At 31.8% G+C, this 72,089-nt stretch overlaps 2 protein-coding genes across 2 annotated transcripts; both read left to right on the forward strand.

The window, feature by feature from the left end:
- The first annotated feature begins 8,552 nt into the window (after positions 1-8,552).
- FK (Ergosterol biosynthesis ERG4/ERG24 family) lies at positions 8,553-15,066 on the forward strand. Its single transcript, XM_007027547.3, has 13 exons — positions 8,553-8,731; positions 8,837-8,954; positions 9,046-9,116; positions 9,731-9,787; positions 10,480-10,571; positions 11,307-11,354; positions 11,635-11,755; positions 11,885-11,931; positions 12,650-12,731; positions 13,475-13,551; positions 13,651-13,770; positions 14,510-14,584; positions 14,678-15,066. The coding sequence occupies exons 1-13, from the start codon at positions 8,684-8,686 to the stop codon at positions 14,829-14,831; spliced, it is 1,110 nt and encodes a 369-aa protein (XP_007027609.1). The 5' UTR covers positions 8,553-8,683; the 3' UTR covers positions 14,832-15,066.
- Positions 15,067-30,112: 15,046 nt separating this feature from the next.
- On the forward strand, positions 30,113-41,551 carry DML1 (demeter-like 1). Its single transcript, XM_088806282.1, has 21 exons — positions 30,113-30,305; positions 30,576-30,667; positions 30,776-31,472; positions 31,992-33,800; positions 33,912-34,307; positions 34,762-34,852; positions 34,933-36,394; positions 36,483-36,562; positions 36,693-36,777; positions 36,848-36,939; positions 37,027-37,095; positions 37,206-37,242; positions 37,340-37,422; positions 37,822-38,277; positions 38,674-38,710; positions 38,804-38,861; positions 39,023-39,162; positions 39,282-39,347; positions 39,450-39,564; positions 39,647-39,685; positions 41,147-41,551. The coding sequence occupies exons 3-21, from the start codon at positions 30,950-30,952 to the stop codon at positions 41,269-41,271; spliced, it is 5,763 nt and encodes a 1,920-aa protein (XP_088662408.1). The 5' UTR covers positions 30,113-30,305; positions 30,576-30,667; positions 30,776-30,949; the 3' UTR covers positions 41,272-41,551.
- Positions 41,552-72,089: the final 30,538 nt, after the last annotated feature.

Genomic DNA, 72,089 nt, shown 5'->3' on the forward strand with positions numbered 1-72,089 from the left:
TTGAGTGTGCATTTTTACTATGTAAATAATCTTTTCACTTAAAATCTATAACAAGATATCATGTTTCATAATTATATATATTTTGATTCCATTTTTCTCTTTCTATTATCTATCTTATTCCCTTTTCATAACACTCATTAATTTATTTATATATATATATATATATTTTATACAACTAGATATTTAAATTTTATGTTTTAAACTTATTTATTATTTTGAATTTTCCATCATTGAATATTTTAGTTATTTATCTATTTATTTATTGTCATGAGTATTACCATTTTCACAATTTTCGTTCTTATCTTTGGACGACTTAAATATATGTTATCTATGCCATATTTGTATTTATGTTTCGTTTGACTAATTTATTGTATAGTAATTTTTATTTATTTAAAATTAAAAAAAATCTCGAAACCTCAAAATCGAGGTCCTCCCATCATATTGGTGTGGCCTTAATTTGGATTCCGAACCAAGGAAAAATTAGTCCGAGATTGCGACTCCTCGCGTCCCAGCCAATCATCCCATCATCGGTATATTTATGTGTTATACCTATAGTTAATACTACTGTATTTTTAAAAGTCAATTTTCTAATGTTGATTCTCATACCTATCTTATTATAGTTATTTAACTAATTCTACCATTTTTAATACTTGACATGATATTCTTCTTTTCTTCCTTTTCTTATTTTTATTCACTAAATATGTATTTTATAATCTAATGCACATACGTATTTCCCATGTTCTTTTGTATATTTTTATTTAAGAATACCCCACTAATAACCTAATAATTTCCAATTTTACTTAGTTTAATCTATATGCACATATTAGCCTATCATTTATTTCATTCATTTATATTCTTATATTTTATTTATCCCTCTAAATCTTTTATTATCAACATATTTCATTAGGCAGCCTATTTTGTGTCTTGTATATATATTTCTAATAGCCATTCCCTAAATCTAATTTTCCTCTTTCTTTTTTTAATTTAACTAGTTACCTTAAAAATATTTTTTTTATTATTCTAATCTTTGCATTTTTGCATCTTTGCTCACATTAATTTCCCAAATTCTAAGATGTTATCTGAAAATTTTAAAGCATTATGCTAAAATGATTTAATTTTGTTGCATATCATCAAATAATACAATAAACACAATCAATTCAAAACACAATAAATTATAAAAGAAAATATAATTTTTACCTAACTTGGAATTAAATGGTGACCTAAATGGAACGTTACAGCCCACCGAACCTCCTCTACCAAACACATCATGGAAAGTCGAAGGAATGATTTTAACTCCTTTTGAACGGCATTGTTTGGAGCTTTTTCTACACTGGGATGTAACTTTCTACCTTCTTCTCTCTATTCCTCTTGCTTCTGATGTTTATGCTGCTCTTTCTCTAAAAAGGCTCTATTTTTTCTACTCTCTCATCAGCTCTCTCTCTTCTCTTTACCCATTTCTTTTTCTACTCTCTCTCACCCAAGATCTCCCTCTCTTCACTCACCCCACCGGTGGCACCCTTCAAGTTTTCTCCTTTTTTAACCAACGACACTTACCCAAACTTTACCCTCTCTAACCGGCGGCAACTAACCCAAACTTTATCCTCTAACCGATGGCACCAAACCCAGGCTTTACTACCCTCTAACCAACGGCAACTAACCCAAACTTTATCCTCTAACTAGCGGCACCAAACCAAACTTTATCCTCTAACTGGTGGCACCAAACCCAGGCTTTCCTACCCTTTAACCAACAGCACCCTTCAAAACACTCTACTTTCCAACCGGCGGCACCAAACCCAGGCTCACTTCCCTTTTTTATCCGATCCAATCCTCTTCCAAAAGACCTCTGAATCTCTACTCACCGTGAGAGAGAAAAAAATAGAAATCCCCTTTCTCCCCCCCGATTACTCCTTATTTTCTGTTGCTTTTCATCAATTTTTTTTTGGTTGTGGATAGTGGTTCAAGCTGCTAGAAAACTTAGGGTTTCTTTTCTTATTTTTGGTTGCCGTTGTGGTCTTTTTGTAGCTGCTACAATAGTGTTTTTATACCCAATTCCAATCTTGGGGGTGCCATTTCCACTTTTTGCCAAACGCGAGTTTTTCACGTATGGCAGAACGTATTGTGCCTGGCAGGGTGCGCTAGCTTTTTCTTCTTCTTTTTTTAGCTTTATTTATTTCATATGTTTCTGGAGTATTCCAGATTTTGTTTAGAATTTTAATATTTGATTAGTGTTTTAATCTGTTTTAATCGTTTTGATCCATCCTTAATTGCATTAGTTTTATTGGACTAGTTTTTGATATTGGGCCACCAATGTGCCCAAAGCTACCTAACAACCCAAAAGCTCAATTTTTCAATTTTGGACTGCACATTGGCCCATGACATTAGTGAAAGTCAGTCTATACAAAAATAGGAATAGAAGTTAAATTAAGCCCAAATTAACTTGAAGATAATAAGTGAATAAAATTAAACTATGGTAATGGTAATTAATTCTTAAAGGTAGATAGGATAAAAGGTAATATAGGTAGTGTCCACATCAAGTGAACTGGGCTTTCCTTTTAATATTATGATATGTTTCTTTTGTTTCATACTAGTTTTTTGAACATCATAAAATTCATGGTAATCAATGGGCCTGTTTTTTCCTTACATAACAAACACGGCTATTCTTTTCTTTTCTCTTTTCAAACCCACTAATTACCAAGTATTGTATGATGACAGCAACTTCACTTCTTATATCTTTCAACTGTTCACAATCAAGTTTTGTTACACGTAACGTAATGTGTTTACATCTTTCTCTATAATTTCTTGAATTGGAAAAATAAAATCAATTTATAAACATCACTACAGATGCAATGTTTTAAAACATTGCAGCACGCTGTGTCCAAAAAATGTTTATACACACCATTTTTTAAAAACATTTCATTACACCCAATCTTCACACTATGTTACAAGCCATGTGCATAATAATTATGCTACACGTCATTTTCAAAAACAATATGCTACACGTGGTTTTCGAAATAAATATTTCTACATGCCATTTTCACAAATTTTGCTACTCGCCATGTACACATAAATTTCACTACAGGCCATGCCATTTTAATATATTTTTAACACGCCATTTCAATTACAATTGTTACATGCATACATGCATGCCGTGTAACAGCTCTATGCACTGTTCTAATTTACACCCAAAGTTTAAGAAATGCATGGAGTGGGTTTTCCATCAACGTTGTGTTCCTGTGATAGGAAATAACACAAATGACATACCTTGAAGTCATATCTGTTCTTGGGTCTATATATCGACGATGGTATTGAGAGATGGGGAGAGATAGACTAGAGCGCGATGACAATGGTGCTCAAATTAGAGATAGTTGAATGGTAAGAGAGAGCTAAGAGAGTTGAAGGAGCTGAGAGAGCTGACAGCACATTTAATTTGTTTGTATGGTGAGAATGAGGGAGATCTCAAGGGATTAATTTCTCTGAAATGTATTGAAGGTTATTTTGGTCAACTCATGTCTAAAATTGACTAAAAATAGTTATCTTTATACTGAAGGCTACTTTTGAAATAGCCTTATAAGGAGGGTTATTTCTTGTAATTTTCTCTTTTTGTTTTGATATTTTGAGTCTATTTATTTTGATTTAAAATATTTTTGAAAAAAATTTTTAAGACTTATTTTTATTTGAAAGATTGAAAATTTATTTCAACGTCCGTTGGTTACCGAAAATAATTTGTTAGGGGAAAATTTATTCTATATAAAATATTTTAAAAGAAAATTTAATGCTATCTATTGTTTGAATAAACAGTCAAAAATATTTTCTATTATTTGGATCATCTTGTGAAAAATTTTCACCATCACTGGTGGAGTTATTGTTAAAGATGATCAGTATGAGTTGAGTACAAAAAATGGTGACATTTTATTTTCACTAATTTGAGATCAAAATTAAGAATAGAAATGAAAATAAAAATGGACAAAATCAATAATGTTATTTTTAAAAGTATTTAACCACATATGTGTAATGAAAGTAAATTCTAATTTTTTAAAAATTTTTATCTTATAACTTTTTTACTATAGCACTATAGAAATATTAATATTCATTAATTGTGTAAGACATCTAAAACCTATACTTATAAATGTGTATTCATCAAATGGCAATCATTAAAATATTTTTTATTATAATTATTAGTAAGATTTATTCAATTTAGAAATCAAAATTTTAATTGCATTGAATGATTTCATTAAAAATATTTTTAAAAATTTTAATAGTATTGAATAATTTAAATATTAATATTTTAAGTTAAATATCAGTATTCATCAAACCTATACTGTTAGGCTTAGTATAAGAGATTTTTTTTATTCTTTAGAGGGATGAAAGACATTTTATGTGATTAGCGGATTTTTTTTCGTTGACTTGTAAAATATTTTACATCTGATATAAATTTTTCATCTTTCAAATAAGTATAAGTTTTGAAAACGTTATTGGAAAAATATTTTACATCAAAATAAATGGACCCTCACATGTAAAATACTTTATGGATCAATGGGAAAACTCCCATTGATCTTAAAAACTAAAAAAATATTTAAATCTAAAGAATATTGAGAATTATTTAGATTCAAAAATCCTAATAATAGTTTTGAGCCTAACAATCCATGGTTTCTTATAAGGTACATTTGTATTTAAAATTTCTAAAATTTGAGTGATAGTGAAAAATATTTTTCACGAAATTATCCAAATATCCAAATAATAAAAATATTAAATTTTCTTGTAAAATATTTTATACAAAAAATATTTTTATTTAACAAGTTATTTTCTGGTTATCAAATGAACCATCGTAAAATATTCAAATTAATCAAGGTGTAAATCAAACAATGATTGAAGTTTGATAACGGATACACTTCCAATTTTACAACTTGGTAAATTGTAACATTGTTGTAGATACTGGTTAACAATGTTATGAATAGTGAAACTGTTATGTCCAAACTCGTTCTAAATCTGAATAGAAGATACTTTAAATTTATATGACAGGTTGGATATTTAAGGGTATCCAAAATACAATAATGGAGTCAAAATTTCATGTTTGGTGATGAAAACAAAAAGTTCAATGTTTGCAGGGACAAAACTATAAAATTTTTAAAAAATAAAGATAAAATTATAAAATTTTAAAAAAATAAGAAAAAGTTATAAGATTATAATATTTTTTTGTGGGGAGGGGGTGAAGGCCTCTACTAGCCCCTTCCCGCAATCTCTACAAAAATAGCATACCCATTGCCATCTCTAGGTGAAGTAAAAGATAAACTTCACTTATACTTCTTGTAAATTACATTTTTTTTTATCATATGGTCATGTAAATTGAGAGTATTTTGGTAATTTTACTTTGAATTGAAAGTATTTTGATAATTTTACTAGGTAAGAGAAATTAGTTTATTTGTAAACATTTAGGTGATATTTGGTGTTTAAGGATGTAATTGTTGAGAAGATAGCATTAAAACGTTTGGTATATATATGAGAAAATATTTATTAAAATACTAAAAAATAATACTATAACGTTTCATTTACAAGTATTTTATTAGGAATATGAAGTTAATTTTCAGAATTAGTTTATGTATGAAAATGCAAGTTTGATATAGTTACATGTTTTTTTTTATTAAATGAGTTAATTAATGATTTTAATTAATTAATTAAAAATTAATTTAAAGTAGTAACTAAATTAATTATATAAGATTTACATTTTTATTAGGTTAGGCTTTAAGGTACTTTATCTCTCCAAACGTACTCCATCCCTTATTCTTTTTCTTTTTTCTTCTTCTTCGGCCATATCCTCTTGTCATTTTTTATGGTCGGCACCAAGTTTCTTCTCCCGCTCGTTTTTTCTTTTTTTTTAAGTTTATGTAAATGAAGTTGAAGTCTTGCCATGAGAAATGAAAAAACACAAGAAAAAAAAAACTGATAGATGAAGAAAAGTTAGGTGGAATCGGTTGGTTAAATCCTAATTGATATGCCACTCTATAAGAAGATTTCACTTCGATAAAATGAAAGTTTTATTTTCACCAGAACTAGAACTCTCAATCACATAAGGCAATTGGGAACTATAAACCCATATACAAAAGTTAATACCTCGTGAGCTCATTCTTCTAAACTGTAGACGATGGCGTTCATAATTTATTCCAGGATCACCAAATCCATTTATAGGTTACACATAAGGTCTATGATGGAATTCTTTTATCACAACCATCACTTCAAGAACATTATCCTTTGGTAGTCGATCATTCCACGCCTAAGCTCTATAATTGTTCTTGGATAAAGAGTTATTCACGGATTACAATGCAAAAGGATATGCATTGGGCACAAGAGCACAAGTACTAAACATTTCCCATAGGCACATCTAAATGAAGGAAGCATCTACAAAAATTAAAACTTTATAACGTCTAGCTGACTCGACAGTGTTGAGTTGGTACAAGTCAAGTCTTTTATATAAAGATTCTAGATACAGTGGAGCAAGAGGAAAACATACTCCCTTGACAGTTTTTATAGCTAAAAGAACAACTGTCACAGAGATACCATCATTTGGACACCTTGGTAGTATATGTTGTGCCAACCAAAAGATTATTAAAGCCACTAGCTCGTGCTCATGGTTTGGGTATTCAAGAGAACCAATTTCAATCCCTTTAACAATGAACTTTTTTTTAAAAAAAAACTCCTATCTAATGGGAGAACCGTGCAACATTTGAAGTTTTACTCAAACTCTTGAGTAGATCAAAGAAAAGTCTCTAGTACATACCTTTTCTTCAGAAAGCTTGATAGAGTGAAAATCATGCTTCCTCATATAAGGAAGTTCCAAAAGAACACACACATCTTTCAGAGTGAAGGTAAATTCTCCCTATACTATAATCATAGTATGAGAAAAAATGCTCCACATTGCAAGAATAGCACGTCATGCATCCATTCTTTTTTCTCTACGAATATTGAGCTTATAAGTGACACGTATAGCATCAAATATCCCAACAGATGAGAGAAGTTTAACATAAGTAGGATTTTTCAACACCTTATTCACCCACTCATCCTAGCCATGAACAAATTGAGAATTGAAGCTTAACTTAGTAGTAAAAAGTGAAAACTCACCACGCTCAAACCTGAACTTTAGAATGGATAGTCCTTGAATGCCATTTCTTTTATAAGAAGGTGCTTTTGAGCATAGACGAGTTCAATCATATCCAACAGGTTCAGAAGGATGTTTGTCAACTTGTCTAGCACGAACTGCTTCCCAAAAACGATCTTCTTCTCTTTCTCTAATAATTTTATCTTTTCAATTTCAAGGACAATAGGAGTTTCACCTCTTTCCTACTCTAATTTTCTTGGGAGCAACTAATTTGGAATAATTACTTTTCCTTTTATGTGCAGTGATCTTTTTGTTTTTTTTATTTCAGGCTCACCATAATTAATCTTATGAGGGAAGCGTGTCCTAGGCATAGAGGATGATGAAAAAAGAAACCTACAAATATGATCATGAAAAAAAAAGATAAATATACATACGTAATAATTTTTATTATTTATGTGTTTGTCAAGTAAAAAAATTAAATTAAATTAATTATAATAAAAAAACCAACAAAATTTATCAAAATTATAAATTTTATTATCAATATATATTCAATATATTTTTTTAAAAAAACTATTTAAATAAATAAATAAAATTTAAGGAGCTCGAGGCACAACCTACTAGCCCCATTTAAAAGAGCTAATTGAAAGAGCTCGCAGCTTGTGCAGCAAGCTTCAATTGAAAGAGCTCGCGGCACAAAGCCGCCAGCTTTAAAACAAAAGCCTAATAGATATGTTAAAAAAAAAAGGAATTGAACTGCAGTTGTGAGTTTCAAGCAAGAAAAAGTATAAATTAAATAAAAAAATTCACAAGCTTGTTTCTTGAGCGAACAAAAGAATAAACACACTTAAATGCCCTCTGAAACTAGATCAGCTTTTCACTTATCGTTTGCAACTCTAGTTTGACTAGCTAAATATTTTTTTTTATTTTTTTGACTTTTGACGTGTTAGAGGTCCCCCATCAAATGCTAAGTTCCTTTTATTTTTCCCTTCCCTTGTATATTAAAAAGCTCCGATCAAAAGGCACACATATAATTATTTTTTTAATAAAAATTCTATTTAATTTTTATACTTTTCAATTTTATTTTATTTAATTTTTTATTTAAAATCAAAATAATTTAAATTTTTAATTTTAAAAATCAAGCTAATTTAATTTTTTTTAACAATATCTAATTTTATCGTTAAAAAATAATACCGATAATACTATCATTATTAACATGTTACATCTTAATGACGTGATATTAAAATAATAACATGATATACCTCGTGATATAGAGTGATGATCTTAAGATACCACGTGACACTACAAATGCCCTCTTTAGTATTATTGTAATTTTATTAAACAAAATTAACAATCAAACCTACCGTGAAAACAAAAATTATATATTAAATATTAATAAAAAAATCCACTATCGACAAAAAAGAGATTGTAAAAGCATGTGGGGCTAGGGGAAGAAAGTGAAGGGCAAACATTTTTACGAAAATTACCAACAACCGTCACGGTCCCCCTTTACTGGAGTCAGCAGAGTGGGAAAAATAGAGCATAGCTTCAAAATTCCTTCGAAAGCAGATTCAGCACCCAATCAATCTCAGAAAAATGGATCTGGGTTATCTTCTACAGGCCTTAATTCCCTCTTGGAACTCTGTAACCAACTCCTTCTATGAAGAAAATCCTCATTGTTTCAAATACATTGTTTAGCTTTCTTGAAAATTATAAATCTCTTTCTTTTCTCTTTTCTTTTTTTTGTAGGTTGCTGCTTTGGCAATATTCTTTGCTTACTTAGCTATTGCTGGATCTATTTTACCTGGAAAACTTGTCCCTGGAGTCACACTGCAAGATGGCTCTCGTCTCCATTACCGTTGCAATGGTCTGTTTATGTCCTGATATACTTAGAGCAGTTATTTTTTTTATGCAATATGATTGGTTTCATTAATTCTTTTTTTTTCCCAAATGCATAGGATTTCTAGCTCTTGTTTTGTTAGTTGGGTTGCTCGGGATCGGTTTTAAGATGAATTTCGTATCACCCGCGGTATGTATGTATTTGTCTGCAATTTAAATTATATATATTTACTTATTGAAATGATGCATTTATTTGTTATGTATTTGTCTATGGTTGAATGATTTTTTGGTAAGCTTCTATTTGTATTTTTGCTAATATTAGTATGAGAAAGAGTGTTTGAGTGTTTTTTTCTTATGGCATTTCTAGTGAATTGTGGTTTGGATTTTAAACATACGTTTATGAACTTCAAATATGCAATCTATTGACTAACTGAGGCAAGAATTTAAGTGTCATCAGCTCAAAGATTGAACATACCAACTTTTTTTTTTTCATTTTTTGACATGGATTTATTATCATTTTGTCTATGTAAACTGATTTGAAAGGCATGCTTTAAAACTGAATGGAGAGGTATTCATCTACTATATCTGCAGTTATGTTATTTTGTTTCCCTTGTAGTTTGTTGAACTGCTAATCTGGACATATTACATTCAAAGCCTGGAAGCAAGCAATCAGAGAAATCATATCTTTTTGTTTTATATTGCACATATATTGAGATTTATAACAATGAAAATCTTTACCTTGGTTGTTTTCCCCACTCTAATGTGACTGCATTTATGTGCCCGTTGTTATGGAAATGTTTGCAGATGATATCAGACAGAGGATTTGAGCTGTTATCGGCAACTCTTATATTCAGTTTTCTTGTAAGTTGCTGTCAATTTTGTGATAGGTTGTTTTATGGATACAGTAATCCTTTATTTGCATGAAGTACTGAGAACTCCTTAGAGTGTAATAAATACTGGTGGAAGCATGCACATATCTAAATGCAACTTGGTTTCGCATGCATCAGACATTTTTTAAATCTTGGAATGTCTATTTCAATTTGTTGGCTTGGTGAGATCCTCCCATAGAGCAACTATTTCAACCATGCGCAAATCACAAAGCATGAAGAACTCCATTCCACGTGTAAATAGGTCAACTCAGACTTTGATAGAAAAACATCCTGCTGGCTTGTAATTTGTTGTGGTGAACTTAGTCGATTTTTAAACTCTATGGCTTAGAAGAAAGATAGTCCCTGTGGAAGAAAACAGTTTTCTCCTAACACTTAGTTGGGGTGGGACTAAGAGATAATTGTTGCTTTATGGACGTTACTATCCTGTCCCCATTCCATCTTGTGAGGTCTAGCTTTCCTCTATGCTTCTTATTTTAAAAGTAAAAGGTTCAGAATTTACTGTTCCATATGATGTGAAGTAACCTTTGAAGTCTGAGGCGTGGCTCTAGGCTGTCTGTTATACGGTAGTCTTCTCCCTCTGCTTTTTTTTTTCTTGGTGTAGAGTTACTATTTTTGTCTTCTCTAATTTGTCTTTCCATTTTGCCTTCTGTTTCCTTTTGTCAGGTGATGTTAGTACTCTATGCTGCTGGCTGCAGGTCTGGTAGTAAAGGTTCTTCACTAAAGCCTCACATCACAGGAAACCTAATACATGACTGGTACCATTGTTAACAAATGTTTATAACTCCAAGACATATCAATTTTTTAGTGAAATAATGAAGCAGGCTTACAGAATTCTTTTTTAATGGGGAATACGGTTTTAGCAAGTAATTTGTGTAAATATTTTGCTGCCCATCTTTTTAACGGCTTTTGTAACCTGCATGCCAGGAATATGTTGATTTTGCCTCATTTAACTATATTATTTCAAAATGAACAGCCAGGATATGGAGGCATGCTAAAGTTGTCACCCTCCAGAACTTCCTTAACACCATCCTTTGATAGAATGTCTTCTTCATGAGCAGATAAACTCATTAATCTATAGTTTTGATGTCCTCTGAAGAATTAAAAAATTAGGCTCTTGCTACCATGGATTTCTGAATGTGGATTGTTGAAACCCTCTTTTGGCTAGGATGATTGACACTTAATCACCTTCAATTTTAGTTTTATTTACCATCATTTAATTACTAAGGATCTATTTTTTGTAATAACTACACATAAAGTAATGTTTTGTCATTGATTATCTATCTCCCTTTATATAAAATTTAACAGTTGCATGACTAACAAGTTTACTTTGATTATTGTTGCCTTAAAAATGATAGATTCAGTTTATGTGTCGTTTGCTTTGTTACAAGTCAATTGGTTCTCCTTTTCCTTTTTCTTTGTTGCCTTCTGAATAAACAAGAAAATATATTGATCTATGATCCTGGTATTTGTGCCTTGATATCATTTTTTAGGTGGTATGGAATACAGCTGAATCCTCAGTTTTTGGGTATCGATCTCAAGTATGTGATTCACTTTTCAATTTTCTCCACATATTTTCTGCTTCATAGGACTAGGATATAAGCACATATAATTTGAAACTCTCTTGTTTCTTGCACTTTGTGAATGACAACTGGTGGTCTGTCCAGGAGTTTAGCTTTCTGTCATTGCTTGCATACGTTGATTATTTCCATGTTATAATCTTGTGTTTTTGCCCTCCTTATCACTGATCAACACAATATATGCATTTCTATGCTATGATGAATATATTGCTTCTAATGATGATTGAATCATCTGTTGTAGATTCTTCTTTGTTAGAGCTGGAATGATGGGATGGCTACTTATCAACCTATCAATTCTAGCAAAAAGTGTTCAAGATGGCTCTTTGAGCCAATCGATGATTCTCTACCAGCTATTCTGTCTGGTAATCTGGTTGTTCTAATGAAGTCCTTTTTCCTTTTTGTATCTTGCATGGCTTTTTTTTTCCTGAGAAAATGTCTTACATGTATTATACCAATACTAAGTAGCCTCTTTTCATACATCTTTGTACCAGTTATACATTGTGGACTATTTTGTTCATGAGGAGTACATGACTTCCACGTAAGTGCCATTACCTCTATGCTACCAATCATAGAATAACCTTCTTTCCTATATTGACTCTATCATACCAATCATTAGCTTGACTATGTCAGAGCTGATGGCTATTCTTGACTTTGGCTTCTGGTAAGGGCATTGTTCTTGATATTGGTCAGCTTTGATGCAAGAAATTATCAGCATTAATTCCCCCTGTTGACCAGCAAAGTGATCTTTAGACACCAAGCTCCAATAGTTAATGTTCAGCTTTGTTGCAAGTAGTTATTCACATTAGTTCCCAATATTTACCCACATGGTGCTAAAGAGTTGTAGTTGACAAGGTATTCATGTAAATATAATATGTCATTTAATGTAAATATAACATGTCATTTAATGTAAATCACCTATGATATTCTAAATAAATCCTTTAAAGTAGATGAACTTTTTCACATGATGCAAACTGACATAAGTCAAGCTACATAAGTAAAACCAAGCTGAACTTAACAAATTGTCTGTTCTCAATATCAAGCTTAGCCTGTAAATACTTGCTTGCCTGCCTTGTACTTGATGTTAAATTTTGTAATGAGAATTAGAAGTTTCTGGTTGAACTATGGTTTCCTATGCAATTACCTCTCTCCTTTCCATTCTTGTCCCATTCACTGCGCTAGGTATGGTTGTTGAATTGGTCTTTTCTGTATGATAAAACAACTGAATTGACCTATTTATATCTGGTTGTGTTTTACAGCTGGGACATAATTGCTGAGAGATTGGGCTTTATGTTGGTCTTTGGAGATCTAGTGTGGATTCCTTTCACATTTAGCATCCAGGCATGTAATGATGGCTTAGATAGAAAACCTTTCTTGGCAATTTGCACCACATATTGGTCTCTGTGAGCTTCATAATCTTGCGATTTTAAACTGGATTACAGAAATTTCGAGACCTATGGAATAATAAATGGATTTCTTACTTGTTTGTGAAATAATAGAATGGTTCCACTTTATGCATTGCTCAAGCATAGCTAGAGAATGCAGGCTCTAGTGTTGCCATCACTTTTCAAAGATGACTGTTAGTGATGGTGTCATTATGTCTTAGACATCACATAGTTCATATGATGGTAATACAGTACTCTTTTTTCCTGTATCAGTACATGAGTGCTGCTGTCAGAATCAGCTTATGAAAGTTTTACATGCTTTATGCTATTCCCATAACTTTTTGAAGGTATCTAAATTCATTTTTATATCATGGAGAGAGTTGAGTACTACAATGTTCCTCCTCTAATTTTGTTGTTTTGGAATCACCCTGTTGCTTCCAATTTAGAGAATGTGATCAGCTAATAATGTAGCAATTTCCTGTACTGACTATTGCTGTGGCTGTTTGAAAATGTTTTCCCATTATATAATGCATTTAATCATTGAACCAACTATTGAAAGGATTTACACAAAAGAAACCAATACTTGCAGTGACATATTTGTTCTCATTGATGCTCAAGAGATATTCAGCACTTTGGATCAAGAATATCATATCAATTTAGATACTTTTTGTAAATTGCTCATCTTCACCTTTGCTATAGGGTTGGTGGCTTTTGAATAACAAAGTGGAGCTGACAACAGCTGCTGCAATAGCAAATTGCTTTGTTTTTCTGATCGGGTAACTCCCAACCAGCATATAGGATATTTATTTTCCCGTTTAGTCTTGACTTTTTACCCAATCTTCTTGATTAATCTCTTTCTTCAAAAAATTTGGCAGGTATCTTGTATTTAGAGGAGCCAATAAGCAAAAGCATGTATTCAAAAAGAATCCCAAAGCACTTATATGGGGTAAGCCTCCAAAGGTTATTGGGGGAAAGCTGCTTGCTTCTGGTTATTGGTAAGATTTCTTTTTATAATCATCGTGAATGCTTCTAGTCATTGACATAATTGCTATATTATTGTTGATTTGTCCGGACTAGAACTTTTGAGAAATAAACTTCCATTGCTTCTTGTGCAATTGTAATCTTTAGATTGATAGCTGGTGGTCAGAAGGAATGTGAACTTGGTTTTTAATCTAAATGACATTATAGTTTTCTATATCAAGTTTCTCAGTTAAAGACATATCAATCATCCCTGAATGTGTGATATAATCATGTTGGAGACATATTTGACACCTCACATGAGTATGTGTTTGGGGGTTTAAGCTTTCAATTATAAAGAAAATTTTTTGAATCACTGAAAGTATCGCTGGGTACATATCCCTGTCTGACATTCACACCCATCCCCATGCAACATAGATTATGACTTCAAATATTATGTGAAAGAAGTCAGTATAAACATTTATACTCTTTCCCATTCCTTCTCTTGGTTTGGCTCTTGGAACTCCTCGTACCCTATGGTGGAAGCTGGAACTGCAATGATACACATTTATGCATCACATTTTAGTTTACCTTATACAAAATCATGATTCATATTCCAAGCCTTTTACTAGCAAATAACAAATTTCTTTCTTTTCACTCAGATCATACACTGTGATTTTTAGCCCATACCCATTATGTGGCAAAAACTATCTTCTGTAGTCATATGTCCAATTCTCTTGATGCTTATCTGATGCTAATGTTATTATTTCGGTAAAGGGGAATTGCACGGCACTCTAATTACCTTGGGGATTTGTTGCTGGCACTGTCCTTCAGTTTACCTTGTGGAATAAGGTAATCATCCAAATTCTTGCACCATAAACTGATGTAATCCTTTGTCTTAAACTCTTATTTAGTAAAACCGTTTTCCCTGTTGGTTTTTTGTAGTTCCCCCATTCCATACTTCTACCCTATTTATCTTTTCATTCTGTTGGTATGGAGAGAAAGGAGAGATGAAGCCCGCTGTGCAGAGAAGTACAAAGAAATATGGGCAGAATACTGCAGACTTGTTCCATGGAGAATATTTCCATATTTGTATTAGTCACAAAATGCTGCTGGAAATCTGTTGTGCAATCTAATTATTGATATTTAGTCATCCGTGAAAACAAAAACTTCTAAAATTCCCGAATGTAGCTTGAAATTGGCTGAAGCAGGAAAAGAACCAAATTGGGTTTTTTTTTTTTTAATCTGCCTCACTCCCCAATTATGTAATGAGCTCCTGTCACTCTGTAAGGATAAAGGCTGATCTTTTCCAAGCATATTAACTCCACGTACAACCCCAACTCGTATATTAGCACTTGGTTTAAGGATTCTGTTCTGATGGATCCACGATTCGGGCGAGACTATCATATTAGGCCTCACAAGATTGAAGGTATGTTTGGGCCCATATATATTATAGATCTCCCTCGATGACCAATGGACCATTGTTTTAGTAGCAATTTCAACATTCTAAAAAGCTTGTGGTCTTGGGCTTTGGAGTTGGAGATGGCAGCAAGTATCAGCATGTTGGGCAAGGGATGAAAAGTGATTATTACTATTGTGTTTCAATGAATACAAGAAAACAATATAAAATTGTTTTGTTTGTTTTTCTGGTTTGATATTTGCACTTTTTAGGAATCTGATGCTTGGTGGTAGTGCGAATCATAAGTGTTAGTATCCTTGCTTGTCTATGTTTCTTTATTGTCATTGATTTCCACTAATGAAATCAATCAGATTCTTGACTGAAATCCAAGCTATTACTATTATTTTCTTTTATAAAAAGCTTTGGTGTGGTTGCTCGGTAGGTGGGAAAGCTTTGTCAAAGAGTTCATTGGCCTTCGCATTTAGTCAAATGTAGAGACAAAATGAGAAAAGTGGTGGAGGTGGTCCCCCTTCTTCACCCTCTTTGTCCCTTTTATCGATGGTTTCTCGTCCTTATCATCAAGCAGGGACAGCAGTGGAAGGCATGCCTCCCTTTCCCTTTGTTTTTTCACCTTGCCTTCTGCAGTAAAGTTACTATACTTCAATATATATGAGTAAGACAGAGAGGTTGGCATGCATCGCCGTTCAATGACTCGGTGATCCCTTTCAATTTGCGTTTGTTGAATCCATTGTTAGACTCCTACGCAAGTAACTATGGGTTATGGGTTTTAGGGTAATTTCTTAATTTATGTGATCTTATTGGTAACTACAGTAAAATAGTGTTTGATACGAGAAAAATAAAAATATATTTTTTAAAATAATTAAATTACATTATGATGTTTGTTTTGTAATAATCTACTATTGCAGTATATGATTGTAATGTAATCATATTAATCAATAGATGTAAAGTGATTGAAATATAGACCTAATACAATCAGATTGTACTGCACTCTACAATGTTGGTAAGATATTTTCATCTTTCAATTTTATTACTTTGTTAAAAATATTTTATAATGTTATAATTTTTTTTAATATCGATTTTAAAGATGACTTTTTATTATTCTCAATAGTCATGGTAATTGTCAATAAAATTTATATTATCTTTTAAAGGAAAAAAATTAAAATAAAATATATAATATATAAAATTATATTAAAAAATAAAACTAAAATATATAAGATTATAATAAAAAATAAAAATAAAAATAAAATATATGACATTAAAAATATATTTAAGAGATGCTATTGTATAAAAATTAATAATAAAAACATACAAGTATATTAAATTTACATTTTAATAAATAGAGATAATTTTAAAAATTGACATTATATTCCTAACAAAATACTTATAAATTAAACGTTGCAATATTATTTTTCTTATATTTTAATCTTTACTTTACTTATGTATCAAATATTACAATATTATCTTCTTTATAATCACATTATTTGCAATTACATTACTTACAATCATATTGTATATAATCACATTACATTATAAAGTATCAAATGCAATTTAAGTAAATTTAACTTTCCATACCTTTTGAGTAAAAGCTGAGAGCATGAATTTGTTTTTTTAAGGGTGTAGTATGTACAGGAACAAGCAACAGACAGGACCGAGGAACACATGTAAGTGGTTGGCTAGTTTTTTACTACGAAATTGTGGTTACAATTTGTTATATATATATATTTGTCTATTAGCTTTATCTCTCAATCTTCCCAGTAAATTATTAAGTATTTAGTAATATTATTAAAGCTTAAGTCACTTGGGAAAAATTCTAAAGTATGATTGGTAATTTAATGAGTTTGAAGGTAAGTGTTGATCAACTGAGCGAACACAGATACAAAAGTTAAGTCTAATTCTTTTCTATCTGAATTTGAATCAAGTCAATCAAACCTAAATTAATTTAAACTCGAATTTAATCAAAAATCCATTTGTCAAAAAATTATAATGAAGTGGGCTTTTCTTGATAAAAACAATTTGAGATCCAATTCGCTTTTGGAAAATATATATCAAATTTATATTAATTTAAACTCGAACTTAATCAAAAATTCATCCGTTAAAAAATTCTAATAAGATGGGCTTCTATTGATAGGAACTATTCGAGATCCAGTTCACTTTGTGAAGGCATATAAGGATTCTTGTTTACACAAGTTTGAGATCGTATCATAGAGAAAATTTAAGTAATTTTTTAAGCCAAATTGATCAGAGTCAGTTGAAACCAAATTAATACAAGTAGCTAGTGACAAAGCATTAAATCTCAACAAGTTTAGACAAGTATTATTCACCCAAGAAGTTTTTGATCCTTAATCATTAACTTTCAAAAGCATAAACTCAAACTGTTAATAATAAATGACATATTTTGTGAGTCTCATTCATCACATTCAACCATTCATATCCAATATATGTGATAAAACATTTTATCTATATATATATATATATATATATATATATATATATATATATATATTTACCTGTATACACCTTGTGGTTAGAGAAGTTGAAGTTTAGAGTTCAATTTCTTCCACTCCTTTGATAATACCCATGGAAACACCCACTGTCATACTTAAATAGATTGATCTCATATCCTACTGTAAAAAGAAAACTATAGAAAGAAGCTTATCTAGAAAATTTCTTTTAAAGATGAAGCTTGTTTTCACTGATTAAGTGTGCATTGAATCTCATTAAGTAAAAAAATTAATTAGATCTTTTGAATGGAGATGAAGGATCCAAACTAGTATCAAGGTCACCTTGAAGGTATGTTTAACTAACTTAGCTCATGCTTTCCTCTTAACCGTTTTTGTCTAGGATTATTCTATTGGTAGTTTAGAATAGTGATCCACCTCTTTATATTCCACAGTAGAAAATGAAGTATTTTGAAATATATTTGGACCTTGTAATTAATATTGGGGATAAATTAGTTTAGTTTTCATAAATTAAATAAATTTAATTGTGCAAAGTTGTATTTGTTCACCAAGAAAAAATTATATTTAATCATTGATAAAAAATAACATTTGTTCACTGAGAATTATCTTACAAAAAGAATTGTTTTTCATCAAGTATATAAAAAATTTTTGTATGTAATATTTTGATTAATTTTACTTAGAGAGATTTGAGGTTTTGTTGTATCTGAGATGCATAATAGCCTTTGAAAAAAAAAAAAAAGGTTCTCCACACATCAAAACTAATTTCTTCTTTTCTTCTTGTTTCTTTATTGTCAAATTTCTAACAATTTAAAGTTATTAATTATGAAGTTGACATACTTCGCATTAAGAAAAATACAAAAAAAAAAAAAAAACAACGGCAAACCGACTTTTGAAAATGTCATGGACGACAAGTTTTAAATATCCAAATGATTTTTTTGGTAGAACAAATTGATACTAAAAATTAGATAAGTTTTCCGTTTTGATGTTTTAAAGTTGAATCATGAGACATCTATATTTTATGCTAATGAATTTTTGCATTTCGTGAATAAGGAGAATGAGTTACTCAAATTATGTAATTTATATTCTTTGATTAAATACACTTTGCTTGTCTTGTGTAATTTAGATTCTTGGTAGAGGAGAGTTTTATGACCTTCCACTAATAGGGAAGAACTTTACATGGTATGGTGGTGAATCACGAAGAAGTAAGTTACCAGGATTTTTAGTATGGATAGAGTGGATGATGAATGTTAGGGATTTATGTAAAAAAGGTTTAAAGAGATTATGTTCAGACCACTGTCCTATTTTGTTTTGTTAATGACAAAGGAGAAAGATTGGGGCACCTCTTTTTCGATTTATTTATGCTTTTAGAAAGGAGGATGCCATTGAAGAAATAGGATGGTGGAATATGCCTTGAATGCTTAATAGACCCAATATGGAGAATGACCCAAGAATAGGGATTGTTTGGGTTCCTCCTATGAATGATGAATTGAAATTTAATGTTGATGGATCCATTAAAGGGAAATCCAGTTCGATGGGATGTGGGGGAGTGCTTATAGATAGATTTGGTAATGTGTTGAGTTTGATTGGTCCTTTGGGTGAACAAGAGTCTAATTGTGTTGAAATTTTTGCGATTCGAAATGTTTTACATATTTATGTTGATTTTTCGTGGAAAGGTATGAAATCTTTGATGCTTGAGTCAGATTCTTGTATTGCACTTTCATGGATTCTAACTCGGATACTAGGTTATGGGGTTTTTTTTTTTTTCTAATATCGATTGGTTGCAGAAAATGGTTGATGATGTTAGATATAAGCATTTAGGTTTGTGAAGGGTTGAGGTTTAGTTTGCTGATCCATGTCAACCACTTTTCACAAAACAAAAGTTTGGGGTTTGTAGGTCTTGGAACTGTATATCAATTGGTCAGCCATTACTCTACTTTTATATATGATTTGGAAATCTTTGGGTTTCTTTTGCTGGGTTTTTGTATATATTGCGTTTATTTGGGTGGCTTTCTTTTGTAAAAGGTGGATATTATACCTAGGCTATATTTTTACTTTGATTTTTGTTCTGGCAGATGTTACAAGCCTCTTGAAAGAATTAGGTAATGTACATTCTGTCTTTTGGTATCTAGTGGATGTTGTCAAACTACAAGGTCTTTTTGTTGCCTTGTATTTTTTGATTGGATGTACTTGAATTACTCTAATGAAATGAGAATATTTATTAACCTTTCAAAAAAAATAGTGTAATTAGTTTGTAAATTTTTTTTATACAAATAGAAAGTTAATGGTTTTTAATTATCAAAGAATAGCCACTAATATAAGAGTACATTTTTGGTACAAACGTAATGCCAAACAAAAATTGATAAAAGTACCTAATTAATTCCTATATGATGGATCTTTGTTCAAATTAATCCTAGTACTTTACAATTTTGTTTAATTTAATCCCTATGATATGGCACAAAAAACTAATGTGGGAAATTAAAAAAAGAAAAAAATTCAGACATGTCACGTATCATTGCGACACTAGCATGTCAGCCCCATGTCAGCATAATTTGATATGTTAATGTCATGTTAACACTATTAACAGTTAATTTAGAGACATATTAGGGGAATGACTCGATTGCACAAAATCGCAAAGCACAAGATAGACCAATTTTGGAGTAAAGATCCTAAATTGACAAAAACCCCATAATATAGGGACTTATTGTTAAATACGACATGATCATATTAAAAACGCAACGGAGTAGAAAAATAAAATGTCGCACTTACCTCGGATCACCTTGTTGTTTTTTAATGCGAATAGAACATTTTGAGAAATGCAATCAAAATTGATTACCTAGCCAAATGATATTGTAATAAAATTGTATTCTCTTGATATTTAAAACCCATGTACATTCCAAAGTGTGTAGGAACCCAAGCTACTCAATTGCTTGGCCTCTAATGTTGCAAACACAACCACAATGGAATCTTTAGCGATGTGGGAACTTCCAACCATGCCTTTGTGTAAGCAAAGTGGACAACAAATTGTCATTCTCTTCCTCTCTCAGTCTCCAGTCAAATTACACAAGAAACTCTTTCAAAAGGCTCTCACAAGGGATGGCGACACTAGAGAAAGTTGTATTAGTTTTCTTTAAAACTAAAACTAATAATTAGAAGTGGTAGAAAAGATGACTTTAGACCTAAGTTAATTAACTTACTAAGTTTGCTAATAAGTCCTCAATATTATAACTTTTTATAATATTGACCTTAGTGCTTAATTAAACCATTTTAATTAAGTTTTTATTAGCTAATTAAACTAGTTTATGATTTAAGTCCAACTTAAATCGTCACATGCTTAGTTTAATCCATAATACAACTTTATGTGTGTGACTCATTAAATTCTTAACATGTTGGCAATGACATTGAATTATTAATCTTTATTGATTAATTTAAATAAATCCAATTCATATTAAATTAATCAATTTAATTCTATAAACCAAGATTGACATCTAGCAATGTATCATTGCCACTTAATTGTTAAAAGAGTCAAAGGGTTCTTTAATAATTTTTCAGTGTATAGTTTATTAGTATAATTCATTTCCTCATCATATATCTTAGAGATGATAAGAGTTTGGTGCAATGTCTTCTCTTATTTACCTTCATATTTGTTCTTGTAGTTAAATCATTAGCTTTATAGAGACTTATAAAACTTATTTCATAATCTTTCAATCACCTTAGCCAAGGATTTGATTAAGTTAATATCAACCAAGAACTAATATGATATTTCCCCTCGAATCACTTAGGGTGATGATTTCTATCTCTTCATATGTTTTATATTATACTTAAAGGCATCCTGATTTGGCATTCTTGGTAGGACTCGTAGGAATGAAATCAAAGCATAGTACTCCACATATAAGACAATCTAGTGTCTTAAGTCTAAAGAGTAGTTACATTACTGATATATGAGAAAAATTGCATAGACACTAGAGTGAGATACCAAATGCATTTCTCTTGTCAAGTCATATTTAATGAACTTGCTCTTCCATGGCAAGCACTCACATACTAGTTTCAAGTATCTCTATATTTCAATTTATGAGAGCAGTTGCTTACTTCACAAGTAAAGAACATAGCACGTGTCAATCTTTGAGCATTATTGATGTCTCGTTTCAATAATACAATGATTAAGAACTTTTAGAAACAATGCTTTGATGTATAAAGATCTTATAATTGTATCACAATCAATTCATTTACAAGGCATATATAGTTCCTTGGGCTTTATCTACATAAGTATAAATAGTAATTAAATTACAAACTTGTAGATAAAGAACTACCTCAATGTTGTTATAAATAACAAAATGTCATACATGAATATCTCAAATTGTGATTCCCATATAAAAACAAATTGGCTTGTAGAGCTTATACCAACACGTATAAAGTACTTTGACTTAAAAAATTTTACGAAAGACTAAGGGGTTTCTTATGCCAATAATGCCTAATGCTAGCTAGGGTGAGAAGCTCTTGATATTCTTACTTCTAAAAGGATTGTTGATAGTCAAGAAAAAAGAGGAAGAAAATACCCTGTCAATTTTTAGGGTTTGAAAAGGTAGGTTGATATTTAAGGTTTAAGGTATTGTGCTGATTCCTCTTCTTAAAGGATTGTTGATAGTTAAGAAAAGAAAAGAAAAAAAGACTTTGTCAATTTCTAGGGTTTGAAAAGGTAAGCTGATATCCAAGGTTAAGGTATTGTGTTGATTCATTTTCTCTCACTTTTTTTTTTCTTTTTTTCTTGTTTGCCTTTTAAAACCTTGTGTATTTCACATGCAACATAAGCAATCCTAACCCTAGTAGGTTTAACATAACTTTGATGCTAATATTAATATTGTCCCAATTAATAAAACTCTTTCAATTAAATCATTGGATCCAAACCTCTTTGTCATTCTTAACATATATGACCTATTAGGTTTTTAATATGTTGGTAATAAATATAAGTTATAGTCTTAAGCCAAATCAAATAGATGAATCAAACTCTTTAAGATTCATCATCGAATTCCAAATTCACCTAAAAATGTCAAGATTGACATCTAACAATGTGTCATGGTCACTCAAATGTTAAAAGAGTTAATGTGGTTTAACTAAACCCTTTAATGCACAATCTTGCCATGTAATTAAGATCCTTTCATTAATATCACAATAAGACATAGAACATGGTCAGTGTTTACTTTGTATACGACATTACCATGTTAGCTCTTGATGCTAGTAATTAACTCTTTTAATGATATTCAAAGTATTCATTTTCTGAGTCCTCATTTTGTTTTGACCAAGAACTCCCTTAAGTTAAACATGTCAATATGCGATGAGATATTCCCTTTGTATCACTTATGGCATGCTTGGTTCACTAGAAAAAAATAGAATAGGAATAGAATAGACATTCCAAAGGAATAGAATAGAGGAAGAATAACTATTATGTAGATTGGTTCATGAGAATGAAATAGGATAGAAATTGCTATTATTACTTATTCCATTATTTGGTTGGCAGGAATAATTTTAAGAATGGTTAAGCAATAATGGATAAATGATAAAAATACCCTTTATTAAAATTTAAAGATTTTTTAATTAAAAAACAAAAAAAACCTATGATGAGAAATAAATATTCTTTATTAAAATTAAAGAATTTATTTTGTTAAAAGATAAAAATATTCTGAGCAATAAAATCAAAATAACTTTTACTATAATTAAATAATATTTTCACCAAAAATCAAATATATTTTTATTATAATTTAATAATATTTTGTATTAGAAGATAATTAAACCTTTTATTATAATTAAATAATATTTAATATTAAAAGATAAAATATATTCTTCATTAAATTTAAATAATACTAAATAATATTCTTTGTTACATTTATTATATTCAAATAATAATATTAAGTAATATGCTTTATAATATTTATTATAGTGAAATAATATTAATATTTTAAATAATATTTAAATATTTTCATTTCCCTTTTTTTGAAAATGAAGTAAAAAATTTTGTGTCTTTTGTGCTTTAGAGAGAGAAGTGAGGAAAAGAGAGAAAAAAATAAGTTTAGTATTTTTTATAAAGTAATTTTTTAAATTGTAAAAGGGTATATTTGTCTAATCAATTTTTTTTCTTATTCCCAACAATTTGGAATAGCTATTACCAAGGGAGACCTTGGTAATGGCTATTCAAGCTTCTCTTGGAATGGTTATTCTGAAGAATAGCCATTCTATTGAACCAAATGTAACTTTATCTCAAGAATGAGAATAGAGGAGGAATGGCTATTCCATTCCCCCCAACCAAGCATGCTCTTAGGGTAATGAGTCTTATGTTGATTATTTATTTGCCTCCATATGCTTCATGTTATTCTTAATATTCACCTTATTGAGCATCCTTGGTTAGGATAACATAAGACATTATCAAATCATAGCATTCCACTTATAAGCAATCTAATGATCTTAAGTTTAAGGATAACTTAAACAACTATCATATGAAAATTTGCACCCATAGACTTAAGTGAAATATCGAATGGAATCTCATGGTGGATCATGTTAAGTGAACTTGTTTATGTAACAAGCAACTACATATTAGCTCAAATATGTGCATACTTCAATACATGAGATATCGAAAGAATGTCAAAGCATTGCCATTGTTGATATGACTTGCCCATCTATCATGTGATTATTGTCTTTAGTGCCAGAATATCATTTATATATGTCTTTCAAGTATATCATTTTAAAATCTCATATAATTCAAAATAAAATCATGAAATTAGCAATATATATATATGCACACACAAGAACGTGATCTCTCTAAATTCTTTTTTTTTTAACTCAACCCTCTCTAAAACTATTAATATTATATTTTTTTCTCAAATCGAATATTCACCTTACTATTTTAGGATAATTCAAAGTAAGCATTAATTGGAAATATCCTAATATAGCTAATACAGTAAGGTGAATATTCACCTCACTTTGCTCAAATCCGTTATCCTTCAATGACTTAATTAATAATAAAAATAATATATAAAAATATTGATAATTAAATTATTAATTTTAAAAAATAATGATCAAAATAAAAATTTTGAAAAATTAAATACCTAAACTGATAATTTACTCTTTTGTTTGTTCATATTAAACCTTCATTTAATTAATCTAGACTCCTTTCAGTGCTCCATACGACACTCATGTGTCAACCAATGATTTTGACATGATGCCTTCAGTTGACACAAAAAGATATTATTTTATGTCAAATCAACGCGGTAAAATCTTTAAGCATTTAATGCCATCCGATGTTTCTTTGTGCAAATCCACACTGCCCCTTCAGGAAAATTCAAAATGGTCAATAATAATTAAGTATTTTCTGTTTTTTGAATGATTGTAATGATTTGTCTGAATTCTTTTGTCGCTCCTTTTCTTCATAGATGATCCCGAATTACTGATTAGAATATGCGGTAGACTTGACCTGAGCAAGGTAGATTTACATTTTCTTAAAGTTAAAATTTGAACGATACCTTAAGCATACTTTTGGTAAAGTAACGGATCAAAATAATAATTTTTATAAATATAAAATATTAATTTTATGTACTTCTTAATGTAACAACCAATTTACTTAGATTACTAGATATTACTTTGGAATGATTAAGGTTCAAGATTTAAAATTATCTCTCCCCTTCAACTTCATATTAATATAAAAGAAGAAAAAAAAAAGTCCTTTCAAACCCAGCGTGTCATTGTCATAATGAATTGGCATCACTAACTTTGATGTACATCATCATTTCATGCCATGGATCAATTAACTTTTTTCCAAAAAGAAAACATAAAACCTTATAATCCTTTTTAAAATACTTAAAGTGAACATAAAATATGCTTATATTTTCTCATTATCACAATTCATATATTATTTTTTATATTAAAACAGAACAAACAAATGTAACATTCATTATCATCATTGACTTGTTATAAAAATTCGTTAATATATTGTTAAATGAAGATAAGATAAATATTATTAAATTTTTATCTAATTTAAAATTAATTAATAATAGATGAAGAGATTTTTATTATATCCAGATGTTCGAAATACTTTCAATTTAACAAATGTGTAATTTTCATCACTTTAATATTTCCTTTTAGATGTAAGGATCACAAATTTATTACGTGATATGAATCAACAAAAGGAAAACAGATGGACGCTAATGAATAAAGACAACATCTGCTTTAGTATCATATTGAATTTTTTGAGACAAACATTTAACATAAATTTCATTAATAATAAATAAAAGGCTAAATATGCAAATAAGCCTTCGAACAATACTAAAAAAGTCAATTTAACTTTTATCTTTTTATTACGTTTAAATAAACTCTTAAATTTTTATTTTTGGTCAAATAAATCTTTCACATTAACTGTTGAGTAAAGAAAATTAGTCAATGTCACGTCATTTTTCTCATGACATGTCATATTGATGACATCAATGCCATGTCGTAAATGACGTGGCATTAAAATTTGTTGATTAGGAATTAATTTTTTTTTACCCGTTCAAATGTTTAAAAATTATTTGTTAAAGATTTAAAACAAAAAATAAAAAAAACTAATTGCTTCAAACTGATTATCATCATTTCTTAATTGATTACTATCTTCATAATTGAAATCATCTTTCCTAACAAAAAAAACTTTCACTTTCTTCAACAATCTCTAAACCTGACGTATCTTGTAGTCAAAATATCCTCTCTTTGTTTGCAAATCCTTATTCTTCTTCTAAAAATTGTTCTTTGGGTAATCTTAAATTTTCAAAAATTATAAAAGATATGGGTAAAAAATCTATTATTGTTAGTAAATAAAATTCAACACTATTAGATTTTCTTTATAAATTTTAGGAAAAAGAAGAACATCGAATTTCCTTTACAGATTCAAGAGAAGAGAAAAGAAAGATTTGACTTTTTTTTTTTTACAAATTTTAGAAAGAGAAGAGCATCAGATTTCCTTAACAAATTTTAGGGAGAGAGAAGATAAAGATTTGACTTTCTTTTATTATATATGGAACAACATTGTGTGTTTTTATTAGTTTCAGTATTATAATATTGTGTATCCTATTTATACTCTTTCTCTTCTCAAAATCATTTTTAGGTATTCTCGGATTTCTCTACACTAACTTTTACTCAAGCACCAATAGCTTCAATCAAACCGGAAAAGTTAGATTATGTTTTTTTTGTTAAGAATGATGACTTCAATTAAGAAGATAGTAATTAATTATAAAAAAAATGATAATGAATTTAAAACAATTAAGTTTTTTTTTTTAATTTTTATTTCAAATCCCTAATCAATAATTTTTGAACATTTGAAAAAGAAAAAATCAAATTTCAAGTCAGTAATTTTTAATGACATGTCATCTGTTACATGACATTAGTGTCATCAAGATGACACGTCAACATGTTGCGTAGTAAATAACATGACATAAAAAATTATTAATTATATAATTAACTAATAGAAGTTAATCAACAATTAATGAGAAAGCCTTATTTGACTTAAAATAAAAATTTAAAAATTTATTTGAATGCAATAAAAGAATATAAACTAAATTGACTTTCTTACTATAATTCGAAAATTTATTTGAGTATTTAACTTAAATAAAAAGATTTTTATTATATTTATATATTCAAAATACTTTCAATTTAACTGTTTAAGATTGTCACCACTTCAATAAACATGATTCAAAAACTTGTACTTTTTCTGACAATGTTTCGAAATCAAGGAAATATCTGGAATCTTTATAACTGTAACAAGTATAAATAAAAATGAACATTCAAACCTAACCTCGAGTTTCGATAAAAAAAAAAGAAGAAGCTATTTTTGAAAGTACTTTCAAAGTATTTTCTTGGTGACTGGTTACTCCCAACAACGGGGTGAGCTACTTTCATCCAAGATTAAAAGGTCCCAAGCCAAGAACTTATTCACCTACAAGCAGAGCTAAAATTGAACAAAGAACCCTGTTCCTTTGCTGGTTCAAAAACTAAACTTAGATCTCAAGTGGCACAAAAAGTACACCTCACAAATGACCAATGCATGCTAATCACTTCGGGCCAGTGAAATTTTTTCAGGTCAACAAACCCGAACCACTCAACTTCTTTTCAGACACATTTGTTTACTCTTGTACAGTTGTACTGAATATGAGAGAAAAAAAGTACAACACTCGTCCCTAGATGTAAAAGTCGATCGATGACATAGACACTGGCTTTTGCATGACATAGTTGACGGGTCCCTCCATCCACTATTACGAAGCTACAGTGCAGATCTCTTGGGTAGTCAAGCCAATAAACCTCATCGGGTAAAGACGGTAAATTCCACGTGTCAGAACTAGAGATGAAAAGCACGAACAGATAAGGTGAGGAGGCGGTGAGAATAGCAAAGTCGAGAAACAGAACAGACAGAGAACGCCAAAAGAGGTGAGATAATAAGATTCCCCCAAATGGGCTCGAGAGTCACGAGACGGTGGCGGTGACCGACAGTTTGCTAATGGTACGGTCACTAAAAGAAGGAAAAGGTTAGGAGAGAGTGTTCAAGAGTTACAACGCCGAATGGAACGAACGGTTCCATCAAGTTTCTTTTACGCCAAAAAGATTCGCTGACGTGTCACTGCCACTTCGCTTAAAACTGTCAAATCTGGATTCTTGTTAAGTAAATATAAGTACTGTTTACCCATCTTCAAGTTTTATTTTTTTTTATTTGATTTAGTTAAAAAACTGGGAGAAAGAAATTTCAGTTTATAATGATCTGAGTATATCTCATCTTCTAGGCTTCCTTACTAGATTACCTTAGACAGTTCACATAGAACAATTTTATTCACTTCAGTTAAAGCTGCAAATGGAAGGACCATGCCTTAAAGAAAGCCAACGAACAACGCCTACTTTTACTGATCCGCTTAATTAGTGTCTCTGGTAGCGTTGACAAGATGGAAGTAGAACTAAAGCCTTGTATGACAATTTCCTGCTCTAAAGGGTTCATGGTTGCCAAAATGAAAATCTAACTAAAGATAAAATAAGAATAAAAAAGAATCTCCTCAAACATTCATGCATTTTCTTAGATGAGAAAATCAAAACATTACGTACGATTTATTTTATATCAAAACTCACTTACTTTGAAAATTTAAATAATGACAAAAATAGCAACAGACCATTTCCAAAAATCTTTCTAGTTGAACTACAAGAATATTTTAGAAGTGTATCAAATAAAACTTAACTAAACAATAACTCTTAGCTTTGAGAGTGAAGTTCAAAATTGAAATCCCTTCCACCTTTAAACTTTTCATATGTACAAAAAAAAAAATGAAATTATAAATCTTAAAAAAATTTTGAAGACTCACTTTCAAATTGAATTTTTATCTTACTATTTTGAAATTTTTCAAAATATCTTCAAATGAAAAACGACTTTTCCAATATTACCTTTATTAAAATATTAACTTCTGATAAACCCCCGACTTTTACAACTTTTAAAATTAATGTTTATGTATAAAAAACAAAATATATATTACCATTTAAAATACAAAATCCCTATACAAATCCTACAGTAGTCTTAAAAGTCAAACATAAACCTACTTGGATATATGATAAGTAAATAGACTAGAAACTTTTTTGTCTGTGTTTAGAAAAGCACATGTCTTTTCCAACCTTCGAAATCAAATTATTACATAAAAATATGTGTATATGCACGTGCGTATCTTTTTTATTTAAATATAATAAAATTAAATATTTTTTCTAATGAATCCATGACAGTTATAACCGTTGAAATCACTAACAGCCGTAATACTAATCGAATATCAAATTATTAATTATAATAGGTATTTGTATTCACGTTTATTTTATATGAATCATGCAAAATTTTAAATGAAAAAATTTCAAAAACATTACACACGTGAATTTTATCAACAAAAAGGAAAAATTTACATCATCGCCATTATAAAATTCCCCCCACCCCCCTCTCCCGATCGGATAAGAACCAAAAACATATGCAGCAAATCACATTTAACATCACCAACCTACAATTAGTAAAGCGTGCACCTTTGCACCACCAAAGAGGGGACCACTAACGGCGTCATCGAGGACCCGACCTAAAAGGACTTGGAAATCAGCGACAATATCGGCAAACTGCCACAGAAAAACTAAAAGCCTAAAACCCCTCGATGGCATCGCCAGCCTTAACGGAGGCATTGACGGCCTCTAAACCAACCCTTATGCCAATATTGACTTTTGACACGCTCTCACGTGCCAAGTGTCAAGACCCACTCGCCACGTACGTTTCTTTGATTTTTAGTTTGGTCACGTGTTTGGGTCCTGCCTCGACGCTTCACACGCCTTGGTCATCGGCCACCATAATAGGTCAAGTTTGCCCCTCTTTACTTCTTAATTCCCATGAAAACTTGCGTTTTAATTAGTTCAAATCTTGTATTGAATATAAACATTACAAACAAGACCAAAAGATTACATATTAATATTATTTTATTGTTTTATTTTTACAAATATTAAAGCTAAATTGCTTACCGGGAAAGGAGTTTTCAGTTTCGAAGCTAACATGTACTTATAACATATATGAGCTGATCTTTGTTTTTGGTTTTTTTTCCCCTATTTTCTCACTTATAAGAGTGACCAGTTTCATTTCCTTGGGATTCAAGTAATTGAATCAGATCTTCAGCATTGACTCGTTTCTCTGGTAATTCTTAGGTTTTGAAGTTTTTTTTTTAATTTTTTTTTGAATATTTTTTTTCCGCGAGTTAATATAATCCAGCAACAGAAAATAAAGTGGCATTATCTATGGAGATTACTGGGAGAATCTGTTGAGATTTTCTTTTGTTTCTGTTGTTGCTATCTTTTATCCATCAGACAAATTTAATACCAAGTATAATAAATGAAAGATACACCCTCTCAAATTCTACAAGTTTTTTTTGCCTAGCTCATCACTGTGTTTACCATGGAATGGCAGGCTGAGGGTGGTCTGTGAGAGATCTATCAGTTGAAGGGGCTGTTCTGTTTTTGGAGCATTTTTAGGGAATCAGGAATTCTGGGTTTCCAGAGGTACTGCTTAACCTCAAACAGGATAGTTCTGTCTCTGCCTGTTTTAGCTATAACCTCTTTAAGTTTCTGGGCATCAGGATGCTGACATTTTTTTTCTTTACCCGGCAGGATAGCTTCAATAAAATGAGGTTCACAGTAAAGGAGAATTACCTCAATAAGCAAATTTCAGGCAACCACATGCTGTTGATATGAAGACTGCTAAAGGATCTGCGGATTTTTATCTCGCGAGTGAGAGAATCGAGCTGAAACTTTTAGCGAGGAATCTGAAACTGAGCAAAAAGTATGAGCGAACAGGGTCAAGAACAGTTTGAATTCCAGAGTCCATGGGTTCCAGCAACCCCTTTTAGGCCTATTCTCCCAAAACCACCAGTGATCCATGTTGGCAGGCAGGGAAACCATATATCCCGAGCAAACTGTATAGGGTCAGAAAGTTGTTCTTCTGGTTTTACTCAGGAATCTCAAGCTGATGGAGTATTTGCATGTTCTCATTCAGCCAGTTGCACAGAAGTAAATGGTGGCGTTAATAACTTGAAGGCAGCTTTAGTTGGGAGTACCTGCATTTCAGGTGATAGCTATGGGCAGAGGCAATGTTCCCTGGACCTCACCGAACTCAGCAATGTCCCTTTCGCAGATCTTTTGGCTCTTGCAAATGCAGCCTCAGCTGCATCCATGAGTGCAGCATCGGAGGGGATTAATAGACACCATGCGGAATGCAGCTCTGCAGGGCTCTTACCTGTGGATGTAAATTTATCAGCTCAACAAAACATATGGATCGATGGCAATTGCACCCCAAAAAAGCATCAAGGTAAGCGTAAGTTTAACCTTTACTGTTCATTGAAGTAAAGCTATCTATATTTCCATTATAGAGTCTAGTTTCAACGTGTGTGTGTGTGTGTGTGTGAGAGAGAGAGAGAGAGAGAGAGAGAGAGTCTTAAAATTAGTATTAATGACAAATTAAGAAATTGTGTAAGAAACTTAGATGAAGGTTAAGGAAGAAAAATGGAAATGTTAATATTAAGACACCAGTAATAAAACAGACTAACAAGCAGCCCAACAAATCTTAACTGTTCCCTTCCTGTTTCCAGCACTGGTACCCTTATTTTATTTAGAGTAACCTCTGCTGCAATTCAGAGCATGTAAGTTCTCTCTTTACGTTACTGACAACTAAAAACAAAATCAAATGGGAAAGCATACTATCCCTGCAACTATTTTCTTCTTGAGAGAATATCTCCATTAACTATCTCATCTGTTATTAATGTTGAAAGTTCAAAATTTTGTAGTTTAATCACATGAATGAGGCGAAACTTACTTATAGTGTTTACAGATGTCATTCCTCCCCAAAATTATGATCTTAATCTGCCTGTTAAGGCAATGGATGTACACTCTTACATGAGCATCTCTGGCTTTGCCCCTATCACACCAGATAAGGCAACACGAGCAGAAAGGAATGAGGATTTAGAAATAGAAAATTTATACATAGAGAACAAAACAACTGAGCAAAGAGAGGAGCAGGCAAATGAACTGGCTGCTGCTAGAGTTGATGTGAATGGAAGTCAATGCAGTAAAGAGCTGCAAAAGCCTGTTACAGAGTCATCTTTGGCTGCCATACCAACCAAGGAAATTCAGAATCCTGACAATGGAGGTAGCAATCTTGTAGACCTAGACAGAACACCACAGCAGAAACAAAGGAGGAAAAAGCACAGGCCCAAGGTAATTACAGAGGGTAAACCTAGAAAGATCAGCAAGCCAGTGACTCCAAAGCCCAGTGGTTCTCAAGAAAACCCAACTGGTAAGAGGAAATATGTACGAAAGAATAGACTAAACAAAGACACATCAATCTCCCCAGGAGAAGCAAATGGAGAGAATTCAACACGCAAGAGGAAGTACGTGCGAAGAAAGGGACTCGACAAAAACTCAATGATTCCCACAGAAGAAGAAATTGGAGAGGGGGCTACTCATCCAGAAACACTCAAGCATAACAAGAAATCATGCAGAAGGGTGTTAGATTTTGACATGGAAGGACAAGAAAAAGGTGAAAGCTATGCATGCAAGTCAGCCTGCAATTTAAATTCAAGTTCAGGGACAGAAAACCTTGGGAAAGGTGGAAGTCAATCAAAATCAACAATGCAGATTTGTGGTGGAATTGAAGTGGCAGTGGAAAACACACAAACAGGCATTGCCTATGAACTGAAAGATTACATATCTTTGCCTGAAGATCAAGCACCAGGCACACCACTTCTGACCAAGAATAATCCCCCACGTAGAAGACGACATACCCATTCCCAGAAGCTAAATAATATGAAAGGAAAAGATCAAGCCACTGCTTATGATGGACTGAGAAAAAATGGACAAACAGTATTACAGTCCGATGATCAGTTGCCAGCAAGAAGCCCAAATAACTCCAACTGCAGCAGTAGCTCAGTATTGGAGAGAGGACAAGCAAGTGAATTGAAGACAAACAATTCCAGTGCTACTCAACAAGCAGACAGCAGTACTGTGATATCATATGGGAGTCACTATAACAATTTATGCATATACCAGATGATTCCAGGAATGCAATTTTCAAATATTCACAGGAGAAAGAGAACTGAGAAGGGACAAAATTCTGCCACTTCTAGCACATCATCGTCCATCACGGCTGCAAAAAGTCTTGTGGCAGCAGAAGCATGTCCAGTAGATAATATTCAAGTAAATCCCCATCAATTTACTTCTAGTGGAGTTCCAGCAAAAATTCAAGAGGCAGGAAGAAAATTTTCTATGGAAGTATCACCAACTTTTAATTGCATCATGGCTTTAAGTCAGACAGATGGTCTAAAGAAAAAGAGAACCAGAGGAGCCACAAGGGTTCGAGACTTGGCTTCGCTCAATGGAATTGCACAATGTAAAAGGCACCCAGAATGCTGCAGCAGTCAATCACCTGTGGATTATGACATGCAGGAAGTTGGGAACTCAGACAGACCTCATACAAGCATAGAAGTCCTTGTCACAGAGATGCAAGCAAAATTGGCAAAAAAGAAGCGAACAAAGAAGAGAAACTGCCTTGTAAATTCAGCATGCTCCAGTACTAGTGAAGCACAAATGCACAATAAACTTATCACATCCAACCAAAACCAATTTTCTGCCAAATTATTAGGTATTTCCAGAAAGTACTAACTTCATCTGGCCAAGCACTCTTTAAATCTTTGAGTAATCTACCAAATCTGCCAAACAGATCCTCTTAACTCATATAATCAACTTGATGCAGGTGCCCCTCCAGAGGTAATATGGAAAAAGATGTTTTCTATTGATGCACTTGTTGAACAATTCAACCATTTAGACATCAACAGGCAAGGTCTCCTTATTGCATATCAAGAGCAGACTGCAGTTGTCCCCTATAATATGAGATACGAAGAGCACAATGCACTTGTTCTTTATAGAGACGGAACCATTGTACCATTTGGTCCTATCAAGAAACGACGCCCACGGCCTAAGGTTGACCTGGATGAAGAAACAAATAGAGTATGGAAGCTTCTCTTGGAAAATATCAATAGTGAGGGTATTGATGGAACTGACGAAGAGAAGGCAAAATGGTGGGAGGAAGAAAGGAGAGTATTCCGTGGACGTGCAGACTCATTTATAGCACGCATGCACCTTGTACAAGGTATTGTATAATTTTCACAGATTTTCCTTAATAACACTCTAGATGAATTGTTTTACAAGCATTTGCTCAAGAATCTTTAATTACATATATTATTTTATTGAATAATTGTATTTATCATACTGTGATATGAAGTTTTATTAAAGACTATTGCACTAAAAGGCACTATTAACATGTCCATCCCACCTATCAATGCCTATGCAAATGGGGAGAGAAAAATTCTACTTTATACAGACAGGTGATCAGAAAATGGGAACCAAGGGAGAAAAGAAGGAAATTTCTCTATAAAAACATAAATTGCATAAACATATTTCGAAATGAAATCTTCCATGACATCTAACTCCATTAGTTAAGGTAACTTGTTACGTGTTCATAAAGTAGAACGCATAGTCTTTTTTTTTTTTTTTTGAAGTATTCTCATTATTTCCTTCACAAGAGTACAATATCATTTCTGCAGGGGATAGACGTTTCTCTCCATGGAAAGGATCAGTCGTGGACTCAGTAATTGGAGTCTTTCTTACTCAGAATGTCTCTGACCATCTTTCTAGGTGAGCTAAAGATCCTAAGAACATTTAATTACACAAACAGTAGACAGGAAATATTTTAATGTCTCTTCAACTTTTGGCAGTTCTGCATTTATGTCTCTTGCTGCTCATTTTCCTCTCAAATCAAAGAGCAACAAAGAGTCCTATCATCAAGAGGAGACAAGCTTACTCAATGGAGCAGAATTCTATATCTTGCAGCCAGAAGACACTATAAAATGGGACACAAAGACATCAACGCAACCAGTTGGTGACCAAAGTTCAATGACTGTTAACGGCTCTGGGCACTCTGCAGAAAAAGAGGTTGTCAACAGTAAGGAATTTTCTGGTAGTACCGCTACTGTAAGCTCAACAAATGAATCAAAGTGCAAGCTGTTAAATTCTTCTGGAAGTGGTTTAAATACATATTGTGACTCCACTTTAAACAGATCAAACATGGAAATTGTTGGGAGTGGAACTGAATGCTTCAAAGGAGATGATGAGACAAATGATGTCCTCTCATCTCAAAATTCTGTGGTTTCATCTGAAAACTCTGTGGATCTTTCATTGGTTCAAACTACTGAAAGAACAGGATCATGCTCAGAGAGCAACTCAGAAGGGGTTGATCAGACTAAGCAGCCTATTCTAGACATCTTGAATAGCTCTACTTCTTTTGTACAGCTTTTACAGATGGTTGACTCTGCCAGGCTGCATGAAGTTTATGGTCATCAAAATATGTCAACTAGTGAGAACTCAAAGGTCGAAAGAAGCCAATTCCATAATGACCAAAGAGAAAACTGGGATAATTCAGGTCCTAAAAGCTTCACTGGAGAAGCCATCCCATCTGCTAATTATCATCCACATCTTACTCTAAACTCAGAAGTAAGAGAAATTGAACACCTTAAGATGTTCAAAGAAGAAACAAGATCCTCCGAGGCTTCTAAGACCAAAGATGAAAACGTCATGAAAGGACAAAGTCCCTCAACAGAAGAATCTGCATGTCAAACAGTGGATCAAAATGACTCCACTATGTGTGTGCAGGTGGCCCTACAATCATCCAGTGGAAATAATCAATCAAGCAACAACATTCAACAAGATGAGATGACAGATCCCCACTGTCAAATGGGGCTGCTTCAGGATCCTCGAAATCTTGTTGAATCACCTACACAAAACAAAGAAATGTTGGGCCATCTAAATGTGTCAAAACATTCTGAAGAAATCCTAGATATTACAGAAAGCACTTCCGCATTTGATAATCAAAGGAGCCCACAACAGAAAATGCAAGAGTCAAACTTGTACACACGCGACTCTTCAGCTGATAAGGAGCTCAATGGGATGAATGCCGGCACTTTAAAATCAAAAGGCAGAAAGGCCAAGAAAGACAAAAAAGATGATTTTGAGTGGGATAGTTTAAGAAAACAGGCAGAAGCCAATGGGAGAAAAAGAGAAAGAACAGAGAAGACAATGGACTCACTAGACTGGGAAGCAGTGAGAAGTGCAGATGTTAATGAGATTGCTAAGACAATTAAGGAACGAGGGATGAATAACATGCTCGCTGAGCGAATAAAGGTAGATGTATATCATTGTAGGATGAAGTTCACTGAATTTTCCACTAAGCTTACTGCATAACAACTAATTGTAAATGGGTTGCACACAGGATTTCCTTAACCGACTGGTTAGAGATCATGGAAGCATTGACCTGGAGTGGTTGAGGGATGTTCCACCAGACAAAGCAAAGTAAGCAAAGGACACCATTTTCAGCATGTATCATATTAGTATGCAAATCTAAGATAAAGAAATTACTTAACCTTTTATATTCCTAATAAAAAAAAAGGCAGTGCAGCTTAAACATTATTCCTTGCTGTAGAGAGTACCTGCTAAGTATAAGAGGACTGGGGCTTAAAAGTGTGGAGTGTGTGCGGCTTCTGACACTTCACCATCTCGCTTTTCCAGTAAGTTAATTAATTGGATAAATAACCATTGCAGACAAAGCAGAACTCAACTTCCATATTTTCATGACAGGTTGACACAAACGTTGGACGAATAGCCGTAAGATTGGGATGGGTCCCCCTTCAGCCACTGCCAGAGTCCCTTCAGTTGCATCTCCTAGAGCTGTGAGCGTTATGAATTATCAAGCAACAGATACAGATACAAACAATATATTTAAGAAGAAAGCTGCTAATTATGTTCTGCCTACTTAGGTACCCCATCCTGGAATCCATTCAAAAATATCTATGGCCCCGACTATGCAAGCTCAATCAAAGAACATTGTAAAGATCCACTTCACTTTAATACCCAGACTCAAGCAGATGCATTTATTCCAAAAAGCAAAACAAATTTCTTATATGTTTGCTAATTCATTGAACTATCTATTGAACAGGTATGAGCTACATTATCAGATGATCACATTTGGAAAGGTGAGCTGTGTACATATTTAAAGTGAGACACTTACTTCCTTTGCTGACTAACAAGAAGCTAAGACTGACAGGGGAACATTCTCTGAGGTTTATGCAGGTTTTCTGTACAAAAAGCAAACCAAACTGTAATGCATGTCCAATGAGGGGAGAATGCAGACATTTTGCCAGTGCATTTGCAAGGTTTGCTTATGAAATATTCAATTTTTAACTTTTCAAATGTACTGCAAGTGAAACAAGACCAATTTGTACACGTCCACAACCATTTACAAGCATTTGTACACTCATCCTAAAGTTCAGGTGAAACATCAATCCCTAGAAAAGCAAACAATCACCTGAATCTACAAGTAGATCAAGATATCAAGTCACCATACAGAGATAAGAATTTGACAGAAACAGCAGATATGGTAGCAGCATTTCCATCAATAGGACAATTGTCAACACATTTATTTCATTAAGCATGTTCGGCAGATAATAGAGAATAGCAGTGATCATTTAGGGATATCCCAAAATCATTTCATGAGACATGTACAAAGATGACAAGTTGATAAATTGACTTACTAATAAACCATATTAATGCAGTGCAAGGCTTGCCCTGCCAGGGCCAGAGGAGAAAAGCATTGTCAGTGCAACTGAAAACAGAACATCTGATCAAAACCATGCTGTGATCATTGATCAACTGGCCCTTCCCCTACCCCAGCCAACTGAACAATCGGACAGGAACTTGCAGTTACAAGCAAAATCTGGAGTCAATAACTGTGACCCTATCATTGAAGAGCCAGCAAGCCCAGAACCTGAGTGCAAACAAGTAGCAGAGATTGACATTGAGGAAATGTTCTGTGAAGATCCTGATGAAATTCCTACAATCAAGCTTAACATGGAAGAGTTCACCCAGAATTTGCAGAATTATATGCAAAATAACATGGAACTTCAAGAAGCGGATATGTCAAAGGCTTTAGTTGCTTTAACAGCAGATGCTGCATCTATTCCCACACCCAAACTTAAGAATGTCAGTCGGCTAAGAACAGAGCACCAAGTGTAAGTACGCACTTTCCAAATCTCTGAGGTCTTGAAAATAGAGAAACCACACTTAACTATTTCGTGAAAGAGTTTGTTATTACTAGTTCTAGATCAATGTAAGATCAAGCCTAAACTATAATTTAAAAAAAAATCAAGTTTTAGCTCTTTTAAACTATTGTTCAAAAATCCAAAACGTTTAAAATGGCCATTTATGCATACATACCACAGTACTTATAGGAAGCAATCAATGAATAGTGCAAAGAAGCATACTAAAGAAAGATAAACAACATTTATAAATAAAGCAGGTCTGCCAGATAATGGCACAAAGTCCAGTGTAAATGGTACAAGAAATCTTTACATTTCATACTAATTGCCTCATTTTTTTGTCCCCTACTCCTTTAATCCATCCTACAGCTACGAACTTCCAGATTCACACCCTCTTCTAAAAGAGGTTAGTTGTTTTTACCTTTATTCAAATAAGAATATTTTTCATATTTCTGTAACTCAGTTTTTCTTATAGTAGTTGTCTATGGTAAATTTACAGTTGGATAAACGAGAACCTGATGACCCATGCAAGTACCTTCTTGCCATATGGACACCAGGTATGGACATCATTTACTAACATGTTATGCTAAATTCCTTTTAGGCCTCTTGAGACAACATGATAACATTCTGCAATTTTTAATAATATGAGCAAGGAGCTTATAAATGTTTTACTTGAGTTCCTGATTGATTTCCCTAAATGCATGAATGCTTACACAAGGTGAAACTGCAAACTCCATTCAACCACCTCAAAGAAGGTGCAATTCCCAAGAGCATGGAAAATTGTGTGATGAGATGACATGTTTCTCTTGCAACAGTATCCGAGAAGCAGAATCCCAGATCGTTCGGGGAACACTTTTAGTAAGAAAATGGATTTGATATATACTAGAAAGAAACATAACTATTGTATGAAATAATATAACTTCATAATATCCTATGCTTGCTAACTAATATAACAAAACATTATTTATCATAAACAGATACCCTGTCGAACAGCAATGAGAGGGAGCTTTCCCCTAAATGGCACATACTTCCAAGTTAATGAGGTAAGTTCAGCATACAGGTTCAACCAGTTCCTTTCATACTTTGTAGTCATTTTGATCTTTATCAGGCAAGTAATGAAGATGAAATTTAATATTTTTATGCAGGTATTTGCTGACCATGATTCTAGTCTAAACCCAATTGACGTACCAAGGGAATGGTTATGGAACCTGCCAAGGAGAATGGTCTACTTTGGGACCTCCATACCTTCAATATTTAAAGGTTAGAACATTTCAGTAGAAGATGGTTCTGATAAATGGAGCAAGATCGAACACTGATTCTGTTTGTGTTTTTGGTCTATTAGGCTTAACAACAGAAGGAATTCAACATTGCTTCTGGAGAGGTGAGAATTGTCGACCATTTGAACTTTTGTCATGCTGTTTTTATTGATTTGATAAGTTACCCATAAGTATCCATGTTCTTATTTTTACATGCACATGAAACACCAAAACCTTGCATTCTTGAGAAACATATCATAGTTCATCTTCCCCTCAAAAGCTTTGAATTCCTAACTCCAGGGACATCAAGGACACAATAATGGCCTTGAGAATTGGGTGAACAGCACATCCACTATTAACATTTACCCATGGAAAAAAAAGTTATATCATAGGATTACTAGCTTTTTATTTCATCGCAAAGATATCATTGTGATTATAGCAGCACTTTCCTCACTTGGCTTGAGAGACCTTGCCAAGTGCATGCATTTTAACTTTCTAAGTTGACTTCAATTTTCCAAGAAAAATATCTCAAATTTTAAGGAATTAAACCCAATTGTCAAGGACCTCCGCGCAAAAAATAATATTAAAAGTAGATAATTTCCTTGTCATGGATTTTAATGATGTCATATTATTGGAAAAAAAGAACAAAGCACTTTTGAATCAGTCACAGCCTCCACTTACTAAAACCTAGATCTAGAAACTGTCACGCGGATGCAAACATAAGAGGTACCCAATTTCTCAGCCACAGCGATATTTGCATAGTTGGCTTATCGCACTTCATGCTCTTGCCTGTTGTCCATTTAAACATCTCAAAAAAAAAAAAAAAAAAACACTGGGACTAATAAGAATCATGCAAATATAGTCCTATTCCAATTTCTGGACCAAAATGGAAATCAAACTGGCTCGAATAACCCCATTCCAATTTCTGGACAAAAATGGAGATTAAACTGGCTCCAAATTCTAATGAAAGATAGAAATTCACATCAAACCAATCAACCTTGCCAATATTGCATCAACCACAAGCTACCCCTTTCAGGAACATTGTAGCCTTTATCCTCCTACGATAAGAATTTATGCCCTTTACATATTTGATATTTTCCATGATCTACCAACTCATAACTTAGTTTAACATTAACAATGACAAGTAGGTAACTTAAAATCATTTATGCTATCACTAATGCACTAACTTGCTCATCCACTTCCATCTTAGACCCTTAATCAGCATTTTAAGTGGTGGAGAACTATTGGATTAGCATGCTCTCAGACATCATAAATTCCAAACTTTTGACTGACCAAAACTGCACGCATTACCTATACAATCTCAAACATAGGCTTCAACAATAGAACACCTGCCCTATTCTATTCATGTTAATTTTGAATCTTTGACCACCAGAAGCAAAAATGGAAAATTCTGTCAAAAAGGAGGTATATATTGGAAACTTTGGTTTTTTTTTTTTTTTTTTTTTTTGTAGCTCCACCTAGTCCTTCCAATACCTCAACAAAGAGCAAATCTTCAGTCAATGATAGAATTTAAGTCGCCTAAACAATTCTCTAGTTTCTCACTACTTTTTGATGATAATTTGCAGGATATGTTTGTGTGAGGGGATTTGACCAGAAATCACGAGCACCACGTCCTCTAATGGCCAGATTGCATTTCCCAGCCAGCAAGTTGACGAGAGGAAAAGGTAGGGGTGCTGGAGAAGATGAGTAAATGATAGCACAGTCAACAGGATCCAAACAAGTCAACATTGACCAAATAACCATGTATGAAGAACAAAAATCAGCGGAATTATCTTTCACGATACTGACTTGGTTTGTAAGGAAATGTGAAAATATTTGTATAACCCTTTATGAAAAAGGGCGTGTAGGGCTGTATACTGTTTAACAAGGTTGTAATTGTTTAGTTTCATGCTCAAATTTGAGCAATTTTTCAGAAATCAACTCCAACAAAATGGGTCAAATGCTAAATAGATAAAAGCTTTTTCCTAGAATGAGCAAGCCCGCAACAAATTGAAGCATACGTTCTTAACATACTAGATGGCCCAGACCATTTTCAAGCATCTAAGTATGCATGCATACAAAATTGTTGTAAAGCTTAACAAGTATGAAACGTTTAAAAGAAAATTGACTGGAGCTTACTGGACAGGTCACAATGCCAAAGTGGCGCAGAATTTGATGTGGCAAAGGGAGGTATGAAGTATAACCTCATCGAGCAAAATGAAACTTCTTATTATGAGAAATTCATCCCTAAAATGACACAGTTGAGAAGGATCTGCAACAAGTTAAGCAACCTGGACGCCAAATAGAAGTCAGGAAGAGAACATTAGCCCTGTTGGTTCACGTATTTGTACTTCACATGGCAATCAAAAACAGACATTACATTAGCATAAATCCATAATCTCAATTCATATCTCATTAAACGCATTCCAGAATTTCAACACTACCATTTACCTTACAATCAAGCATTAATAAAACATCGATTCAAAATCCAAGAAATTCTGCGTTCTAAATCAAACAAAGAATTCTATAGGAATCCAAATAGCTAAGTATTATCTATCTAAATATTGAGTTTCACGTTCATAAAATTTTTGGTGCAATCGTGGATACAAGATACTGAATCCTGCAGCAAATAACTCGACAGTTAAAAAGTAAATTGTTTCTCCAAATATAAGTTTACCTAAATAGACCAAAAAAATCAGTGGCTAACAGGGACTTAAGTGCAAATTCCAAACAACGGCAATTTAATAAATTTCCTCAAAAGAAAGATTTAACGAATCAACACTTTAAACTCCTCTCCCCTCATAATTGAGAATTGGCAAATCTTCTACTAACCGAAAGTCGAAACAATTTACGAAATGCGCACAAAATTCTGCTCATAATTATTAAATGTCTCTGAAATTAGCTAAAATGGAAACATTAGCCAACGCAACAAAATAAATTAAACAAAAGGACAAAAAGCCGAGCCACATAACAGAAAAATAAAACATCAAAAGTTAAGCTCGTTTCACATTTTTCAAATCGAACCAGCACATCAACGCGCACAGAAAAATATCAGGAAAAAGCTCGAAACACTCGAAACTTTTAACAGAAAGACGAACATTTATTAGGAAAGTTTATGATCGAGAAACGAACCATTTCAAATTTGTAGAATGGCGAAAAGACAAGCTGAGGAAGGACTAGAAGTGAGAATTTAGATGGTTTAGAGTTTGAGAGAGATGTTAGAGAAAGAGACGTGTTCGAGAATTTGCCACTTTTGCCGCCTTGCCCCCGCCTTTTTTCTTCTTTCCCTCCTTATTTGATCTTAAGGCTTTTTCGTTTTTTCGGCCCCTTTGATGCTCGGCTATTAGCTGGTCTCTCGATTGGACCTAGCAGCCCGTATTTCCCCGGCTTATTGGTCCATGGTCCAAACACAAATCGTTTAGCAGGGATTTAATTAACTACGAATAAAATTTAATGGATATTAATTCGATTTAAAATTTTTGAAGCTTTTTAAAATTTTTCACTTGTTTATCAGTAACATCTATCTATACTATTATTAAAAGCTGTTCCGAGAAATTGAGAGACGATTGAGAACAATGGGTGTTGACGTTCATCTTAATTGAGGTTGATGAGAAGTTTCATGCTAATTTTAGATTTTTTTGGATTTATGATCTTTAGGACTTGAACCTTACACTGCTCTTGGGCTGTTTTTCATCTTTGAGTTTTCCTTCACTTTAAGCTGGTTGAACCTACAACATTACGCAGGCCTTTTTTCTAGTATGAGATAAAAATTTGTCTCTTAATCTATCTATAACTATATATTAAAGGAAGCCCAAAAGAGCTTCTGGTTTGATACTTAGCAAGTTTCTTAACTTAACACTTACTTTTTATAAATGTTGCCATGTTGAGTTTCCAAATTGTTCTCCTCTTTCATTTTCCTCCTCACTTTTCTTCTCTTTTCCCATTTAGATTTGTTCATCACTCTCTTTTTTTCTTTTCTTCATTCTCTTTTGTTTCTTCTTTGGCTACTTTTTTTTCATTTTTTCGTTCCTTTCTTTTTTCTTTTTGGTTTGCTCTCTTTAGTGTTATCCATTATTTGGGTGTTTTTTTTTTCTTTTTTCTATTATCTAATACATGCCCCTATATGGATTGATCCCACTTTGATGGTGGCTTTTGTCATGTTTCTTTGCAATGCACGACAACAGTTTATTCTTATTGTAATTGTTCTTAGTTTGGATATGATTTGATGTATGTTCTTATTGGATTTTTTTTTATTTCTATTTTCATTTAGATTTTATTTTTGATGCTTTAGCTTGTTTCATGTTATCAGAGAATTGATACTCACTACATAATGCTACTGGTGATTGTGAATTGTTTTTTAATATTTTGATTGATTACTGTAGTGTTCTTGTTACACATAAATGTTTGTTTTTATATTTCTTTTCTTTTAATTTCAATTGGGTATTATTTAATTTTTTTATTTTTTTATTTTTTATAGTTTAATTTATTTTGATAGAGATATAGTATTTTATATATAGTTTGTATTCTTTTTTTTATATATTTTTAATGTATATAATATTGACTTGTTAACTTGTAAAGTAGTGAGCTGGCACTACATATAAGAATAGGATCTGTACATATTTTTTAATAGTGTGAATAATACATAAAAAGACAATTCAACTCTTCCCTTCTAGATATTTCCTCCATTCTTCAGCTTATTTCTTTCTTCATCAAATTTCACATGGTATCAGAGCCTTGCTTGATCCATAGAGCTTTTTGATTTTTCTACTAGTATTTTTGTCATCCGTTTTCAAATCATCAAACTTTTCTTCACTAATTTCTCAATCTTCTTTTTATCTTCCTCTTAAGATCTTCATTTTCCAATTCTTCTCCTGTTCTTCCATTATTGGAACTACAAGCTTGAGAACTCTTTTTTCCCCTTCCGAAGACCTTCAGTCTCTTTATTTTCTTCATCATTTAGATCACCATGGGTCAATGGTGATCAATCCCAAACTTACCTTCACTATGTCTCCTGGAGTCGTCAATTTATGTTTGCCCTTTCCATTTGGAATAAGGCTAGGTTTGTGGATAGAACAATTAAAGAGCCTAAAAATACTTATGAAATTTATGTTTCTTGGCCACATTGCAACAATTTGATCGTTGCATGGCTGATCAAATTGATTTCTCTACCGATTGCTTGCACCATTTTTTTCATGCACTCAACACGCCAGATCTGGGAAACTCTTAAAAGAGCTTCTTTCAACCCGATGATGCTTGGATTTGTCATATTTAATTTACTTTGTCTGATCTTAATCAAGGTATGAGAGGTATTGATGCTTATTTTACTAAGCTAAATGTAATATGGGAAGAATTAAGAATTTTTAGACCTCTGCCTAGTTGTGACTGTGGTTCTTGTAACCAGAAGTGTTTTCAAAAATAAATCGATCAATATGAGAAAGATATGATGTTTAAATTTCTCAATGGTCTTAATGAATCCTTTGCTACTTTGAGGTCTAAGCTATTGTTAATGAAACTTTTCCCCACTTTAAATGAGGTTTATAACCTTGTTTTAAAGGAGGAAAGTCAACTATCTATATCTATTAATCAAGTGTTTCATGAAGCCTCTGCTATGACCACTATTACTGATGGAAGAAGGAAGGAAAAACCTAATGTCATTTGTAGTCATTATGGTAAATCTAGGCACACAAAGGAAAAATGTTATAAACCGGTAGATTTTTCCTTTGATTTTAAGTTTACAAAAGGAAAGGAAAATCCCAAAACTCCTAGAGTTACTTCTTGTGTTAAAACCTTTATGGTGAGTATAGAGAAAGATTAGGGTGAAGATATTACAAACTCTTTGTTTAACATTTCCCTTACCAAGATCAAATTCAGAGGCTCATTGTATTACTTATCGATCAGGGAACAAATTTGGTTGATAATCCACCCTCAAACACTAACTTTGGGACAGATTTTCCTCAACATACTCTTTTTATTGTGAACTCTACTATGGCAGGTATGATTCTAGTCTCAAACTTTTCCATCCATTCAACATTTACCTTTTGCTAAACCTATTGTAAATTTTAATCATCATACTTGGGGATTGTTGATTTTAGTGCAACAGATCATATAGCATGTTCTTTAATGTAATTCATATCATCTAGACCTGTTGAAAACATATATGTTGAAATGCCAAATGATACTAAAGCTATAGTGACTCATATAAGAACCGTTAAGATATCACCACTTATCATTTTGCATAATGTGTTGTGTGTGCTTGAATTTAAGTTCAATTTAAGTTTAATGAGTGGTTTTACAAAGTCCAAAACACATCATTTGACATTTACTAGTAACGGTTGTGTAATGCAGGACACAAGTACTTTGAGAATGACTGGTCTTGCTAAGGGACAAGCAAGCCTATATACATTTTAAATCAAGTTTCCTGCCATTCAAGTTGAAAGTTATGCCCTTGGAGATTCTGTTTTCAAATCACCTTCTCAGATGATTTCTAAATATGTATCCAAGAATTTAGTTCCTAACAGTTCAAATGTTTTTAATGTCAGTTGTAATAGAATTTCTAGAAATTTTGGTGTTTGGCATTTTCATTTAAAACATCATTCTTCAAACATATTATCTGTTATTCAACAGTTTTGTTTTGATGTAAGTACTTCTACTGACACAATTTGTGAAATTTGCCCACTTGTTAAACAAAAAAGACTTAAGTTTCCTTTTCAAGAAAAATGTATTATTTCTTGTTTTGAACTGGTCCACATGGACATTTGGGGTCAAGACTCTATTGTTTCAATCCAAGGTTATCAATACTTCTTTACCATTGTAGATGATTATAGCAGATTCACCAAGACTTTTCTTATGAAAAATAAATCTGAAGTTTCTCACATTGTACTAAGTTTTTATAACATGGTTGAAACACAATTTAATCATAAAATTAAACAAATAAGATATGATAATGGAACTGAGTTTAATCTCTTAGGATTCTTTTCTTCAAAGGGCATAAGTCATCATCTTTCATGTGTGGATACACCCCAACAAAATGGGGTTGTAAAGAGGAAACATCAACATTTGCCAAATGTTACAGGAGCTTTAATGTTTCAAGCTTCAAAGCCTATGCATTTGTTGTTCAATTTACTATAGTATCACAAAGATAATATAATTATGAGTAGAGTGTCGATCCCATAGGGAATTGTATTAATTCTTACTATTAATTACTAAAATTACACACCCTAATTTTATTCAAACATTAAAATTTGAAGCAAAATAAAATCAAACTTAAAAACTAAAACTAATCTAAATTTACTCAGTAAAATTACTTTTTTTAGATTTGATTGACTTTTAGACATAAGATTATGATATCTCTCAATACTTCATTTGACTATTGTCTCTCTCTTTTAACTTAGCTTAGTGGGTTACTAACTTAGAGTCTTAAATTATTTATAAGTCTCTGTCAAGTTTCTCATAAAAATATCTCTCCTAATTAATTTGCTATATATCTATACAAATTAAAATGAAGAAAGATTTATTAAGTTCATACTCTAATTTTTGCTACATATAGCTTATAGGTGTATGTCTACCCTATATGTAAATCAAACCACCTAATCAACTAAGTGTATTTAATCATACGTTATTTTATTCTAGATCTACCTAAATCTCCTTCGTTAAGGTTTAACCTAGGTTTCTAATTCAATCTAATTGGTGATCAAGCAATTAGAAGCATTAAGAACTGAATAAAATAAACAACTTAAATCTATCAAATATAAACAAAAGAGAGATAAATAAATCAGACTACGTATTAAGTTCAATCATAATGTTAAATACATAATTTAATTTCTCATCAAGTCACATATTATCATCAAATAAAGTTTAAACATTTAAATCAAACTAAAAAAAAAAGAATAACAAAAAGATGATAGAATCCAAGAATTATAATCTTGATCTTCTAAATCTTCTTGAATCCTTCAAATTCTTCTCAAGTTCAATAACTTTGTAGCTTGATTCTCAACTCTTAATTTGGTGTTTCATTCCTCTCTAAAAGTCCTATGAAAGGTTATTTTATAAGGCTTTGAAGTTAGGCCATGTTGGGTGAAGAAAGAATTCAATTCCAATTAGAATTACCTCATCAAACTACGTGGGCTGCGCCTACCTCCACCAAAGCTACGGCTTCAACCAATTAATTAGTAGAAATCGTACTTGCTTTACAACTACTGCAGTGCTTCAACTTCGATAAGATTTTTGACCAACTTTCAGGCCGAAATTGGTGAAATGGTAAATATAAAAGTTGTGACTTTTTCTCTTAACTTTTCAATGTCTAAGAATCATCATTTAGAGTTTTGTAGAGAGAGTCATGGTCAAAATACCGAAACATGTGCAATGGAAGTTTGTACCTCAACATTGCTTTCTTTCATCCATTAAAAGTCTTTCTTCATTAAACACCTACGAAAGCAAAACTAATTTAATAATAACCTATCTTAATTATATTAACATCAAATTAAGTATAAAATTAACTAAGATTTGATTGACTCACCTAAACTAATTGACTTAAAATAATTTAAATAAAACCTACTAATTTTTATACATTACACCAAGAACTAAGTTAAATTATTATCAAAATTAAGCCTAAATAACTTTATATCATAGAGTTATCAACATTTTTAGTTGCATCACATTTAATTAATAGAACACCTTCTCCAATTATTAAGAACAAAACCCCATATAAAATATTATTTAAAAAATTACCTTCATATAAGCATTCAAAAGTAATTGGTTCTTTGTGTTTTACATGTACTTTAAAAAGAATTAAAAAGAAGTTTGATACTAGAGCTAGGAAGTGTGTTTTCATTGGGTATCCTATTGGCGTTAAATGATATAAGCTGTATGATTTGAATATACATAAGATCTTCAACTATAGGGATGTTATGTTTTATGAACATGTATTTTCTTTTGCAAACAAGAACCTTCAATCTAAATTTGATTTTTTTGATAGAATGACTTTACCTTCTCATAATTCAATTGATATTTGTAACAATGTTTCATTCTTTTCTCCATATGATGATAATTCTGCACCTACATAGTCTTATAACTTATTTCTTGTTACTACCATTCACCCTACCTCTCTTATATCTCCTGCCAACAGTACTTCAAATGAAGATAATTCCATTTCCACAACTAATATCACGTCTGTCAATAGTCATTCACATGGAGATAATGTTGATAAAAATTTATCTAATTCCCCACAAAATATCAATCCTTCATTTGAACCTAGAAAAAGGACAAGAACTAGGCAAAAACCCAAATACCTTGACATATATCATTGTGATTTGCTTAGTTCATCAAATAATGTCTGTCTTTATCCTATTGCTAACCATGTTTCTTGTAAAAGGCTTTTTTCTTCTTTTAAGGCTTTTACAGCAACTCTTAACCAAGTTTTTGAACCATATAGCTATCAACAAGTTGTTTTATATGATCATTGGAAAAATGCCATGCAATATGAAATTAAGGAATTGGAAGAAAATAAGATTTGGTCTGAAGTTCCTCTACCTAATGATGCTCATACAGTGGGATGCAAATGGGCATATAAGGTTAAACTACATTCGGATGGGACTGTTGAAAGATACAAGGTAAGACTGGTTGCAAAGGGGTACAGCCAAGTGAAGGGTTTTGATTACATTGAAACCTTTAGCCTTGTAACCAAACAAACGACAATAAGGACATTCTTTGCCTTAGTAGCAGCCAAGACTTGGACACTTTGTCAATTGGACATAAACAATGCCTTATTGAATGGAAAATTAGCAGAAATAGTTTATGTGGATCTACCACAAGACTATGAAGTGAAAGGTAATCATCTAGCAAGCTGCAAACTGGTGTGTAAGTTGAACAAATCACCATATGGCTTGAAGCAAGCCTCAACATGGTGGAACTGTAAATTTATAGAATCTTTACTTTGTTTTGGCTTTTAACAATCAAAAGTGACTATTTTGTACTTACCAAAAATACTGATACTAGTGCTTTCATTGCCTTATTAGTTTATGTAGATGACATCATCATTGGCAACACATCAATGGAGGCCACAAAGACTGTTAAAGAATACCTAAAGACAAAATTCAAACTAAAAGATCTAGAAACACCAAGATATTTCTTAGGCTTGGAACTTTCAAGATCTTCTAAAGGTATTTTTCTTTGTCAATGCAAATATACATTGGATTTGATTCATGAGTGTGGGTTTCTTGTTGCCAAACCAATCACCCACCCTATGGACTATAATAGTAAGTTGACTAGAGATGAAGATGCAAAACTTCTACTAGATGCAACAATATACAAAAAACTAGTTGGAAGGCTTTTATACTTTACCTTTATTAGACCTGATATATCTTTTGCAGTGTAATGTCTTTCTAAATACATGGATAATCACACATCTGCAAGCTGTTTATAAAGTTCAAAGATATCTAAAATCAGCTCCAGGTCAAGGCATTTTACTATTAGCAAACTCTAATCTATAGCTTCAAGTCTACACAGATAGTGACTGGGTTGAATGTAAATACACTAAATATCCATATTTGGCTTTGGAATATGTCTTGGAGATTCTCGAATAAGCTGGAAGTCCAAAAAGCAGTCCATTATAGCTCGCAGCTTCACAGAAGCAGAATATTGTCCAATGGCTTTAACCTGTTGTGTGGTACTATGGCTTATTTATCTATTGCAAAATTTTGGCATTAGTCACAAAGATTCAATAGTTATGAACTGTGATAACCAATCAACCATGTTTATATGCAAAAATCTTACTCTTCATGAAAGGACTAAGCATGTTGAGATTAATTGTCATTTTATACGAAACAAAGTACAAGATGGAACTATCAATCCACAACACATTGTTACTAAGGAGAAAGTTGCAAATTTGTTCACAAAGGCACTACATCCATCTCAATTTCAATTTCTAAAGAGCAAGTTGAGCATAAAAGATATCCATGCACCACTTGAGAGGAGTTAATAGAGATATAGTATTTTATATATAATTTGTATTCTAATTTTTTTATATCTTTAATGTACAAAATATTGACTTGTTGACTTGTAAAGTAGTGACCTGAGACTACATATAAAAATAAGGTCTATACATATTTTTCAATAGTGTGAATAATACACAAAAAGATTATTTAGCTCTTCCCTTCCAAATATTTCCTCCATTCTTCAACTTCTTTCTTTCTTCATTGAATTTCACATATATTTTATTTTATTTATTTCCTTTCTTTATTTTACTAGCATAAACGAAACCAATAATAGGATTTCAGAAATGGGTATTTGATATTTTTTTTATTATTTTGTGTTTTTTTGGGCTTTTTATATTGTAGATCAATAGTACATTTAACTTGCTTCTCGAAACCTGGGATGACATATCTTACTCTATATAAAGCCATAATATATGTTTGTTCTATTTTATCTCTGACTTGATATGAAAATTGTTTACCGAGCTTGTTTTGAATCTTGCTCGTCTCTTTCATGTGGACATGAAGACCATTGTTTTTTATTGCATTAGATAGTGAAAAAAGGTTTTTTTTTTTCTAGGTTCATGCTGCATTTTATATCATCGCAATGAAAGTCTCTTTTTAAGATTTTGTCTATTCTCATCTCAATATCCTTCGACTACAAATTTGCTTTAAAATATTATGTTTACATGTAAACTTAGAGTCTTCACTCTTGCTTGGCTATATTTAAATGACCCATAATGTCATTCTCATTGCTTTAACATGGATTCTTTTATATAAAGGAATTTACTATAACCAATGAGAAAATGTTATAGAAATTATTGTAGCTACTCATGGAGTTCATTACCTACATCAACTAGGACTTATGCTTCAAGATGCTGGATTCTTTTTTCTTTCTGTGTGTAGCAACTTTGGGTTCTCATTTTTGGATTCTATAACCTTTTACTTAAAATTACAACAGGGTTTACTAATATTATGTTCTTTTCCTAATTTAGGAACTTGGTTAGAACAAAATTTATATCAGTAAGATTTGGTTCACCTTCATATTTGTTTCCTATCTTTTGGTAAGTTTGTTTGATTCTTTTTTCAAATTTCTATGCCCGTATGTGCATAATTAATGACTTAATGGAGATTTCACAAAGATGTTAATTTATTTATTTTGTTTTCCTTAAGAAATGTATGTCAACTATGTATTATGACGCAAATGCACATATAAAGATGTAAATAATTGTTTATTAGTTACTTTATGTAATACAATTTGTAAACTTTTAACTTGATATGACACTATATTATGGTGCATCTCCAGGATTTTTCTTTTTCAAACATTATTTCTTATATTATGGAACTAAACAAGTTACATTCAACTCATCAGTTTATGGATTATTGCTTTTGACTTCACTATTCTCATGCTTTCTGAAGTTTATGAGCCAGATAGTTAGTATGATGAAGCTATTGTAAAAGTTTAGGTGTTGTTTGGTTATGTAATATAATATTTGTTTGTTGTAATGGACTTTTTATCCTTTTGTTTTCTAGAAGAAAAAGTATACACTGTTCTTATATAGTGTAGGATTTTTGCTTATTTAGTTCTAAGTACCATTTTATGTTATTTTTTATGTTTTAAGGTATGTACACCTTTTCTTTAGAATGAAAAGAACTTATTTCTAATTTTGTCATTGTACTTGACTTAGATAAAATGTTTGCAAACATAATATGACTTTGGATTACAATGAAAGATTATACCATGGAAAGCCACGAAACAACTTCACTCAAAGTGTTAGACATTCTTGATATGGTTGTTTTCCTTGAGTAAGACTGATTCAAATTATTGGGGTTGAAAATCTTATTACAATTTTTTGGCGCTAGCCTTTTAAAGTGGTTTTATAATGAAATAGTTGAAAATAACAATAGATTCCCCTATGCCCCTGTGTGTGTGTGTGTTTTTTCTTGATTCTCCAAATTTAATTTTTGCTTTGTTTTTGCTGGTAACAAAAATTTATAATCGGCATAATTCTTGAGTACTTGGAATTTCTTATTATATTAATATTATTATTTTTTCCTTGGATATTGTTAATTGGGATAATTAGAGATTTCATATGAAAGTCTTGTGTATTCATGTTATATGAGTTTTTCTTCTTTTACTGATTAGTGATTTTGAATGTAAAAGTTTTATTGGGTCAGTTGAAATATTTATTTTATAAATTTCAAATCTAAAGTATCATGCAGTGTTTGTTGTTTGGTGTTGGTTGAATTTTTTTTGTTTGATTAGTATAGAATTAAAATGAACCCATTTAGGCTCTTAAGTGTTATTTATCATATTAATTTCATTTGAGAGTAGTTGAATAGTTTGATTGTTTAAATGACTTTTATTTTTTCATAAATTGATTTCAAAGAAAAGTACATATATGTATAAAAAATATTTTTATTTTTTCTTATAAAAAATATTAAAATATTCAAAAATAAAATTGTTTGGGTCAATGTAAAAAATAATTTTTCTTGATTCTTTTATTTATTAGTCCCATACAGTTTTTCAATGTTAAATATAACTAATACAAAGTGGTGTAGATCAATTGGTTAAAGATAGAGTTTTGAGGGAGATTGAGTTACTACATATCTTACCGTATACTTGGAGATTTTATTGAAGGTTTCATTCTATCGTGACGTTATTTTTATGTGTGTTTTTGTATGGAGGCATCACCACAAATATTACCAATATGACTACATTAACACCAATTATATATTTTGTAAAACAATATTTTGTAATGTCAATATATACCAACAATTAGATATGGTGATATAATTATTATGGGTAAAATATCTCGACCTCTCTAAGTTTTGATCGAAATTACATGGAAGTTCATTAGTTTTCGAAATGGACACTTTATCTTAAAATTTTTTTTTTTCGCTGGACACGTAAGTCTAACTGTTAGTCAATCATTAGTATTTTTGTCAACTTGTTGATGTGACAAAAGTAGAAAGATAATTTTACGCTTGATTAATTTTTGTAATTATAATTATATAATTTTATTATTTTTTTATTAATTAAAAACAAAAGCTCCTTATTGGGGAACACCAGGGGGAGCTCCAAATTGGGCTCCTTAAGGGAGCACTAAGGAGCTCGATTGAGGCTCCCAAGAGAGCACCTGGTGCTCCCCTCTTTTAGGGAGCACCCTTCTTTAGGAACACCCTCTTTTAGGAGCACCGATCGATGCTTCCCTTTCTTGGGGAGCAGAAGAACAATGATCAGTGCTCCCTATTTTTTTAAAAAATATAATAATAATTTTTTAAATTAATAAAAAAAGTTTTTTAGATTTTTTATTATTTCTGTTAATGGTGTTTGTAGTATTAGGGCAGAGTGTCCATTTCAAAAACTAATTGACCTCCGTGTAATTTCGATAAAAATTTAAAGGGGTTAGGGTATTTTGCCCAATTATTATTACATATTTATTCCACAAAGTATTTTCAACTTAATTGAAAAAAAAATTTGCCATCCTGAGTGCATCACATTTGCAGCACACTAATTGATAGAATTTAGACACTTGAAAATTATGTCTCCAATTGTTTTCCAATTGTCTCTTCATTTAGGGATAACAGAGTAATTATTTGACTTAATGTGGAGATTTGAAGGATGTGGGTTAGGTTTTATTATTTTTATTTTATTTTTTATAGCTTAGGGTAAAACAGTGTCATTGTGCCCTTAGTTAATTTTTTTAAAATAAATAAAGAAAAAGAACAAATGAGAAAAAGGAGAATATAAAAAACGTAAGGATCCATTTGGTAATTGAAATATTTTTGTTTATTTTTTAGATAAAGGAATTTTTTTAAGTACCTTAAGATGTGTTGGGAAAATTTATTAAATAGCTTCAATATTAAAATAATAAGATAATAAGACATGGTTAATAAAAAAAATGAAATTAAAGATTATTTATCAAAAATAAGATAAAATAATAAAATTAATTGGTATTATTATTTGAACGAATGTCGTGGGACACTAATACCTTATCCTGACTAACTATTCTCTCAAACTTTAACCCAATTTCATAGATTGAAACTTTATGTTTTTTAATGAATTTAAGGTAAATTTAAAATTTTATTAAAATAATAAATTTAATTAAGTAACTAATCAATCTTAAATTAATAAAAATGTAATTTCTCTACTCATCATAAAATTAAATTCTTAGATTTGCACGTTGTGATAACACAATTCTCGCTATCAATCGAATGTTTAAATTCAAATAATAAGGTAAATTGTTTGTTGATATCAAGATATATCATTGGTAAAATATATATGATCAAGTATCGTTGTGACAAAAGATAATATCGATTAAGCTAACATATAATTAACAATATTGCACAGTTTTATCATTCTCGTAAAATGGATATTTTTTCTAAGGGTAAAGTATTGACTTCAATAAGTTTTAACCATAATTTCACATGAGTTCATTAAGATCGAAAATAGATAATTTGTCCAAAAAAATATTTTTCGCTGGACATATAAATCCAACCATTAATGTTTTCATTAATTTAATGATGTGACAATATATCTTAAATAATTTTACCTTTCATTAATTTTAAAAATTACTACACTATATAAACTATAAGTTTTAAGTTTTTAAATTTTTTCTCTTCTATTCAAAAAAAAAATTCACCCTATCATATCTCTCTTTCTCGCCAACCGGTCACCCTACGACTAGATTTGATCGTGAAATGCCAGATATGATCGGATCTCCCTAATGAGAGTGCTATTTGGGCACACTCCCTTAGTACAGGGGGAACACAACCATATTGTGCTTCTGTTAGGGAAATCCAGCTAGTTCCAATATTCCACGACTAAATTCGATTGTGGGGTGGTCGACCAGCGTAAAAGAACATCGTCAGTCTGCTTGAGAGAAAAAAGAATGTTTGGAATGAATTGTTTATTTTGAATACTAATGGATCCACATGAAATTATGACTAAAATTTTAAAAAATCAATGTATTTTATTTTTTTTCTAAATATCAACACGAATAAGGGAAAAAGCTAGAGGAAATATCACCTCAATTTCTTAATCCAACTTGTCAAACTTTGGAGGTCATGTCACGAACCCTCATGTCTTATCCAACGATGAAATGGTGTTGGTGTGATTCCAAATTTGCCTACATATCCCTCAACCATCTAGTCTTCCTCCAACTTTATCTAACTAAAAAAGAAGACAAATTAGTGAATGCAATTGAAAAGTAAAGAAGTCTATGTCTAATTATGACTTGGGTTTACTTTGCATATCACCCTGCAATTTTAGGACCACAAAATCTGGTAGCCATCAACACATTTTCTCAAGTAATCTTTGTTAAACTCATTTTTCTCTTGATTTTATCATTCTATTGTTGTGAATTCAAGAAATAGTGATAAATTAACCTATGAGTGGAAGCATATATATTCTATTGAATAAATATAATCAATAATGGTTAAAGACTACATTTCCATGGTATTTATGATAACTCTCTAATATAGGGTTATTTGGGCTTAATTTTGATAATAATTTGGTTTAGTTCTTATAGTAATGCATAAAAATTAGTAGGTTTTATTTAATTATTTTAAATTAGGTGAGTCAATCTAATCTTAGTTAATTTTATGATTAATTTGGTGTTAATATGATTAAGATAGGTTGTTATTTATTTGTGCTTTTGTAGGTATTTGATGAAAGAAGAATTTTAGTGGAAGAAGAAGAGCTATTTCAAGGTGCAGACTTGCACTGCATGTGTTTCAGTATTTTGGTCATAACTTTTTCTACAGAGCTCCAAATGAAGTGATTCTTCAACCATTGGAAAGATAAGAGAAAAATCTACAACTTTTATGTTTACCAGTTCACCAAGTTCGGCATTAAAGGTAGTCAAAACTCTTATGAAAGTTGATATACAATAGTAGTCCTAGAGCAATTACAATTTCTGTTAATTAATTAGGCAAAGCTGTGACTCACATATTCTGGTGAGCAAATTCTAGTTAGAATTGACTTCTTTCTTCACCTAACTTGGCCTAACTTTAAAGCCTATAAAAATAACTTTTCGAAAGACTTAGAGAGAATAGAGCAAAAACACTAGATTGAAAGCTAAGAGTCAAGCCGGAAAGTCATTGAAGCTGAGAATATTTTAAAAAATTCAAGACAACTTGGAAGATCAAGATTATAATTCTTGAGTTTTATCTTTTTGATTATTCTTTTATTTTCTTAGTTTGTTTTATTGTTTAAACTTTATTCAATGATGATGTGTGACTTGATAGGGAACTAATTCGTTAATCTAAGATTATGATTGAACTCAATATGTAGTCTGATTTATTTATCTCTCTTTTGCTTATGTTTTATGGATTTAAGTCGATTATTTTATTTTGTTCTTAATGTATCTAATTGCCTGATCACCAATAAATTGAATTGGAAACTTAAGTTAAACCTTGATAAAGGAGATTTAGGTAGACTTTGAATAGAATAGCGTATGATCGAATGCACTTAGTTGATTAGGTAGTTTGATATGCATATAGGGTAGACATGCACTTATAAGCCATGCGTAGCTAGGATTAGAGCATGAACTTAATGAATTTTTCTTCAATTTAATTTGTATAGACATATAGTAAATTAATTGGGAGAGTTATTTTTATAAGAAACTCGACAGAGACTTGTAAATAATTTAGAACTCTAGGTTAGCAACTTAATCCATTAACTGAGTAGAGAGAGAGAGAGAAAATAATCAGATGAAGTATTGAAGGATATCATAATCTTAAGTTTGGTAGTTAATTGAGTTTTATAAAACAAATTTACTATTTAATTTTAGTTTTAGTTTATTAGTTTTAATTTTTCTTTTTTAATAATTTTAAATTTAATTATTTCGATAAGATTAAGGTTTTACAATTTTAGTAATTAGTAATTAGGAATTAATTCAATTCTCTGTGGGAACGATACTGTCAAACCCTACTTTGTAAAATAATTATAATGTCATTCACATGCTCGATAGAATGTTTGTATATTTAGGAAGTTCGAAAAATCGTTAAAAGACGATATTGCCCCTAATGGTACCATTGAGTCGATTAAGCCTCGAACTAGTTCAAATAGGAATTTTTAGGTAAAATTAAGAGTTTCACAGTTTAGGGATGACTCAAAATGGTAATTCGGAGTTCGAAAATCAATTCGGAGTCAAACCGAAATTTTCACTATCTAGGGACAAAATCGTAATTTTTTCACTTGAGAACAAAATTTGAGATTTTGAGAGAATTTAGATCACATTTGACAAATTGGAGAATGGTATGAGTATAAGGGATGAAAAATATGTCTATGGGTAATTTTTCAGTTTTTAGGGTAAAAATGTAATTTTTCACTTTACGGGGGTAAAAGTGTAATTTTTAAAAATTTACTCCACCAAAACTTTAGAAAAGTTTAGAAATTTCATGGAAGACATGGATAAGTGAAGAGAATTGAGTGGTAGAGAAAGAAAGTCAAAAAGATGGCTAGAAAAAAATAAAATAATAAAATATTCAAAAGGTAAATAAAATAATAATATTTTATTAAGCCTATTAAAAGGCTTGAAAATTTCAGAATTCTTCATTGGGAGGGTCAGCCAAAACCAGCAGGAGAGAGAAGGATATAAGAACAAACCCTAGAGTGAGAAAATTCAAAGAAAAAGTGTGATTTTTCAAGAAATCAAGTGTTTAAAGGTATGATTTTTCAAGCTTAGCTTAAGATTTATCATTTCCATGCATTTCTCCTTATTTTCCATGGTTAAATTATGTGTTTTGATGATGGATTCAAATATGATCATATGGGTTTAGAGAGAGAAAGTTGTTAGATTAATTTGATTTTGAACTATGTTAGTGTTTAATGTTAGTTTAGCATGTTTATAAGTAAAACAACAAGAAAAATATTCATTTTCTCCATGAATTTCTCTAGGCCGAATCTAGCCAATGGTGTGTGAGGATGAGGTTGACTTTATTTTAAGAGAATTAGATGGAAAAATGATGAATTATGAGGTTGGAAATTAAATGGGAATTTTTGGTGCAAAAAATTAAAATTTTTACCCACTAGGGGTAAAAGCGTAATTTGTGGTCTGAACTGATAAATTGGACCACATTCATAGTCATTGAGGTATTGTGGATATAATTGGATAATTGAAATTGAAATGGATGGAATTGGAGATTTTAGAAATTTACACCGTGTATAGGCGAGTTAGGTCGGACACTATGATTAAGCGATTGTCCAAACATTTCACACCCTATCTAGTGCATACGCATGGATAAAAGCCTGAAATAATATATATTGATTTGACACAAATTATTGAATTTTTTGTGTCATGTATTGTGGATAGGTGGTGAGCTATCTGATACGGGTAAAAGACTACACCCAAGGATCGAGAATAAGAGTATATCTACTCCTAGTACAGTGAGTAAACTTACTATCATCTTAATTATCTAGAGTAGATTTATTTAATTGTGTGATTTTATGAAAAAATGGTTTAATTGAAAAATTATTGTGTTTTATGGGAAAATGAGATTTTATAAAATAATTTTATAAAATTTTTGAAAATTTAATAATGATTTCAAAAATAGAGTAATTGGAGACCTATACTATGATTTTTTGTGTCATGTATTGTGGATAGGTGGTGAGCTATCTGATACGGGTAAAAGACTACACCCAAGGATCGAGAATAGGAGTATATCTACTCCTAGTACAGTGAGTAAACTTACTATCATCTTAATTATCTAGAGTAGATTTATTTAATTGTGTGATTTTATGAAAAAATAGTTTAATTGAAAAATTATTGTATTTTATGGGAAAATGAGATTTTATAAAATAATTTTATAAAATTTTTGAAAATTTAATAATGATTTCAAAAATAGAGTAATTGGAGACCTATACTATGATTGTGTTGTTTATCCATGATTTTACATTAAATGGCTTATGATAAATGTGGGTATGACTGGTTATTTTTATGATTTAAAGAATATGTGAACTGCTTTGATTTGCCTTGAATGTGTTAAGTGAGCCACGTCATACTATTGTGATTTTATTGTTTGGTGGATTATAAAGTGGGCATTGCAGTGACGGGGGTTCCGTGGGCCAGCCTAATTAGAGGGGCACGGTTCCCAATTATTGAGCTTACCTCGATTGGAAAGGCACGTAGGATAACTCCCGAGGTAGGATTTGAGTACACTTCATGCTGGCTACCACGTGAAACTGGGACTCAGCCAACGCCGAGGAATGGCTGTGTTGTCAGAGGTGAAATGTGTTTGTGTGTGTGACAATAAACAGCCTTGGCGGTTTTGGTAAGATACCTTCGCGGGGTATCCCCGAGAATGGATTTTTGGCAAGGGTCAGGTTTTTGAAAAGTACATAAGCCATGTTGAGTAATTGGATGAAATCCAATTATTTATATGGGTTGGGATGAATTATTTTAATTGTCTCCTATTACTCAACTTTAGATTATTTTGATGATATCTGTCTACTCACTGAAATTTTATAATCTCACCTCTTCTTCCTATACATTTTTCAAGCTCAGAATAGGCAGTAAACTATCAATTGTATCGAGAAGTAAATTTTGGAGTTGCATCCTAAAAAGCAAGGTTATAGACTTAAACCTTCTCAGTTATTTGGAGGTCCACGTGTCATTGTAATTTAAATTGCATACTCCAGTTTTTTATATTACAGTATGTATAAATTTATTTTGTTTTTATGTGCAGAAAATTAATTTTTGATGTTTCAAAAATATATATATATATATATTGTTTTACATTAAAATAGATTATTTTAATTAATATTTTTATTTTATTTTATTATTCAAAAAAAAAAGAAAGAGAGAGGAATGGAAAAACTGGTACAAAAGCCTTGCGAGGTCTCGAAAGGCATTCAAGGGAAGAATGTCTGTCAAGGCTTCACGACGGTTGTCACAGGCTCGATGGGAGTTCCGGGTCGTGACAATTTGTGTGGTATCAAAGCATGGTTTAAAGATCAAAGAATTTGGTTTTAAAGCTTTGGATTTTAAAGTTTTTAGTTTTAAAGTTGTTTTAAGAAATCCACACTGACGTTGCGTGTCCTCGAGTTAAGTTAAGTGAAATAGAATGCATGAGTCTGCATATAGAGACCTGTTTGTTTGCAGGGTGTATAAGAGATTAAGTGATTTTCGTTTGATTTCATATAGGTTTTGAAGTGTGTTGGATTGCACTTAACATGTCTATGGGGGACAGTGATTCTGATATTTTACAGAGTGTTTGTGAGGGACCAACAGATTTTACTACTGAAAGCCAATGGTGTCCTGAACTTAATAATCCAGAAAGAGTATAAAAATCTTTTAGTATGACAAAGGTAGATTAGTAATATAAGTATTGAAGATGAATAATTATCTTAATGGCAAGATCGATTATTTTAAATAAGAATTGAAGGTTGAAATAGGAAGCCATTAATGGTTCCAGCAATTATTAGATTTAATAATGATTAAACCTTGCAGTACTATGAATTGATCACCAGTTAACGGGGTTAAGTCAAGGATTATAAATTTGAGTATGAAGGGAATTAGAAGGTGATACCGTAAAATTTTAAGATGAGGAATATAATTGGTTACGACTATGAGAATAGTGGGATACTATCAATAATGAATCATTAGGCGTGTGATGAAGTTGTGATCTATTGAACCATATGGAAAGACTGTCTTAAGGTGGGACATAGGACATGAGGATTTTTGGAGATGCTTATAGAGGGAGATATAAATTGTAAAGTATGTTTTCCCCCACAAGTTTTAATTTATTTGAGAAATTATCATGGTAAAGATATGTGAATATTGGTAATGAAATATGCCATAAGGGATGACAATGGCATATCACATAGATAATATAGATATGTTGGGGTTAGTATCCCGATCATGCATCTGTGATAGAAAATTTACTTTGCTAATTGTGGTATAGACTCAAAAAGGAGCCAAGCCGTTGAGAATGACTAAGGTAGTAACTTCAAAAGTAAAAGATTTGTTTTAATTAAATAGATTCCAACGACTACATTGAAATAAATTACCTTGTGGAGTATTAAGATCAATAATGTATTGATCAAAGTCAAATCTTAAGAAATAAAGAGGATAAGAGATTAATGAGAAGGGACATCAATGTTAAATAACGAATTTGTGAATAGAGGATTATGACGGTGGCATAGAAAATGAGTACTATAAAGGATTACTATGAGGATTTATAATTCTTGTATTAACTCAGTTGAATGAAAAGTGATTAAATGAAGCAACTCTTGTGGTAAACAGCGGAATAGTGGAGTTGACGTAGAGTCTTGTTTATAGTTAGTGACTGCAGCACCGATTATAGACAAGAGGCTACGTAGACTCTTTATCTTGGGAAACCATTTAGTATAATCCTAAATGACATAAAGACTCATGATCGAGAGGATTATTACTGATCAAATTCTAAAGGGTAATAATAGATATAAGTGAAGTATTCAAGTTGAGTTAGAAATAAATACGATGAGAAACTCAAGATTCCCTATAAAGGAGATAACAGAAGAAGTTGAGCATCGAATAAAAGATAATACCCGCATTTTCTTTGAGTTGATAAGTGAAATTTTGAGGACAAAATTTTATTTTAAGGAGGGTAGTGTTGTGCCAAAACTTGTACTCGGTGATACCTTACGCTGGGCATCTAACCGAGTCCGCCAAGGTTGTTAAAATAACATATACATTTTAAACATGTTTTTATATTTAAAAAAATAGCCGTTCCTTGGTGTTGGCTGAGTTTCACCCTCACGTGGTGGTTCGGAGTGAAGTAAACTCTAAACTACCTTAGGAGATACCCTCAGCGTCTCTCATACTAACGTAAAATATGACGGGATTTACCGTACCCCTTTAATAGGCCGGTCCACGAAAACTCGCCCACTGCAGTAAGCTAATCAATTACCCCACCAAATTAATAAAAATTTCGACAGATGACATAGCTAATATGATATTACCTAGCCTGTCAAGGTAAAACAAAACAGTTCATATATTCCACACAAACACAAATTCAGCCATTCATGCGATCACATTGTCATAAGCCATCAATTCAAACCATATGTCAATTACGAATCCCGTTACATTTATTACAAAGCAGGGTCGGCATAACTAACAATAGTCAAAACATATATATAACACAAGTATATAGTCTCCACTTACTCAATTTCCAAAACCAGGATTCAATTTCAAACCAAATTATGAATCTCATTTTATTTAACCAACACTTCAGTTATAAAACATAATAGTTTACAATTTAAGTTCATTATTCTTTAAAATCATAAAAACGAGTATAAACTATTTTCGACAGTTAAGATGATAGTCTTATTACTCACAATAATGAGAGTACTCCTACTCTTGATCCTTGGGTACGATATCCTTACCCTTACCAGAAGGCTCACCACCTATACCTAATACATAACAAGTAATTCAATACATTTGTGCCAAACTGTTATAAAACTATTCCAGACTCTATATGAATGCATGAAATTGAATGAGAAATGTTCGAATAATCACTTAAAGATAATGTTCTACGTAGGTTCAATTGTTATTGGACTGAAATGGTATTCGACCTAACTCGCACTATACACTGTTTAATTAGCCAAAACATCCAATTCAACTCCAAATAGATTCATTGCACTTTTGGTACACCCAAAGTACCTCAATGAACTTGATTGTAACTTAAATGATCACATCCGAAACTCATTTCGATTCCGAAGTAACGTGCTAATCGGTGTCAACATAGTCCAATAAGTCCGTATAAATCATTAGAAATCAAATTCAAGTCCATTTACCATGATTTTCTTGTTGTCGTTCAAGTCATTTACTAAAAGCACTATACTTTTCGATAACCATTGTCGATATCTGACACCATAAATCATCAAATACGAGCTAAATAATATGAAATATAACAAAATTCATCATCAATATATCCCTTATTAAATTCAGCCAATGAGGGTTTAGTGAAGGACATGTGGTTTCCTTACTTGTTTTTCATACCGAATATTACAAAACAACTAAAAACACCTAGATAGCATGAAATCTAACAAAAACCATCATCAAAACCTCCCCCCCACCTTGATTTGGCCAACATGACTTCCTTCATGAAAGTTTGGGTTTCAATCATAGAAAATTAAAAAGAAAGCATGGGAGAGGTGAATCTTAAGCTAAAATCGCGAAATCTTACCTCAAATCGCTTCGTTTTTCGATAACCGATGAATTTCTCTTGAATTTTCTTCCTCAAGGGTTGTTTCTATTCTTTTCCCCCTTTTCTTTGGCTTGCATGGCAATGAAAGAAAAAATTGGAGAGTTTTATGTTGGTTTATAAAGAAAATTATAAAAGAATTAAAGCTTGACACGTGTCAATGTGTGAATGGTTCATGGTTAAAACTTAACTATTAAGCATTTTCTTACCACCACATATAATACCTTAATTATTCAAAGTATAAAAATGATAATAGGTGAAATTCATGGGCTTCACAAGTGTCACGGTGGTGTAAAATTTTAAAAATTCCAATTACATCCTCATGGATACGTGAAATGACCGGTTTACCCTTATGCTCAAAAAAATGTTAGAATTGGAATTTTTCACTTCTCAAATTCAAATTATGCTCCAAATAGTCAAACTTGATCAAAAATCTCGTCCAACATTCTAATTTTTGCCCTCGAGTGGTAAAATGACCATTTTGCCCCTACGTTATAAAAATTCCCGATTGGATTTCAAATTAATCCTCAAACTCTGAATCACTATTTTAAGACATTCTAAGATTCAATAACTCTCAAATACATCCTAAAGTCTCTATTTGGACTAGTTCAAGGTTTTAATCGACTTAATTGTGACATAAGATACGATACCGACTTTTAACGATTTTTCGAGGCATCCAAGTATACATACATGCTATCAAGTACATGAATGACATGGCAAGTATATAATAGAGCTGGGCTTGACATTATATCTTAAACTTCAAAAGGTAGTATCAGAGGTTTTATCTGAACCTTTAAAAAATAGAGAGATTATACCTTAACCTTGAAAGTGTAGTATTAGAAGTTCTTTCTAAGCTTTTAAAAGATAAAAGATTATACTTTTGCTTTCAAAAGGAATTTGTATTGGTTGTATTGAATAGTGGACTGAAATCCTTAACAAGTTCAGGGAAAGCACTTAAGCATTAAGGGGAAAGATCAAACTTCTATAAATCATGTTTATAATTCTCCTTTCCATTTATTTTTTTATTTTTATAGCATCTATTTTTAGTTAAATAGTTATTAAATTGTTATCATCTTTTTTTTAAAGAGCAAATTGTTATCATCTTAATATTTGATATATATTTTTTGGAAGTTAATTTTGTGAAAAATGTTTTTAGAAATTCAATTCACCATCCTCTCGGTTTACTCACCCTAATTGAGATAACTAGAACTTAAAGTCCTAAGTCATTAATTGGCAAAACCTCTATACTCCTAGAGAGGCAAATAATTTGATGGATAGTTTAGCAAAAGTGGGAGTGCACCAGAATCAAGACATGTTGACAGCGTTTGATTAGCAAATTTGATCTTCATTCATTCCATGATGCTTTATGATTTAAATTGTGGGTCTTATTATGGCTTTTGATGCATTTCTCCTATGTTTATGTGTGGAAAATAGTTATGAAGAATTGGAGAATTCTCGAATGTATCTTATCGAATAGAAATATGTTACATATATAATACAAATAAGAATAAAAGGTATTAATGTTAAATCTTAAGATTAGAATCCTTCCTAAAATGAGATAATTTGACTTTGTACATTAATGGTATAATACAAGGAAATATGGAAAATATAAGATTGCCCATAAATCATGGGATTTCCTCAATTACTCCCCCTCATGTAGGCGCGTGGAGTGAACAAATGCCCAACTTGCAAAGTAGTTCATGGAATCGATCATGATTGAGTGCTTTAGGGAAAATATCCGCCAACTAAAATTGAGAACAAATAGATTAGGGAATGATGGTGTGAGATTGAATGTGTTGTCCGATAAAGTGGTAATTGATCTTGGTGTGTTTGTTTTGTTCATGAAAAACGGGGTTAGCAGCGATATGGAAGATTGCTTGATTGTCACAGAAGAATGGAACTAGTTTAATAGAAGTGATGCCAAGATCATGAAAGAGACGAATGAGCCACATTATTCACCAGAAGTGGTAGCCATAGCACAATACTTGACTTCGGCAGAGGAGTAAGAGTAACACAATGTAACCAGTAGTGGATCGACGCGTGGTTGGACAACCGACCCAATCCACATCACAATGGGCTCGTAGAGATAATTGACCATCCAAAGAGAAGAAAAGGCCTTAACCAGAAAAGCCTTTTAGATAATGTAAAACTCAATAGACAATATTGAGAAGAGGTTTACGTAAATAATGCATAAATTGACTGAGTATATGGACTGCATATTTAATTTCAGTTCGTGTGATGGTCAAATAGAGAAATTGGCCCACTAAATGTCTATAGCGATCTAAGTAAGAACATAATGGGCCTACATCATCTTGAAGTTTATGCTTAAAATCCATTAGGAAGGAAAAAGGCTTTGTTATTGATTTTACATACACAAGTATATGTATCGAACAAGTAATGTAGACAGTAAGTCCAATTTATCGTTCTCACAAGGATTTGTTTCTATTGGTCCCAATAATATGTGCTAGAGGGGGGTGAATAGCACAATTTTGCTCTTTCAAAAATTATCTCTAAGTGTAGACAAATGCAAGATAAATGAAATAATAAATATAAAACAAAAACAGAGTAAACAAGACAGTAAATTTAGAGTGGTTCGGTCCAAGACCTACATCCACTGCCTTAATTATCCAATCAAGGATTTTCCAAACAATCCATTAAGAACCGGTGAAATTCACAAGCTTTCACCAAGCTTTACAATGGCTTTTACCAACCTCAGCTAAAACCTTTTACACTAGTTTTTCACCGGGCTAAACTAAAACCTAACACCTAACTTTTCAAGTCTAAGTTAGAACGTTAACACATTCAAGCAATCCTAGCTTGAAACAACCACTTAGAATGACTCCCTCACTCTAAGAATACAAGAAGAGAAGTAGAAAAAAGTACCTATGATCACAAGTTGATCTAAATGGTACAAGGTTGAGTACAAAATACAAATACAAAGGATGGGTGTTAAGTGCAGCAAGGTGCAGAGAAGATTTTCTGATTTTTCAGCTCTTAATGACTCAAATCTCTTCCAAAACTTCCAAAAACTAATTTCTAACCGTTGGAAGACCCTTTTATACATGAAGAAACAACTCTAATGGCAGTTTGGCAGTTTATGACCGTTGAAAACAGTTAAGAATAGGTTTTAGCAGTTAATCTGTCTTCTAATGCTCTAGTTCAAATTTCAGACAAAGAGCCCTTAGTCGACTAACTTTCTTCTTGGTCGACTAAGTTGGTTTTGTCTTCTGGTCGCAGATTCTGGCAAAGAGCATTTAGTCGACTAACTCATGTCTTGGTCGACTAAGTTGGTTTTGTCTTGAAGTCCAGATTTTGACAATAGCTTCTTAGTCGACTAACTCACATCTTGATCAACTAAGTTGTTTCTGTTTCTCAATATTTTTCAACTCGCCATTTCTCCAATTTAAATTTTAGTCAACTAAGATTTTTCATTATTCAACTAAAGACCTTCCTTATTGTTGATCAATCGTTTTTCTTTATTTTCATGATTTTTGATATACACATTTGAAAGGTTGATTTATTATTTCCATATGACCTTTTGTCCTGCACATTTAGGTAGAAATGTTAGACATAAACGAAATAGGAATGTTTTATTATCATCAAAAACTAATGGAGCCAACAGTTTCTAAAGTTTCACTAAGTACTAAAATAATATAACAAATTAATCTTATTTAAGCTAATTGATAATTGAAAAGTTAATCAAAGAAAAAATTAAAAATAAACAATAGCATATCCAGCAAAAACTAAATTTGTTGAGAAAAGTAGTAGATTAAAGACCTAAGATCATGAGTTCATTCAACATTTCATCTGATACCAGCTTTTCTTCTTATTTATCTTTCTTGGGTGATTTTACTAACCTAGAATCCAAAGTTATGAACAAGTCTCCATTGTTATGCTTGTGCAAATACCCAATTTAATCAGTTTACTATTTGTCTATAGGAATCAATTAAATTAATTTCATTAATCAAGTGTCCTAATTTGGCTATGTATGGCAATCCAGCACAACCTGAACCCCATGATAACTCTATTATATAGACTTATCTTGCCATATTTTGAGTGATAATATGGCTAAGTCTTTGAGTTTAGAAAAAGTTGTAAGTAGTTTTCTTTATTTTTCTTTAATTAGTTAACTCATGGTTGAGCTAGTTTATTTCAAGTTATTTTAGTTCTTTTGTATGGTAAAAATGCCTATTTTTATCTATGGTTGATTTAATTCCTATGTTTTCAAAATCCTTAAAAGAAAAGGGGTCAAGTGGCAAGGAATTGCACAAGTTGGCCAAGTGTAGACTTCACCAAACATGCAGTGGTATTTCGGACATAACTCAAGCTACAGAAGTCCAATCAATGTGATTCTTAAACCATTGGAAAGCTAAGAGGAAGAGCTATGACTTTCATTTTATTGCTTCACCCAGTTCTAATTTGAGCATGGTCCAAATTATGTTAGAAGTAGCTTGACTGCAGCCACTTTGCACTAGGCAGTTTCAAGGAAGAATAGCAGGAAACAACAAGCATAGCGTTGCAGCGCTATCCCCCCTCACCAAACAGTACTTACAATGCTGCAACACCAAGCTCTCAACACTGCAACGCTATCCAGAACCATTCCTACAAGGCAGTAGTGTCGTAACGTGCGGGTCCGGGAACCCAACCGCCAAACGCGGGTGAAAATTAAAGTGTTTAAGAGTCGCCACCAATCTCTTTTTATCTAGGTGTGATTGGTCACCTATTAGCCCAATTCTAATCGACGAAGTCTTAAATTAATTTTAGGTCCGTTGAAAGAACGAGAATTGATCCACATTTTTTAGAGATGGGTTCGGGAGTGCGGTTACGCACGGAGAAGGGTTAGCACCTCCGTGGCGCCCGTTCCACGAACGGTACCATTTAATCTTAAGTTTTCATATTATAGCCTACTTTTGATTTATTCTCTATTTATTAACTAAATTTTTATTAAACTGACTGCTTGAATCTTTTATTTGGTTTTACGCATGCATGTGATGTAAGCATAAAATGATGTCATGACTCGTTTATTTTAAATAATGGGGTCGGTAATCTTTTACTGGAAAATTATTCGAAGACCATCTCAACGCTTTGGTGAAGTCTTAAAATTCTCCTCACCTAGAGATATCCCCGGAAGAACTCGTCTCTACAAGCTCTTCAGGGAAATCCCATCATCGAAATTCCGGTGCCATTTGCAAGATAAATGTGGCATGCTATAACAGGATAAAATGCTGATGTCTGCATGCACGCGTTTATTGAATTAGGTGGTTCATAATTCACTCAACTATGTATTTAATAATTTATCATTTTGTTTATATGTTTATTATTATCTATTATTTTTTTTTCATGGATTATTTATTTATTTTTATATTTTTTTGCTTTCTACTTAATTCCATATCCTTTAATTAACTTTTTTTCCTTAATATTTTACTTGATTATATAGCTTATCAAATAATTAAATAATTTATTTTCTTTAACGATTAAATTAACTTTATTTAGTAATATTTATTTAAACTAATTAACTAATATAAGTTCAAATACAATATTATGTAAATCTATTATTTTTTAATATATATGTCATTTTTTTACAATAATTATTTGACTTAACGAGTATTAGAGTTTATAATTCGGATTTATCCCGACGCTTCAGTGAAAATCCGTCTGAACTTCACATTCAAAAAATCTCACTTAGAAGAGGCAACTCTTTACCTTTCTTAGGTGAAATTTTTCGAATAATCATTTTATTTTTTTATTATTTTATATTTGCATCATATATATATATATATTATATTATATTTACCAGTATCTAAATATATTTATAATATAAATATTTCTTTCTTTCTTTCTTTCTTTTTTTTTTATCTTATTCTTCTCATTCACTTATCATTTTTATTATTTTTTGATTGATTTTTTTTGTTTGATCTTCTAACACTAAATGGACACATGTGTATAAAGATCTTATTATTATAACCATTTCCATTTCTTTTTATTTTTATTTTTATTTTTTTAATTCAAATGTTAAATCTTTTTATTTAATATTCCTTCCCTAACACTAAATAATTCTTCTAAACATTTTATTTCATCTTATTTGAACTATCCACATATTTTAGCTAAAATATTTTCTAATATACTAAACTAGCCACTTCACAATATACTTAATCAAAACCAAATAAAAAATAAATAACCCAAAAAGAGAAAAAATGTCTTACCTTGTGTGGGCTCTTTTTTTTTTTTTCCAAGGTGTAGCAAAGCCTTTAGGTGGCCTAATAGATGGGCCTGGTAAGCTTTAATCCGTAACCAGCAAATTCCCACAAACCACCAGCTCCTTCTCCTGCACGCACCGTTTAGTGCTAATTCAAACACCCAAAGACAACACAAAACGACGTCGTTTTGGCCCTCAAGCCCTAGGTATTTAAACCTTATTTTCTCCTTCATCTTTCATTTTTGGCTCTCTTTTTCTCTCTCTAGCCGTCACTCTCTCTATCCTCTCCCTAACTTTTTCTTTTCTTCTTTTTCTTCTTTTTCATTTCTTTCTCTCTTCAACTTCCCCTTTGGCCAGCCGATCCCTCTCTTTCCCTCTCCTTCGGCTTTCTCTTCTGTATTTCTCTCTCGCCCGGTAGATCTCCTATCTTCTTTTCTCTCCTTCTTCCTTCTTCAACTTTCTGTCGGTAGGCCTCCCTTGTTGTAGGTCTCCCTTCCGATTCTCCCCTACTCGAAAAAAAACTTTTTTCTTTACCCTTAAACCCCCCTCTCACTCATTTTTCCAGATCTAACTTCTCCTTTTTTGTTTTTGTTTTGTGTTTGTTTTTTTTTTTGTTATTATGGCGAGGGTAGTCTGCTGGTAGTTTAGGATTTTTTGGATTTTTTATCTTGTTTTCTTGGTTGTCCTCTTTTTTTGGTTTTGCAGGTTTGATTTTTAACAGTTGGGTTGTCCAAAAATTTGGACAACCTGGCAATGGGGTTCTGACACCAAGGAGTTGGTAGCCAGAACCTCATCATTCAAGGTGGTTGGGGAAGGGATGGCTGGGCGTACGCCCAACCATTCCTTCTATCTTTTTTTTATTTAATTATTTTATTTTATATTTTATTTTATTATATTTTTATTTTTTGAGGTGTCTACAAGTAGCATCAACGCTGTAGCCCCAAGTTTGTAACGCTGTAGAGTGGTCCTCAGCAGCACAAACCCACTAGGTAGTATGCTTGGTGCTGCAGCGCCACACTCTCAGCACTACAGTGTTATCCAGTGAAGCAACACTACCTTTTGCAGTGAAGTCAACACTGCATCACCAGAGACTTAGCACTACAACGTTAACTTAAATGAAGAAGTCTGGACCTTCCGATCTTTCAAATCAGAGGGCCATGCAAAGTGCTATAAAAAAAGGCCTTTTTAGGGCAAAATGAGAGAGGATCTTGAAGGAGCAACTTTTCAAAAAAATAAAAAAAAAAAGTGAGGGATTTGGTCTACACAAAAGAGGAAAAGGGAGAAAAACAGTTAAGGATTTTCTTGGGAGTTGTATCATCCATATCAGCCTAACTTTCTCACACTAGTTTCATATCTCTCTCTCTATTCATTACTGTAGAAATGAATATTTTTCTGAACACATTGGGTTTTGTATTAAATATGTTGAACTAGAATTTTTGATATAGGATTATGGTGGATTTTAATATGTAGCTTGGATATTGTGTTGGTTTATTGCTTATTTTCTATGGAAATATTGTTGTTTACTCAAATTTGATTTGATTGCCCATTTATTTGCTTGATCACCATTTAAATGTGTTTAGGTATTTAGATGACACTTGAGAGAGTTAATCTAAATTAGACCTTGATTTGGGTAATGTGTGTTCAATACACTTAGAAAGGAATTTCAGTGTTTTGATGTGCAATTAGAGTAGACATACATTTAATTGCCACACATAGTCAATTTTTAGAACCTTGGCTTAAAGAACTTAATTTAGTTGTTTCCTGTAGACATATAGTGATTCAATTAGGTTAAGCAAGTGTGTATTATCTCAACGGAGAATTATACATACTTTAAGATTCTAGATTAACATCAACTTTCATTAAGATTAAGTAATTAAGCAAACACAATTTCAAGTGAAATATTAAAGGATACCATAATCCTAGACTATTAGACCATCACTTCCACCTCAATTTGTTATTTGCACCTCTTAGATTAGAGTCAGTTAATTGATTACTTTTTAATTATTGCTCAAAATTTAGTACTTGGATAAAATTAGGTTGTTTTAATTTTAGTAATTAGCAACAACAATTAGATCAATTCCTCGAGGGATCGACAACATCAACTTATCACTATATTACTTGTTGCGATCGTGTGCACTTGTACATAGTCTTTGCTTGTATTTTGCATTTAAT

Source organism: Theobroma cacao, chromosome 5 (assembly GCF_053813885.1).
Source record: "Theobroma cacao isolate CCN51 chromosome 5, ASM5381388v1, whole genome shotgun sequence".
Lineage (NCBI taxonomy): Eukaryota > Viridiplantae > Streptophyta > Magnoliopsida > Malvales > Malvaceae > Theobroma > Theobroma cacao.

Excerpts from the sequence above, each read along its gene's own strand:
- FK (XM_007027547.3), top strand. The coding sequence starts at position 8,684 with ATGGATCTGGGTTATCTTCTACAGGCCTTAATTCCCTCTTGGAACTCT. Across the intron at positions 8,955-9,045 it reads TCTCCATTACCGTTGCAATG|GATTTCTAGCTCTTGTTTTG; the intron begins GTCTGTTTATGT and ends CCAAATGCATAG. Across the intron at positions 11,756-11,884 it reads TCTACCAGCTATTCTGTCTG|TTATACATTGTGGACTATTT; the intron begins GTAATCTGGTTG and ends TCTTTGTACCAG.
- DML1 (XM_088806282.1), top strand. The coding sequence starts at position 30,950 with ATGAGCGAACAGGGTCAAGAACAGTTTGAATTCCAGAGTCCATGGGTT. Across the intron at positions 36,778-36,847 it reads TTCACCATCTCGCTTTTCCA|GTTGACACAAACGTTGGACG; the intron begins GTAAGTTAATTA and ends TTTTCATGACAG. Across the intron at positions 39,565-39,646 it reads CATACCTTCAATATTTAAAG|GCTTAACAACAGAAGGAATT; the intron begins GTTAGAACATTT and ends TTGGTCTATTAG.